At 41.6% G+C, this 72,089-nt stretch overlaps 1 protein-coding gene across 3 annotated transcripts; it reads left to right on the top strand.

The window, feature by feature from the left end:
* The first annotated feature begins 15,053 nt into the window (after positions 1-15,053).
* Positions 15,054-49,624, top strand: PCDH10 (protocadherin 10). Of its 3 annotated transcripts, XM_075036416.1 has the most exons (7): positions 15,054-17,712; positions 19,398-19,456; positions 20,032-20,138; positions 28,620-28,925; positions 42,175-42,270; positions 44,242-44,316; positions 46,638-49,624. In XM_075036416.1, the coding sequence occupies exons 1-6, from the start codon at positions 15,091-15,093 to the stop codon at positions 44,274-44,276; spliced, it is 3,225 nt and encodes a 1,074-aa protein (XP_074892517.1). In that variant the 5' UTR covers positions 15,054-15,090; the 3' UTR covers positions 44,277-44,316; positions 46,638-49,624. The 3 variants fall into 3 exon arrangements, with proteins under 3 accessions (XP_074892517.1, XP_074892525.1, XP_074892533.1); XM_075036424.1 differs by lacking the exon at positions 42,175-42,270; XM_075036432.1 differs by lacking the exons at positions 42,175-42,270; positions 44,242-44,316.
* Positions 49,625-72,089: the final 22,465 nt, after the last annotated feature.

Genomic DNA, 72,089 nt, shown 5'->3' with positions numbered 1-72,089 from the left:
AGAGACGATGAGGTCCTGAGGTGAACCAGCTTCCTCCGGGTCCTCGGTCAGCATCATCTCCACTGTACTACTGGCAGTGCAGCGCTCCCCGTAAACCTTTTTTGGTGCACCCCAGCAGGCACTGGTGGCACATGGAAATGCCTTTTCCGTTGCTCAATGGACTGAATCTAGGTTTGTGCCTCTGCCCAAGGCCTGACTCACACAACTGACTTCCACCCTGACCGACCTAGCCCCATTTCGTCTATAAGAGTCAAGCTGTACTTTAGGTAAGTGCAGCTAAATCTGGGAGATGATAACTTTATTTCTGCACATCCACTCAATTAATCTGTTCCTGGACTGTCAGTGATAATAATTCTCCAAGAATTACTGATTAAGTCATACACTTAAAATTGTTTTCTAAAACCTCCTATTGTCATCCGAGAACTTTGACAGTGATTCTTGTCATTACAGCTCGTTACCCTTCAGCATCATCACATCCAAAATAAGGATTATGGTTTTGCTTGTTCATTCACAGGACTATAAATGTAGTGGAGGGATTACCACTTCATATTCTACTTATTTGCTAGAACTTTCCTTACCTAGTTTTCCCTCTGGGACCTTTGCAAACATATTTCGTTATTCTTTTATGGTATTTTCTGCAATTCCTCCTCGTCTCCATTATTACTACTGAAACTATTCACTGTCTTTCCCTTTCCATTTTGTAAGAACCTGAAATTCCCTCCCTGCCCCAAATTGTTTGAGGGCTTTCACTTCTGGCTTATATCAGATAGGCTAAAGCTCTAGTTTGCCGTTTTGCTTAATCCTAATTAAACTTCTGGCCCACGTACAAATGATGTCTATTACCTCTGCGGCAGCTTTTCCTTTTGACTAATCTAGAAATACTCATTTTCCTATATATTTTGTACTAAAGGAAGTTGTCTTTAAAGATGTGCAACTTTGCTCTTCAAACACTTAATCAGTGAATACCATGCAGAGATGTAATCTGCTTTCATACAGCCCTTCCTGCATCAATCCAGGATGAGGCGTTTTGTACTACCTATGAACCAGAAGAGTATTTAAGACTGTTTAACCATGATAGGACATAAATATTCAGATTACAAAATAAATAAGTGAATTGAGAAGATTAAAAAAAAAAAAAACCAAAGGGGAAAATTAATCCTGATGTAAAGCCAGCTAGTTAAACCGTATTCTTGCTATATAGCCACCATTAGCCAACCCCTGCAGTTTCCAGATGTTTATTATAGGATATGCCTGGACAAATCTTCTTTCATAAAAGCTCTTTGACACAAAGACATTAAACTTTAAGTACCTTAACACAAAAGCAGACCTTTTAAAGGGGATTTACTTGAACTTTTTATATACAAAAACAGCTGGAAAGGGAATAGAATGACAATGAAGTAAAACAATACTTACAGACAACCAGTTAGTAAATCTCCATCTTCTCCTTTAGGCACAAAAGCGAACTCCATACACCATCAGCACCGTGTACACAATAGTCCTATTAAGCTCACCATTTTCTAGAAGATTAAGGGCCTGATCAAAAGAACACTGAAATCATTGGAAATCTCACTATTTGCTTGAACAACTTTGGATCTGGTCCACACTGACTCCATAAGAATAACTGCTCATAACAACTCAGCTTAAAGCTGTAAGAAAACAACTCTGGTTATAACCTCCATAAAAATACAATAAAAAGGAACACATGCTTTCTTTCTATTTACTTTACTTTCCATAATTTTTTAAATGGAAACTTCCAGCATTTTGCTCCACAATGTAATCCAATTCATTGGGTCTGAGGAAGCAAAAGGAAAATGCAAAGCATAGAAGTTTGGTTCCCTATTCTAAGATGTATCATTATTCACAGTGAAAATAGCTACTATTTCATCCCTCAGTTTGATGCTGAACCAAAAATTATTTGCCAAAAATCTGTATTACTGGTTCCAGGGTCCTGGTTCTGCATTTCTTCCATGTCCCAACTACCTACGGGCTTTTCACCAGAATTTCACATGTTCATTAAATGCAAGGTCAGACTTCTGCAACCAAGTTTTACTTCCACTTGTATGTATGCATGTGTGTGCATATATATATTGTAAAGCAAGGCCAAAAAATGAATATAGCATTGAATGATAAAAACAAGGAACATGATTCCAAAACATTTTAACAAAAACCTATGCTGGTTGGATACCGCCCATTCCTCATTTCAGGTAAGGCTTCTACTGTTTGCAGTGAGTGCCAGAGAAAATACATTTCTATTGTTCCTCTAAGAGAAAAATTAAAAAAAAACAAACAACAAAAAAAACCCCAAAACCATGATCAAAGAATGGTTGTCCACTGGCTCACAAACAAACACAGATTTGTAGGACAAGTGAAGCTGTGTCTACAAGCAGGATCTCATCTTACTCCAAGTAAAAAAATCAGTATCAAAAACTCCAGTGATTTAAATGGGACTAGAACAGATGCCAAAGTTACAATGCTCTTATAGCCAGAAAGGTTAAACCGTTCTGTAAATTTTTTCTACCACTCTCAAAGACTGAAAGCTATTACTGCCTAATGCCACATTTGGCAACCAGATGGTACTGAGGAAACCTCTATTCTGATTTTACAGGTATTTTAATAAATTTATGCTAGGCTTTTTAGATCACTAATATATGATTAGCATCTTCTATACGTGAGTAGATGGATCATATATATGCTATCTGATCACCCAGCAATAACAAGCTGGATCAGGTTCAAGTTAATCATACCATCACAATCCTAGTAAATTAGACAAACCAAGCAATATGGAACATCTACTGACTTCTTCCAAGTCAAGACAGATGTTACCTATCATCCAGCATACAGGGGAAAAGCACCAAACCTTGCCACTACAAAATTAACTTATCTATATATTCTGAAGACATTTGAATAAGCCAAACCTGTTTATATCAGGCTGTATTTTGGTGATGGCCACAGCATTTTTGATGCAGCACTGGAAGCTATAACACTGCATTTTTCATGCTGCCAAACCACACCAAGTTCCTACAAAAAGCTCCCAAACTTCTGCTGTTAGGATGCCCAAAGCAGACATTTCTACTTCTGTCTCATTTCAGTAGACAGGCTTACAGAAAACCCTTCTCGGATTAGACCCATACAGAGTACTGAAATCCAATTCCCATATAGGACCTTCTTACTGATGGACCAAATTCAGTTTTTTCATAGGGAAGAAACAATATTATGCCCATTATACATATATAAAGACTGAGGCATGGAAAAGTAAAGCAGTTCTTCCAAACCACCACCACTAGCAAAGCAAGAGCACAATCCAGTCTTCTAACTTTGGTACTACATCAAATGGCAATTTTTGCCATTCCCTAAAAGCACCTAAGCTCTGGAAACTGTTTTATTACAGCAATCACCTCTAGAAATTTTCAGACCAAATTATCACCCAGAAAGCTCATTTTGGCAAGAAAAAAATACGGTTAGATACATGTATTTTTTCTAACCCCTTTTTTTGTGATTTCTCAGATTAGAATACCAATCAGGTATTATCCTCCCTCTTCCCACAGAGACCACAACACAAGGTGGTTATTTATTACCTACTGAAAATTCTAAAAAGGGGCATTAAAATTTACAGTTTTATATACACGGTTCTGTAGATAAAGGACTTCTGATGATGCTATAATTTTCTGAATTCTGGTCAAGGATTTTCAGCTAATATTCTTCAATACTGCCCTGTAAGCCTATAGGTACATTGCAAAATCAATGTATACAACTACTATTTGGCTTTTCTATCTTTGCTTGCAATAAGAACCGCATTTCTGAAGCTATTTATTGGCACTTTGGTAATGCCGTAAAGGCTATTTCTTCCTTCCTAACTGTGCTTTTGTTCCTTTCTGTGCTGAGCAAAATATGGTAAAAGGTCAAAAGCATATATCCTTTCTTTCCAGCAAATTGAATGTTATAAACTAGATTCCTGGTCACCTCCAGATTCTTAGAAACTAGAGAGTGGTGGAAACTGGGGTACACAGGTGCACCCCAGATCCCTATTGCCCAACATTACAGCAGCATGGGAGAGCAGCAGACAACTTTCTAACACATTCTTCCCGAAGAGGCTTTCCTAATTAAAGCCAATAGTAGGCCACAACCAGTAATAACGATAAGTTGTTCCAAAATATTCCCACTCTGCTCTTGACGCTGCCTTTTACAGGAAGCAACAACCCCCTTTCACCAAGTTTCCCCCAATTACCGGGCGATCTATGAGAATCACTGAAAGCCAGCAAACTCTCGAATGCTTTTCAAAGCTAAGAAAATCCAAGCCTTCCTACAAGATTTCTATCATCTTCCCACTCTACCCTAAATCACATTTATGTGACTCATTCTGCCATTTTACACTTCCCACAACTTGAGTCCTTCCTGTCTTGTCTTCCTTTTCCCTCCTTCTCCTGCAAATCTCTTTACTTTCATGCTTTGCTCACGCAGAGTTTTCTCACAGCACCTGTGTTATATTTTCCTCCACTAAAGTGATTACTTCTTCAAGTCAGCTCCCTGCCTTCTAGAGACAGACACTCCTCTTGTGACTGCGCAGCAGTGCAGATTACGACACAACGGTACACTGCATCGCTACTTTTATTTCTGACAAGCATAGCTCCTCTTTTTGCATGGGCATTACGCTGCTTTTTTGCAACCCAGCTGCTGCCTCCCACAGCTGCAGGATTTGCCGGACCAGCCTTCCGAAGCAGCAGCTGCTGCAGCTCGCAGCTCTCCGGGAGCGCCGAGCGCGGCAGGGGTGCAGGAAGGCTGCTGCTGAGGAAAGGATGCTCTCCCTCCCCGCGGCAGCCGTGCCCTGCACTGGTACTTGGCGGCTTGGAAGAGCGGCCACCGAGGCCAGCCGGCTGCTGTGCTGAGCTCCGCCACGGCGGGGTGACCCTGCCAGTCATGGGGGTAATGTTTTTGCTGTCTTGAGTGGCGGAGTTGATCAGCCTCTCCCGAGAGCTTGGAAGCGCGTTGAATTGAAAGATGTTGCCTCTCACTAGAGGCAGGATCGGTTTTGTATCGGCCGTTGCTCCTGCTGGACTCCATCGCAGCTGCATTCCCCTCTCCACCCCCCCGATCCCCCGCACATCTTGAAGTACTGTCATTTCTTTCCAAGCCCAACATCAAGGTTCATGTAATTACATATAAGCATATATATATGATTGTATATGCATGCATTACTTCAAAAAGATTTGCATAGTAAAGCCTGCAAAATGAGAAAACACCAGTATTAAAGGAAGCAGGTGTGATTCAGCAGCTTGTTGTGGGCATGTTAGGAGACAGTCACATGTGGCTGCAGACTTCTTTAGTGCATACTGCGCCAACCCTCCACTTCCTATAAAATTGTAATCACCTCCGGAGCTCTTCTCCTGATACCCAAGTGCTTCGCAAGTATTCATCCATTCATGTCAAAATACATTCAGCAATACTGGTACAGCTCTTGTTAAAACCAAGGAACGGGGGCATATGTTACGTATGTTAACACACAATAGCGTATGGTATTCAACATATTTGACTACAAGATCTTTCTTTTCCTTCCTCATGCATTGTATACTGTAACAGAAGCTGAAGTCCAGCTCTGATTCAACATCAGCAGCACTGCTCATTGTGCATGCTGATCAGACAACAAAAGCTTGCTTGGAAAAGATCTTGTCCCGGAGTAAAAATCTGGTACCGTTTGAGTCCCTCGTTCCAACGAACAAATTGCAGGACTGATGGGCTGCCGAGAGGGGTCTTCTAGTAACAGATCACCACAACGTACAGGCTCAGTAGAAGCACCATCATTAAGTGATTTTGAAATCAAACATTTCTTAAGTCTGATTATGCAACTTGTATACTTTGCTAATAATTTTTCCAAAGTTTTGCTGAGTGAGGCCTATCATCCCTGTCCCCCATAGCTGCAAGATCCTGCTGATCAGAGCAACCTTGCAGCTGCATGAGGCAGGGGCTGCCAGGCCGGCACAGCCCCCAGGGATCCCGAGTTTAGCACGGACTTCTGTTGAGAGAGACAATCTTTTGGTTTGATTTCTTAATTGAAAAACTGTAATTGTAGCAACACCAGGCCCCAACTTGCATAATGAATAGAGTGGGGACCACTGAGATCTATAGCACAGACTACTCCTACTTCACCTAATTAAGTAACAGCTAGCAGTTGTGAGCTTTTCCACACGCATATGTAAAGCCTGCTGACAAAAGGGGAGAGGGAACTCTAACAGCCTTTTTATTGTTGTTAGGCTGCAGGAACTTAGGAAGCTGCTGAAAAGGTTGGTAGGATATTTAGCTTTGTGGTTACGGTCTGGTTGCTTTTAAGTCTAAATGCTTTTTTAATTTTTCTCCCTTACCATTTGTTTTGCTGCACTTACACTTTTATAGTAACTTCAGTACTTGTGACCTCCTTTTTCTGCTATTCTATGTGTTGTTCTACATGTATGCTTTTCTTCTACTTTCTCCTGCTTCCCCACCACCAGTGGGAGTAGTAAGTGTATGGATGGTAAGTGTACGCATGCTTCAAATCTATATCTAGCTCTACAGAGGAGCCTGCAGAACCCTGGAAATAACTATTTGAAGAAAAATGGTGTTCATCCTCCACAGCGATTGTGTGGAACATATGAACTTGCACAGTTTCTGTCATGCAGTCCAGCCACTAAGCAGGAGTTGTGAGAGGAGATGTCTAGTACAGATTTTTCAAGCACCAGTTTATAAATTTCTAAGAGTGTGTAAGCTGAGGCTTTTCAAGGACTTATCACTTTGGTGTATCTTCCTGAGAATGGCAAAAAGCACTCTTGAGACCTCCATCTGCTAAAGTCAGTCTTCCAAAATGTGGAGGTGGTAAAATTTCTGAATTGAATGTTGCAAATTTTTTAGCATGGACAAAATAATGTGTTTTCCTTGATTACTGCCCTATAAATTACTAAACTGCTTTCCAACTGGAACTTCCTCAATACTCAGATTGAAGTGGGTAACACTATGGAAAAGCTGACGCTGGCCAGATGCAATGTGAGGAGAAAAAGCAAGCACCCGAGTACAGGGTCTTATCATGTGAAGACTCAAATAGAAAATTGCAGTCTTCACTATCGGTAGTGGAAGTAGCTCTGCCTAGAATAGGTATAAAAATACAGATGTGTGCTCTTTTCCTAAGTGACTACATAATTATAACGTCGTTTTTCCCATCTTTCTCTTTTCCCTTCCTAGTCGGTGCTATTGTTATCTGCTGTGTAGTTGGTGTGATGACTCAGATGATAGAATTATGATGGAGATTATATATACATGGAACACTGAGGCCCAAGAATGCAAATTCTTCTAGGCAAACAATCTAGGGGTTTTGTATTTATTCTGCCAAACACTACACATACAGTATGATAAGGCTAAGAATAAAAGTTTTATATTTTTAACTACTGCTTTCAAGCTGAACCTCAAAATAAGCTATGCTTTAGTTCAAGGCTTGAACTTGCTGTTGAAAAGAAAATCAACAGAGCAATTTTCTTTATCATGAGTAACTACATCTACCTATGGCTTTGAGTGTATAATAAGAAGCTTAACAGAGTCACAAGCAACTGGAGTCTTCCACTGCAGTTTTGTCCTCATTTGCTCTAGTAATCATTCAAGCTTAGCAGCATTTGTTAAATTCGGATACAGGTCAACTGTATTTCGATGAAGTTCAACGAAATGGGTGCAGCTGATTGAGCCATATCATAAAAAAAAGAAATTTATACAGAAAATAGTGGCTTGATGATGCCTGCCTTGATAAAAGTGGTATTTTGCTCCCCAGCTGATGCAATATCAGGTTTCTATCTATGGAGTAAACTATCTTTCTGAAAATTCTAGTCAGATGAGAAGTGATTTGCCTCACTGAAAAGTATTTTGTCAGGAAATACCTTCTGTGAGGTACGTTAGATACAAATGTCCTCTCTCGTCTGCAAGTAAAGAGATCAATTAAAAGGAATATGTATTTTTGACTGATCACCTTGTGCAAAGTCATTTTCATTGGTTTATAATGTATCTGCAGTACTACAATGAGCATTGAGTTCAAGATTGTCAGATTTGCATCTAACTAATAGATTAAAAATAAAGGGACATGAGGCAAGCCTACAGGAATCAGGCCCAACATATGTTGGCTAGCGCAAAGACATGCATGCAGAAATGACTGTTTTGAAGTGACTGAGACCTTGGTGGGTCTGATCTGGACGTTGTAAAAAGGCCTGGTTGCTAGAAAATGTTGAGAGCTTAACTGTGAAAAAAATAGAATTTTCTTATATTTATTTCAATGCAGACTTGAATTGACTAAAAACACAAGGAATTAAAACAGGCTGGGATTTTTTTTTTTTTCAATAAACATTTTGATAGATTTGGAAAGCTGAAGAAGGTGGGATAATAGCAATGGACTGCATCAATCTACTGTTTCACACTGAACAGCCTCTTGCAGCTTGAGTGGTCTCCCTGGAATCTGTATGAATGTTTGGGGGTAAGGAAAAGGAGGCAGAAGCTGGCCGTCAAACTCCTATAGGATGCGTACACTGTAATTCTGCTCTGGACTGTGGTGCAGCCACTGCAATTCTTACTCAGAAAGACTCGCAGCACCTTCTGAAGGGCTCCATCATATCTGATCACTAGTGCAGTACAGAGCATGTAATGAAGTAATACTTTATCTTCATTTATTAAAACAGCTGTCTAAGGTCATAAATACGACGAGTTGTTTTTATCACCAGGAGTCCTCCCATAAGCATGAGAACGATGATTAACATCGTATCTCCAGTTCTGCTTACATTTGCAACCTCGCAGCAGATGCTTGGCTCCAGTGTTGTTTAAAAGCCATCAGAAATTGTCTTGATCACTGGTGACCTCTGCAAGAACTTTGGTGGCTGCTACATCGATCTGACCCAAGGAGCGCTCCTCAGGCAAACATGAAGGCAGGCTTTTTTTATTGATTAGCCAAATGGTCTAGCCTTCCTGTTTTGTCTCCTCATTGGCAATTAAGAGAGAAATCCATTGAGGGAGTGGTGGCAGTGAACCTTTCCCTCTGACACAAATAACCTTAATCAGGCCTCTTAGTTAATTTCTGAAATTGTTCTGTATCGACCTCTGTTTGAAGCAGGATTTTCATCCTACGGCCCTATCAGTAAAACCTACACATCTTCCTGTTAGCAAAGCAGGCTTTTTCTAATGGTGACATCTTTTACTTCTTATTTACAATCCTAATCACATCATTGATTCCAGTAATCTTTCCTGCACTAAGAGCTGTTATTAATTGTCTCGAAGGAGAACCTGGGTGGGTTTTGTTGGTTTTTTTTTTAAACCTAGATAATTAAAATTAAACCAAGTAATGACAATCTAGGAGACTGGGGGGTGGGGAGGGGGAAGTCCAATTCTCAATGTGTTTTTAACATCTAGACAGTAAAGAGGCCACAATGTTCCTCAGCCTAGAACTAAGGCTGAAACCTAAAATAGAACCAGAAGATCATTTTGGTGACTCAACTAAACAATGGGGATTAGCTTTCTACACCCAAAACTGTGATCGTCCAGGTTAGGAAGGTGATAGTTTAATCCAAAACACAGCATTTGGGCATTTCCTTACTTGTGTGACTCCTTTTGTGTCTGAACAATGGAAATTACTTGGGTAATGAGAAATGAAGCATTTTTTCACCTCTTCCCTGATAATCACTGACTTAACCCCCCCCTAAATGAATGCATTAACGCTTTACCTCCGTCTTCCCCATACCTGTTTTACACTGTTTCATGAAAGGCCAGGACTTGTTTGTCCTTCTTAATGTCGAGTGGTATTTTAGACCAGGAACCATTGAAATAATCGGGAATGTTCATAGCTTATGTCAGTATGACTTCATCGCTACCCTGTGATGAAGGGCAAAAGAACTTGGCTGCGGGAGAGGGGAAGCCCTGGCTTCGGGGCACTAACGCAGGCTGAATCTGGGGCTAAGCCCCCTCCCTTCTGACAGCTCTTTCTCCCCTTAGGCACACGCACTCCATTTTTTGTGTTGATTCACTCTCCTGGTGTGTGTGAGTTAAATGCAAAGGGTTTTTACCTTTAAAATAATCTGTGAGATTTGGTAAGTGGAGATGCTAGGGAAGTTCTGGCTAAGCAGGAGTATTATTTATCGTATGTTCCCCTTGCTAGAAAATGCCCCTTTGTACTTGGGGTGCCAAAGAGGCACGTGAGGATTTTGGCAGAGAGGAAAGGTTTGACTTACCCAGGTGCTATCCCTGTCAGCGTGGTAGATTTACAAACCTGATGTCATCTATTTACATTTCTAAATTGCAGCATGGAGCGAAATGCAGCGATACGAAAGATTAGTCTTCATTTGGCGAAGTAACTGCCAAATTAAATGATGACAGATGGAAAAACTAAACGCCACGGTGTCAGGGATCCGGTGATAGCCCTCTGCTTTAGCAAGAGGTAAATATGTAAACCTCAGCTGGTGCCTGCAGAAGGTATGCGTCCAGTTTAAAGACCGTCCTCGGACTTTTTATTTAATCAATACCCCCTATCGAAGAGAGCAGCGTACGGCATTAGAACTAAAACAGCGTTATTAGAAAATGATATACTGCACATTAGGGTGTATAATTCATGTCGCCTTCATTTGCTCAGACCGTCGCGAAAATCCATAAATCATTTTCTCGTTCATGTATTGCCTAAGTGCAATTTGTCATTTCGCATTAGAGGGCTGCCTCAGATCATCGGCGCTTTTAATTCACTGCTGGGGCTCTAACACAACGCGGAGCCCGCGGAGGAGCCCACCGCCGCCTCCGGCCGCCTCTCACAAAATGGAGACCCGGGTGCGCTCGGAAACGCGGGGGGGGGGAGGAAGGATCGCACCGCCGAGCTGCGGCCCCCGCCGGGCCGCCCCGGGGCTGCGCCCGCTGCCGCCCCCCCCCCCGCGCCGGTACACGTATATAAATATAGATAGAGATGTATGTATATTCCCGCGTGGTTATTGCCCCCCCCCCCCCCATCAGGCCGCCTACACGAAAGGGCTGGGTGGGTGGGGGGCGCGCCCCGACACCGCCTTCGCGGACCCCCGCCTGCCCCTCCCCTTACCTCCGGCCCCCGGGGACGAGTTCGGTCACGGTCACGGTCACGGCCCCGGGAGGGAGGGCGGGCGGCCCGTCCGCCTCCGAGGTGTCGTGTGTGTCCCCCCCCCGCCGGGTTTCGCCTGTGGCGCCCCCGGGCTGCCCGCTTCCCTCAAAGGTGTCGCCGTTCCCGGGGCTCCGGCGGCGGGGAGGGTTTAGAGACGGGCTGCTTCGGGTCACGTTAAAATCGCGGGCAGCGGCCGTTTACTGTAACGGCGGGTGAACGCCCGCACCGGCCCCGTGCGGGGGCAAACTCGGCGTTTGAAGTTGGCGGCGGCGAGGGGAACGGTCGCCCTCCTGCACGCGGGGGGGGGGGGGGGGGAAGGCAGCCCGAGCTCTCCCCGATCCCCATCCGCAGCCGGCGGCAGGCAGGGATTTTTCTGACGAAATCCGTTTTATTGGAAAACACCCGCCGAAATCGACCCGCCGGCTCTACTTAAGAGCTGCTCGAAGAGCGGAGAGGCGGGCGGGGAGGACAAGACGCTGTTTGGGGGGGGCGACGGGACACGGGACGACATTTCCCTGCCCGCCGGCTCCCCCTCCCCACACACACGGTAGCTGCTCTCCCGCCTCTCCCCCCCCCCTCCCCCGGCGAGCGCTGCTCGACCGGACTTCAAAGCCGCCACAGCCGCTTGCGGAGGCGAGCGGGGTAACGGGAGAGCTGCGGCCGGCGGGGCGGTGAAAGGGGTGTGTGTGGGGGGGGGTGCGTGTGAGGGGAGGCGGGCGAAGGGGGGGCTCGGGGCGGGGAGCCCGGGGGTGCCACCGCGGGGACGACGGCCCCGCTCTCCCCCGCCGAGCGGAGGCGGGGCCGCCGGCGGGGCGCAGTGCGCCGCTGCCGCCGCTGGGGGGCGCCCGCCGCCCGCGATTGCGGCCGCTGGCGGGGGAGCGGGGCGGGGCGGGGAGGGGGCCGCCGCCGCCGCGGGTTACCGGGGGGGGCGCCGCCGCCTGCGCGGATCGGGGCGGCGGGGAGGGGGCGGCGGACCGGCAGCCCCGGGCGCGGAGCGGCCACCGCCGCCGCCACGCCGGACGCCGAGTCCGCTGCCCGGAGGCGTCACCGCCGCCGGCGGCGCGGGGCAGCGCGGCTGTGCCCCGCGGGAGCTCCCGAGGGGGGGAGCGGCGAGCATCGATCTGCCGCCGGCGGCCGCGGCCGGGTGCGCCGTAACCCGCTTCGCGGGGGCCCTTTGAGGAACTGCCGCCCCCGGCAGCGGCCCCCGGCGTGACGCCGAGATCGGCTTGGCCGCGGCGGCGTGAGCTCGGCTCTGCCCCCCCCCCCCCCCGCCTCGGCTCACCGCGGCCGGTGCCTCCGGGACCCGCGTTCGTCCCCGGGGAGGGGGGGGGGAGGGGGGGCAGGGGCGAAGGTGGTTTTGGTACAGGCGCAAGTTTGGAAATGTGAAGTCCTGCGTTTCCGCAGGGCGAGACGCATCTGGGCATACGGCGGACTGAAATGTATGGAAGGGAGCCGCTGCTTTACGGACGGATTACGGACGGGGTCAGAGCAGAAGCTGCTTGCTCCTGCTTTGTGTTGCTGTTTAGAAACAATAAAATAACATTTTGGGGAAAGAAAGCAAGAGCTGCAAATACTTCATCCTCTTTCCTCTTACTTTCTTCATTTTGTAAAGTTACGGGCGTGGGTCTTCAGCTGTAGAAAGCCCCCGGGTAGCCCGGGACAGCCAGGGCTTAGCCCTGCGAACCCCCGACTCGAAATTCACCCCTCGGTGCCCAAGCCCCCTCCTCAAGTGCCGGCGTAGCCTCACAGCCAAAGGCATCGATCAGCCCCGTGTTAGTGGAGCACTTGACGTGCTATAGACACTATTGGTAGAATCGACTTGCTGTAGCACGGAGCTGCCGTCTCCCTGTCTGAGGGAAAAGGGGGAAGGAAAATGCCCCGTTGCCGCGGGAGGCAGAAGGATCCCCGGCGCGGGTTCCTCCAACCTGCCCTGCGAGGGGTCGCAAGCCCCGAGTGCCGGCGGCGGCTGCGAGCCCTCGGTGCAGCCTCTGAGCCTCCCCCGCCGTTATCCGGCGGCGGCGGCGGGGTGGGAAGCGCGGGGACGGCGAGCACCGACCCCCGGTACCGGAGCGTTTCGCTTGAAAATAAACAAACGGGTGGCTGTGAGCCTCTGCCTGTCCCTCCCGCCCCAGCGGTGCCCCTCCGCCACCCCCCGGTAGCCGGTGACGGAAAACGTGGCCCCCCCCCTTCCCTCTGCCTCGTACCCGACAGTCCCCTGTTCCGTTAGTGGAAATTCCGAAATGTAAACGGGGAAAACTGGCCCAGGCTCGTGATACTTTGAATTGGCTGGAGCTGGAAACACTGTATATGCGTACGATGGAAAGTTGCGCTTTCTCCACCGCCAAACAAACTAATTAGCTAAGGCAGCCCGTGGGGAGGGGGGGAATACTAATCTCAAGTTTCCCCTTGTTTACGCTTTTTCTAAAAACGCTCCTGCGCCCGGCCTAGGGTAGGAAAGTCAGTAGCTGGTGGAAACTCCCTCTCCAAGGAGAAGGTTGTTTACGATTACCCCTGTGTGCGCGCTGATGACGAGCGGTGATCTCCCTCCACAGCGACGGCGGAACAGCCGCTGGCGGAGTTAGGCAGGCAGGGAGTTAGGCAGCGCCTCGGGAGCTGCAGGGTTAGCCTCGCTCTGCCTGCCTGCCTGCCTGCCTGCCTGCCTGCCTGCCTGCCTGCCTGCCTGCCTGCCTGCCTGCCTGCCTGCCTGCCTGCCTGCCTGCCTGCTTTGCCTGCCTGCCCGCTCCCCCATCTCTGACGCAGACTACTTGACGTGCGCCGCGGCCAATGGGGTGCCGCCCCCGGGGGCGTTGCTGCCGGCTGATTGGTTGGCAGGAGCCGAGCGCTGCGCAAAAACAGAAAAGCCGAGCGCTGCCGGCTCAGAAACTGCCGGCAGAGATCTGAGGAGCCGGGGCCGGCGCCGGGACCGGAGCCGGAGCCGGGACGGGAGGCGAGCGGCGGCGGCGGCGGCGGCAGCAGCAGCAGCAGCAGCAGCAGCAAGCAGAGACAGAGAGAAAGAAAGAGAGAGAGAGGCAGGGACTAGACGCGAAAGCAGCAAGAGAGGAAAAAAACTGATCAGCACATCCATAAAAAGCAGAGTGATGATGATGATGAACATAATAATAGCAATAAAAGAAGAAAATGAAAGACTATTAATAGAAGAGAGAAAAATCTAAAACCTTTAAATAAAAAAGAGGAAATCCCAGAGAAATCAGGGAATGAAAGTTTTGGGTAGCAAAGCTGTTCTCTGCCTTTTTTGAGATGAAATCTTTTTGCGGGTTATAATTTTTTAATTTTTTTTTTTAATTTCGCGGTTTTCTGCCTTTTTCTTGCATCTAAAGAGGGCATGTCCACCGGCTTTTCCAGCAGCATCTACCCCTCCAGCTCCCACCAGGAAGACAAACCGAGGACAATCTTGAAATATAAAAATTTCCTCCTTGGGATTTGCTGCTGCTGCTGCTGCCTCCGCCGCCACTGCTGCTGCCGCGGTGCAGTGCCAAGACTCTCGGAATAAATAAAAGCGGGCTACTGTGTATCTCTAGCTACATCCAGCTAATAGCTATTATTAGTTGGCCATTTATTTCGAAGATCACAGATGAAGTGGGGACGCCTGTCTTCTTCATTTGGGCAGCGTGTGAAACAATAATACTCGTAACAAAAAGGAGGGAGATGGGGGAGAAAAGAATCCTAACATGAATCAGAAGAAATAATATCTAGCACCCCCCCCAAATCAACCTCTCCCCCCCCCCCTTTTCCTTCCTCCTCCTCCCCCGATCCCTCTCTCTCCACACGCTCGCAGGCGCGGACACACACAGGCGCGCACACACACACACACACACATAGATAGACACGCACAGGCACACACACACACTGTACTGTGTATTTTCGGAGGAGGAGGAGGTGGTGGTGGTGGCTTTTGGAAGAGGAGGAAGAGGTGGTGGTGGTGGTGGTGGTGGTGGTGGGGAGGGGGGAATCTCTTTCCCCATTTGGAGATGATTGTGCTATTCCTCTTTGCCTTGCTCTGGATGGTGGAGGGGGCCCTTTGCCAGCTCCATTACACGGTGCAGGAAGAGCAGGAGCATGGCACGTTCGTGGGGAATATCGCCGAGGACCTGGGCTTGGACATTACAAAACTTTCGGCTCGCCGCTTCCAGACGGCGCCCAACTCCCGCAGCCCTTACCTGGAGCTCAACCTGGAAACCGGGGTGCTCTACGTGAACGAGAAGATCGACCGGGAGCAGATCTGCAAGCAGAGCCCCTCCTGCCTGCTGCACCTGGAGGTCTTCCTGGAGAACCCCCTGGAGCTGTTCCGGGTGGAGATCGAGGTGCTGGACATCAACGACAACCCGCCCTCCTTCCCGGAGCCCGACCTCACCGTGGAGATCTCGGAGAGCGCCACGCCGGGCACCCGCTTCCCCCTGGAGAGCGCCTTCGACCCCGACGTGGGCACCAACTCGCTGCGCACCTACGAGATCACCCCCAACAGCTACTTCTCCCTCGACGTGCAGACGCAGGGGGACGGCAACCGCTTCGCCGAGCTGGTGCTGGACAAGCCCCTGGACCGGGAGCAGCAAGCGGTGCACCGCTACGTGCTGACCGCGGTGGACGGCGGGCAGCCCCAGCAGCGCACCGGCACCGCCCTGCTCACCATCAGGGTGCTGGACTCCAACGACAACGTGCCCGCCTTCGAGCAGCCCGTCTACACCGTGTCGCTGCCGGAGAACTCGCCGCCGGGCACCCTGGTGCTGCAGCTCAACGCCACCGACCCCGACGAGGGCCAGAACGGCGAGGTGATCTACTCCTTCAGCAGCCACATCTCGGCCCGCGCCCGGGAGCTCTTCGGCATCGCGCCGCGCACCGGGCGGCTGGAGGTGAGCGGCGAGCTGGACTACGAGGAGAGCAGCGTGTACCAGGTGTACGTGCAAGCCAAGGACCTGGGGCCCAACGCCGTGCCGGCGCACTGCAAGGTGCTGGTGCGGGTGCTGGACGCCAACGACAACGCGCCCGAGATCAGCTTCTCCACCGTCAAGGAGGCGGTGAGCGAGGCGGCGGCGCCGGGCACCGTGGTGGCCCTCTTCAGCGTCTCGGACCGCGACTCGGAGGAGAACGGGCAGGTGCAGTGCGAGCTGCTGCAGGGCGACGCGCCCTTCCGCCTCAAGAGCTCCTTCAAGAACTACTACACCATCGTCACCGAGGGGCCGCTGGACCGCGAGCAGCCGGGCGGCGACGCCTACACCCTCACCGTGGTGGCCCGGGACCGCGGCGAGCCGCCGCTCAGCACCAGCAAGTCCATCCAGGTGCGGGTGAGCGACGTGAACGACAACGCGCCGCGCTTCAGCCAGCCCGTCTACCAGGTCTACGTGAGCGAGAACAACGTGCCCGGCGCCTACATCTACGCCGTCAGCGCCACCGACCGGGACCAGGGCGCCAACGCCCAGCTCGCCTACTCCATCCTGGAGAGCCAGATCCAGGGCATGTCCGTCTTCACCTACGTCTCCATCAACTCCGAGAACGGCTTCCTCTACGCCCTCCGCTCCTTCGACTACGAGCAGCTCAAGGAGTTCAGCTTCCAGGTGGAGGCCCGCGACGCCGGCGAGGAGCCGCAGCCGCTGGCCGGCAACGCCACCGTCAACATCGTCGTGGTGGACCAGAACGACAACGCCCCCGCCATCGTCAGCCCCCTGCCCGGCCGCAACGGCACCCCGGCGCGGGAGGCGCTGCCCCGCGGCGCCGAGCCGGGCTACCTGGTGAGCCGGGTGGCGGCGGTGGACGCCGACGACGGCGAGAACGCCCGCCTCACCTACAGCATCGTGCGGGGCAACGAGGCCAGCCTCTTCCGCATGGACTGGCGCACCGGCGAGCTGCGGACGGCGCGCCGGGTGCCGGCCAAGCGCGACCCCCAGCGCCCCTACGAGCTGGTCATCGAGGTGCGCGACCACGGGCAGCCGCCGCTCTCCTCCACCGCCGCCATCCAGGTGGTGCTGGTGGACGGCGCGGCCGAGCGTCCCGGCGGCGGCGGCGGCGGCGGCCTGGGCGCGGGGGCGGGCGCGGGGGGCGGCGGCGGCGGCGGCGGCGGCTCCGGCGGCTCCGGCGAGCATCGCCCCAGCCGCTCCGGGGGGGACACCTCGCTCGACCTCACCCTCATCCTCATCATCGCCCTGGGCTCCGTCTCCTTCATCTTCCTGCTGGCCATGATCGTCCTGGCCGTGCGCTGCCAGAAGGAGAAGAAGCTCAACATCTACACCTGCCTGGCCAGCGACTGCTGCCTGGGCTGCTGCTGCTGCTGCCCCTGCTGCAGCCGCCAGGCGCGGGCCCGCAAGAAGAAGCTCAGCAAGTCGGACATCATGCTGGTGCAGAGCTCCAACGTGCCCAGCAACCCGGCGCAGGTGCCGGTGGAGGAGTCGGGCACCTTCGGCTCCCACCACCACAACCAGAACTACTGCTACCAGGTCTGCCTCACCCCGGAGTCCGCCAAGACCGACCTGATGTTCCTCAAGCCCTGCAGCCCCTCCCGCAGCACCGACGCCGAGCACAACCCCTGCGGGGCCATCGTCACCGGCTACGCCGACCAGCAGCCCGACATCATCTCCAACGGCAGCATTTTGTCCAGCGAGGTAAGGCCGGCCGGCCCGCCCGCCCGCAGCGCCCACCCGCAGCACCCACCCGCATCCACGCACCCCACACACGCCGCCTTGGGCGGCCGCGTCCCGCCGCTGCCCCGCTTTGGCTTTCCCGGCGCCTCACGGAGCTCCCGCCCCTCCTTCTCCCGGCGGGGAAGGCACTTCGCTTTCCCCACCGCCCCTCGTTCTCCCCCTTTAATTCACTCGTCCGCCGCCATCTCCCCCACTCCTTGCCCTCTAACACTTGGGGGAGGCTTCAGGTGAGGGCGAGGTGAGGGAGCGCGGGGCGGCCCGCCCTCCCGCCTCAGCCGCGGGCTCCCCCTCACCCGGGCTCAGAAACTTGCAGCCGAGCGGGGGTCGTGTGTGTGTGTGTCCCTCGCTTTCCCCCCCCACGTCCCGGTGCCTGCGAACGAAGCTGGCCCCCCGGCCGGGCAGCATCGGGGCGCAGAGATCCTCCTCAGCCGTTAGCTGCCGGCCCATCGCCTGAGGAGGTTGGGGGGGGGGGGGGTGGTGGGGAGGCGCTGAGGGAATGGCCTGTGGGGGTGAGGAGGGGGGGAGGGGGGGGCTGCTTTTCGCAGAGTCGCTGCAGCTGACAGGAATGAAATGACGTGAGGCGTCATCACAGGGTTTTCTGAAGCAACGTTTTAAAACGGGGCCTTTATTTGTCTTCCCGAAACCTTTGCATGTGCAAGTAAGGCTTTGGGGGACACCCCCCCTCCCCCTCTGGGAGGGTGGCGATCTCTACAGTTAGCAGGAACTTTAATTAATTGGCGAATTAGGGTTTATTAATTGACTTTTCTTCATTCTGTCTGAACAGCTCTTTATAACCCAAAGCTGAGTTCGCAAAGGAAAGCACCGAGAAGGAGTTTCCATGAAATTATATGCAGACACTTAACGTCCCCTCCTGTTAAACATGTCGCCTATATTGTGTTATCTAGTGTGTAGAGAATTTCTATCAAAGCGTATGCCATGCTCTAATACTCCCCTGTTAATCATCTCCTACTGGGTTAGCTCATACGTGCTCTCAGCACCTCACTGCCTGTGCACTAATGAAAACAACACGTTCTCTCTTAACTTGAATACTGAAACCTGAATACTGTCCAGTCTGGCAAAGGTGGTTTGAATGATATTTTCTAAAGCGTTAAGTTTTTCGGTAGAATTTCTGATACTGGCTTGTGAGATCGACCTTTCCTCAAAATATCTATAGAACTCTGTCTTCTGTCGCCTCTTTAAGGACTCGAGGGTATCTCCAAGTATTTTCTTCCTTAGAGTGCAGTAACTGTACTGTTTCCCCCTGTTTTTATACACTGGAATTAAAAACAGGCTGAAAACTAAATTACAATAAGTTTTTTCTCAGACTAAGTAGTACACAACTCTAGAAATAGTTCTGTTGATTTTTGTGGGAGTCCTTGTGATGCTTGACAGTGTGCACTGTGAGAAAACGTGTCAGAATCTCATCCCAAAAAACTCAGGAAAAAATCCCTCATGCCTTCCCATCTGTGCGAATAAGAGCTGGGGTTTTTTTTCCCTTACATCCTAGAAACAGATTGTGTAGGCCTGCTTGCAGCTAAACATTACCATTTATAGTGAATATGGTGAGCTGCTCTGGTATGTTTTCTGATGCTGGTTACAAAAATACCAAGAGTTAAAATATTTCCCAATATTTTCTTTTTTCCTAGACAAAACATCAGCGTGCTGAGCTCAGTTACCTAGTTGACAGACCGCGACGAGTAAACAGGTATGAGCTCCTTAGCCTTGTTTTTCCTAATGAATGCTTTAGCAAGTCTGAAAGGGGTGCAGAAATGGGTTTACTGCAGATGTACAACAGTAGCAAAGCAATGAAAAATTGAATGTATGTAGGTGTATTAAATAAAACACTGTCGACTAAATGAGTTTGAATCACAGCTTTTCTGAACTGGTTTCAAAACCAACTGAAAAGAGAACAAAATCTCGTTTTGTATTAGTCTAAAACGTGCTTTAAATACTTATGAATGCTTCTGTAGGGTCTTCCAGAAAACGTTGGTCTCTCTGAGTCAAAATTTAGCTATCCAGCTTAAGTAAATGCTACCAAATTATTTATACCAATTACATGAAAACCAGATGGAGTAATAATGCTTACTGTCCATTTCAGCTAGACTGCCAAGGTCTGAAAATGCCAGTTTTGTTTATGGGGGACAGAGCACCTCTGCAGAAGCAGTGCAGCAGGCAGGAGTGGGTGAATGCAGCACCGCGTTTGGCCATGTGATGGCAGAAGAATGTTTTATGAGTTCCTCTTTCATGTTTATTCTAATGTAAAGATGTTTCTGTGTCTAGTTCTGCATTCCAGGAAGCAGACATAGTAAGCTCTAAGGACAGTGGTCATGGAGACAGTGAGCAAGGAGACAGTGATCATGATGCCACTAATCGAGGTCAATCCTCTGGTAAGTCTGATAAGAGAATGGAAATTGTAGCTCTTTAAGTAGGGAGACTAGAAATAACAGTTACTTATAGGAATATAATACAAGAGTGGCATAAACAATGTGAGCTTGTTGCATGGGAGGCTAGGTTTAAGTCAGTTTGCTACCACAGTTACCTGGGCAAGAGACAATTTTGAACCCCTTCCAGTCACGGGGCAAAGTTTATTTTATTCATTTGGTTGAGGGGGGTTGGTATGCTATTATGCATCATTTGCTGTAGCAAAACTTCCTGCACATTAGCACAAAGTTGTTGGTACATTTTATAGTGCATTTTTTTCAGTGGCAGATTTGAAGAATTTCAAAGCATTAGGCAATTTTGTTTAGTAGGCACTTCAGCTGGCATGGCAGTGTGAAGTGCAGGGGGAGTTCCCAAGGGAAAGAATGAACCCAGTGATTGAATGACAGCCAGACTGTGAGGATTTTTGCTGGGGATCAGTGGACACACATTGGGTGCTCTGAATGTGTAATACCTTAGCATTTTTTGAGGATTGTTCTTTAATTCAAATTAAGGCACCATATAGTATAAGTGATCTCCATGTTAATAAGGCTAAGGTATTCTTAAGTACATTTCTTTCAGTCCTGACAAAGGAAAGAAATGTTTTAAAAGGCTATGATTTGAATCACCTAGAAAATACATACATTGCAGTGTTATTCCCATGTGTACGGCTTGCTGTCTCTGCTCTCATACTGTCAGTTTTCTTCTGAAAGGGACATTTGTTTAGAGCCTGTGCATTAGAATTCATTCTCACCCTCGCACTGCATTTTAGCCACAAATGCTGGTGCTTTCTTCCCTACCACAGTCTCCAAAGGTCTGGTATGTCTTGATTCAATACAGTGATTTCTTTCCCCTTGTTTCCTCTGCGCTCTATCATGTGTAAGGATTTGCTACAAGTGTGTCACACAAAATACTGCCAGAGTCTCTCCAGTCATCCATTTTTTTTCCCCTGACCCCCGTCTTAGAAGGTACCAGGGCAAGGGACTCAGTACTGTCATAGCACTGCTGCCTCACCCGCGTGCTCTGTTAACGTCCTCTATTTTCTTGCTGCTATAGTCACTGTGCCCTTAACGATGGGAAACCCAGGCACCAGGGGAAGAGGAGGCTGCTACAGGGCCCCTTTATATTGCTGCAAGTCATTAATATGCAGACCTAATGAGATTCGAGAAGAGCCAAGAGTCTCCGGAGCTCCCTGCTTCTTGCAGGGCTTCATGCTAAGTGAACAGAGTGTCTATTTTGTGTCTGGGAACCTGACAACAAACCAGGTCTTGCCAGAAGTTTACATCTGAACACAGAGCCTCTTTCATTTTTGGCCTATATATGGCGTATGATTTATTGTTGTTTTAAAAAGCCATGTATTTAGCCTCCCCCCACCCTTTCTTTCGCACTGTTTCTGATGCAGCGATCAGTGCTACTGAGTTATAAAAAGCTCCATCTCCTCCTGCCCTCCCTGCATTCCATTTTTTTTTCTTTTACGCATTTTACTGCAGCAGTCATCTCAATGAACATTTCAATCAGCTTAGTCCCTCAACATAATGAACCATAATAACCAAACAGGAGAGAAAAGAATAAACATCTGCAGAAGGGGCTGGATTTGACTGATGGTGGGAATATAATCATATAGTTGCACATCAACTGAAAGCTATTTTCTTTTAGATGCATTCAGAGCTGTTATTGTTGTGCCTCTGCTCTTTATTCTTTCTCTCCATTTTAAAAGTAGTCTATCTCAGATATGAACACTGGAACTACTGTCAAACTTGGCATTAGTCCTTAGCTGGGTAAATTCTTCATTTTCAACATTTCTATTTTATCAAACTAGGGGGGAAAAATTTATTCTATACTTTCAAAATAATTTCAAATAATTTAAGAATCTGATGTGGTTTATGAACTTCTGTGTCTTCAATGGTGATTACATATAAAGTAATGAAAGCTGACAGTTAGGTTTGGTCTACTCACAATTAACAGTTTGAACTGAAACTTCAAATACACAGAGCTTCCAATTTAATATATTGGTGCTGTGATTTGAGAACAATTTGCATGCACAATTTTTTAAATGCTAGTTCCAAATAGATATTTCAATACAAGTCTCTGTAGGAACTGCTTTAATCTACATACGGATAATATAGTTCTCCTGTAAGTTTTGGGCTGAATCCTGCTGTCGTGATGCAAAGAACGTGCCCCTTGACCTCAGCGATGACAAGATATTTTGATATAAAAACTTCACTCTTGCTATTAGCTTTTGGTGATGAATTTTATGGGGAAAAAAAAGGAGCATAAATCTTATTTGATCTTGAGTGGCTAGAGGAAATACCTGAGGGAATGCCTTCTCAGTTTTTCAGTCGTTCTGGTGCTCTATAATCAATTCTTTCTAAATTATTGAAGGAGAACACACCAGTTGATAACATGGCAGAAAGTTTGGGCTGGTTTATTTTCAAGATCTTACCTGATACTATGCAGCATCATATTTGTTTTCAAAAGCGTTTTATTTGCATCCAAAAATATTTAGGAGATAATTCACATTGTCAACTAAAACTCACTCCCTAACAGTTTTAGTCAGCAGCATATTGTGCTCGCAAAACATCTTTTTACTGTTCTGTACGTGACTTCCGTTACTGTCACCAGTGCCCAGTCCTGTGACACACAAGTAGCTATGCTGTAGTAGTCCATTGCTAGCCAAGCTGACTGTCAAAAGTCACGGTCAATTATTAACTGGGAAGGAAAACATGCAGGATGAAAATCTGTCACTGTGTCATAGATTTATCCTGCACAATTATTTAGTGAAAATTCTGAACTAATATATATCATGAAATGTTTTATTATGTTTTGAAATAAGATTCTAGTTCACCTCACAAAATGTATTTTCTTAATAGTGATTTAATCGTGGTTTCAAATGTGCCGGAATGTATGTAAGGGATTCATACTGTTCCCATTAAAATACCACCTGAATGCCTCGTAATTATCCACATTCTTACCTACCTTAACATCCATGAAGTATGGAAGTACTGTCACCTGCATTTAACAGGGAATGGCAAGTAGTGGGATACTCAAGAGCCTAATTTTCATGGACTGAGTAGTCATTTCATTGACTGGGATAGGAATCTGGGCTCTTTGGAAAATGACTTTCCAATGGTGAAGAAGCGCAAGAAGTTTTTGGCAAACAGGGGAGGGGTTTCTCAAACCCCAATGCGTGTTCTAATTACTTGTGCTCTTCTTTGTCTGAAAATTGTTTAGACAAAAGCTACTATTTGTTGTAGAACAAATGCAACTAATGCAACACTACTACCTATTATTAACACACTGTATTTCAATCATGTTCTGTAGGAGTAATTTCTAAGCATGAGGTTAGTTTATTTCCCATGGTTGATTAAATTCTTGGCCTCCCTTGTGAAATTGCCGGCTTGGGTGCCAATTAATACTCTGCGTGTGTGTATGTTTAAATTGTATGATTAGACACCTGTCCTGTAAGATTTGGACTCATGCCATCAACTTACTTGATATGGTTGCTCACTAGCTACTCAGCTTTCTCAAGCTGAACACACAGAGTTCTTCACAATATTACCTTTGTTACACCTTTTTCACTGAATGGGCATGATCTCTCAGATGCACTTCAGGAAGGAATGTCCAAGATGTGAAGCTAAGTAAATGCACTGTCATGTATATACTATAAAATGCATCAGCTTTTTTGATAATCTACTCTGTGCAGTGCTGGACGGTATGCATTGGTGACCGGCTGAGATCTAAAATTAGACTTCCACTAGTGGACTTTATGAAAGGAATTGATAGGGGTCTAATACAAAGGCACAGGGTGAACCATTGCCTCACACCTTTTCAGTACAGATTAGGTAAACCCTGAGAGGGTTAGTATGCATTATTGCAGAAGAGCTATGATATTTCAGTGTTCATAAGGAGAAAAAATTGAGAAGTCAGAAGAAGAATTTTAGTGATAAAGGGACAGAGAAAACCAGTATTCCTTCTGAGCCTATGCAGAGTGACAGCTAAATCCTGTTTTGAAGATCACTTGGGCTAAGAGTCTATCTCGGATAAAGTGAGAGTGAACATGAAAATGGCTTCGAAAAGTGCTTTGACTCAAGCTGAGGGCAGTTTCTTTTTCTTTTTTGCTCTTCTTTCCTTGGGCTGCATGCTTAATAATGTTCACATCTCAATGGTCCAGATAGGGCTTTGAAGTTGAGATTTGGAAGAGCTGAATATTGAAGATGTTTGAGTCTTTATTCATGTTCTCATGCAGATGAAGTCGGTTTTATCCAAGGCAGCACACCAATTACTTAGCAAGAAAGAATGATAATAACTCTGTTTCATAAAGGCCAATCCTTCAGTAGATAAAGTCTTCTACAAAAGAGGTTAACATCATTATTCTTATTTACTGACACAAAACATGAATCATAGGGAAATGAGTAACTTGCTCAAGGATAATCTAACCAGAAGGATAGTTGTTCTGGTAACGGAGCTCTGAAAAGGAGGCCTGGTTCCCTACGTCACACCTATCTCGTATCTACCTGGCTTTTTTAAGAAAAACTACCCCTGAAAAAATGGAAAATGCCATTTAATTCCAAGTAAAAGCTAAAGTTATGAAAAAATTACATGTGTTGGTGAAAAAAACCCTCTCAATAACAATATTACAAAAATACTTTGTCAACATTTAATTTGTATTTTTGCTTTTTATTACATCATTTAGTCAGTAATACATAGAACGTGTTCACTCATTGCTCTAAAGGCTTGGTGTATGGGTCTTCTCCCTTAATTAAATTAAGAAAGAATACATTCTTTAAAAATGGTTTTAGGCCTAATTTTTGCTTTGATCTAAACTGCCTTTCAAACCAATTAGAATTCATGCACATAGAAATTTTGGCTTTCTCCTTTTGAAATATGAAATGGAAGCAAATTGGGAATATGCTTCAGAAATGCAACACTACCAAGTATCTGATTCAAAGCACCAGAGTTCAGGAAATGCAGATGCAGATATCAAACTTGATATTTAACTTCTTTCCTAGTTTTTGGTTTCCTTTGAGGGAGGGCACAGGCTTGTTTTCCTTCAAAATCTGCAAAGTTAAGGTTGTGTGAGAGCTCATGTTGCCCACTGGCCTATCTAGTAATAAGACTTGAACAAATAGGAATGAACTAGTGGCCTTTGCCATGAGCTTTTATATGTATGCTGTATTTGGAATACTGCAATGCTTATCATTTTTCAGCACTTTCAGTGCACTATACTATCTATTTGTATCCACAAAGGACAGTTGAAATTCCTAATTCGGAGTCACCTTTAAAATCTCAGTTTACCTGCATGCAAGGTCTAATACGATAACTAAATGAAAAATATAAAGCATTTTTCTTTAATGTGGATTTGCAATTATGATGGATAGTTTAGTTCTGAAGGACCATATATATAACCAGATTTATGAGGGAGGTGAGATGGAAGTGTTATACTGCTGAACGTTTCTTTTTGTTATAAATCAAGAACATGATTCTTGGTGTATGAAGGAGTTCTGTGGTGAATGTCTTACTTCGTTTGCCATGATATATCCTTCCTTCCTGGAAAATAGCAAATAGCCTCCCCCCCCCCCCCCCCCCCCCCCCCCGCTCCGTCCCATTTTTAATGTTTTTCAATTAGAAACAGAGAATTCTATACCATGACTCGCAGGAAAAAGGTGGAAGAAGAATAGCCAGCATTCATATCATAGTCAGTGTAAATATACATAGGTGCCCAGGAATTTCAAAATCAGACTGCAAATTTGAATTTATTTTCTCTCAAAATACTGAAACCAAGGGCTTGGTTCTGTACCCATTAAACTCTTAGGGAATGTTGTGACTGATTCAAGTAGGAACAATACCCAACCCAGACCTCTCTGAACATTTTGTTCCCATCCTAAACAAGCATTTACATTCCAGCAGTGTATATTAAAATTCAGATGTATATGTATATAAAATTATTATTTTTTTCTTTTACAAGTTCTCATCTTCACGGGGGGGTAAAGTTTGTCATACAAGCTTACATTTTTATACCCCCTACATTCATTACTTTGTTTATTCAAAATCCTGATTTATAGTGTCTATAACATCTCTTTTATAATAAGCTGTTATATAATACTATTCAGTGCACTGCAGTAGTCAAGCAGTATTCAAAAGGGAACTAAAAAAATATTTGGATAGAGACATTTTGCAGTTTAGTAGTTGATGTGAAAACAAAATAGTAAAATGGAGGGTAATTTTCCAGGGGAAATAAAAATCCATGAAGGGAAAAAAAGGGTCTGTCTTTGAAAATATATCTTAAAACCAATATTATCATCATATCTCCCTCCCCACTGACTAAAGAATATAATTTAATATTTATCCATCAGTTTTTCTTTCTCCTGCTGTCTTTCAGGAAATGTTGAATGAATATGGTCACTGATACACTGTTAGGAAAATGTAACTGTAATAATTTTCCTATTACAAGTAGGGCTATTTGTTGTTTACATGCAACTTCGCTAGGAAGTCTGAAAATTGAAATAACCATTTTGTGTTAATTGCCACTTAAATCTTCTGAATGGCAAGAAGTTAGGTTCATAAAATATGTCTTTTCTTGCATAAGAGAGATTTTTGTGCAGACATTTCAATACATAAGATACACACACACGCACAGTTTTATAGACATTGTTATATATTAATTTCTTTCTGGGAAGCCTGCATCTAAATCTTTCTTTTCAGTCTTTGATAGCTACTACCACTATGGAATTTAGAACTATGCAATTTGTACACCTTGCCTGATGATCTTCATCTGATTCCTTAATCATATCTGCAGTTCACATTTGCATTCTTTAACAGTTCACTGATCAGTAATTTATTTTCAGACTTCTGCATGCCAATTATCAATGCAAGGTTCTAATCGAAACTGGACCTAGCTTTGTATATTACTCAATTTAAAATTAAAAAGTCATTATAAAGTGAGATTAATCTGAGATAAAAAGCTTTTTTTCCTTTCTTCACATTTTTGTCTAAGTGACTGCCTTTAGTACTCAAGCACTTGTTGATAGCTCAGAAAGATTCTTGCTCCCTGAAGAGATTGTTTTTTGTAGTGTGAGATATTGCATAAATATTACTAATGTAAGTCAAATTATGGTTCAAAACAGTGGTAGAATTCTTAATACTAATCCTCACATTGGAGATCAAGCTAATCCAGTGCTTTACAATGTTGGCTGGTGAATGAGCTATATTACATGAATCTTATTACAGCTGTTCAAGATTTTTTTCCTATTTCTCTTGCAAGTAGTGTCATTTTTTTGTAATTCTAATGCAATGCTTGTAAATGCAATGTTTATAACAGATTTAGTTCAGTTTTGACATACACCTATTCTAAGACACTCAGTTCTCCTTATAAATACAAGAGAAAGATACTTCTTTACTGTTTTGCTTTTCTGTACAAAGTTGAACATCAACTTGGAGACGCTGGTATTTATTTTACTCTATGCCTATGATTCCATACACCATTCCTCTCAAAACAAGTATAATCCAACAATTTAGTGACTCACAGTCAGGAGATATTCTTTTGGAAGGCCGATCTGAAGGTAGTCAATAAAAGCATAGCTTGTCATTTGAAATCTTAATAGCATTAAAGGATTTGTAAGCAAACAGTTCCGTGTTGGCAGGGACAAGTGTCTGCTTATATAGGGGAAGCATTAACAATTTTGTCAATAGTATCCAGAGCTATGTCACATTGGACTACGGCTACCTTTGTACTGCTAATTACAGTTATTTATTATAGGATTCTGGCCCGTTACTTGGATGACTTGATGATAGTGAGGACTGCTGCAGTAGCAATGAAAACTATCTCTGAAGGAATGATGTAACAATTGATTAATAAGCCATCCTGATCACTTGAAAGCTGGATTCCTACTTTGTAAGATCTGCTTTTAATATCAGTAGGCTCTATCTGTATACTAATGTATGCACAGATAGTTCCTTTATAGGACTCATTAATATTTCATTTTCATAAATGAAATCTGTGATTCCTCAATCAGGACATTTCATTTCTTTGGTCAGAGATAGATATATGTAGAAACAATTCCTTCATGTTCCTAAACAGGCATTTTCAAGTGGTGAACCACAAACATCAACCTACAAGTGGAATTGAACCTTATTTGAATGGGTTCTAAACAGCAAGATCTGCAAGTGAATTTCTGAGATAGAACAACCAATACCCTTCTTCTTGTGATATTTGTGTGTGTGTGCGCCATTCCGGCATTTAGTTACCCTTATTAAATGTTGTCTTTGACTTCTGAAGACTGGACAATCAGATTTATTTTTTTTTGTTGAGGAGATGAAGGTGGTGGAAGAAGTTCTTACGACATTTCTATTTCCACTTCTCTCTTTTCTCGGCATAATCTTTCTTACCTGTCAGCAGCTGTTCATGATGCTGAAGCTTATATCTGTAGTTTCTTTTTCTCTCATGCTTGCAGGCATGGATCTCTTCTCCAATTGCACAGAGGAATGTAAAGCACTGGGCCACTCAGATCGGTGCTGGATGCCTTCCTTTGTTCCATCTGATGGACGCCAAGCTGCAGATTACCGCAGCAATCTGCATGTACCTGGCATGGACTCCGTTCCAGACACTGAAGTGTTTGAAACACCAGAAGCCCAGCCGGGGGCAGAACGGTCCTTCTCCACCTTCGGCAAAGAGAAGGCCCTTCACAACACTCTGGAGAGGAAGGAGTTGGATGGACTGCTGTCTAATACACGAGCGCCTTACAAACCACCATATTTGAGTAAGTACTATTCAAAAAGCTGTATGAAAGTGTTCCCTTTGTGGGAATAAAAATTAGCTCTTTCTGCTATTCATAGTAGGAATAATACAGACACAATTTGAGGAGCAGTGGGGAAAAATGGCTTCTCTTGGATTCAGGCACCACTGAAGAAGGCATTGTTCAATGCTTTTAAAAAAAGACAAAACCTTGATTGTTTTTAGTGTGACATGATTGTCAACAACAAAAGTAACAGCTGATATTGGTGGGGGAGTTGCTCAATTTTGTTTTCTGATGCTGGATTATTTTCAAAGTTTTCTTGGATAGATGGTTTAAACATTGACATTGCCAGGCTTACATTTTTTAAGACGAAAATTAAGTCGAGAGAACTGTCCTAGGAGCTTCTTTTTATGGTTGAGCAGTATCTTGTGAATAAACAGTACGTGTATTATTTCAAAGTAACTATTTACATAGTTAACATTAAGGGTTTGGAAGGAAGAAGACAAAACTTTTTACCTTCGGTCTGATCATCTTTCAGTCTACACAGTATTGACTTTAGTCAGTGCTCCTCCGTGCCTTCTGTCTTGTTCCAAAATCTTGCCTCTTTCTTTAGTCACCTTTTGACTATGGTTGGGTGGCATGGAAGAGTGTGATAGATCTCAAAAAGACCTTCATAATTCCTTTTGGAGTCTGAGCCATTTGTAGAACCCTTGAGTAATACTTTGATCTAATATGTCTTTTTATTCTATTTAGCAGCCTTCTGTATTTTATTAGAGACTGTAATCTCCTTGACTTCAAGAGTTCATGATGTTTATCTCTTCCAAATAAGCCAAAGACATTAACATTGCAATACTCTTTTTAAAGCAACAAAAGTCTTTTAGGACAGCAGATCAGGGGTAAAAAAAAGAATCTCCCTGAATGGTATTAATTTATTTATTTTTATAAAGCATTTAGTCATTCTGAAAGGTGCTACTCTGGCAGCCCTGGCGTGCGAAGATCTTTGCTACAGATCATTCTCAGCCCAGACAGCTCAGTTCTCCCTTCTTAATTAGCTGTCCAGGTATTTCAGTCCTTCAGAGAGGTCTTTTTACCACTTCACTCTTTAGATTTGCTTTACTGAAAGCTTCTAAATTTGGATACCAATTCTGATATGTGACAGCCGTTCCTAAAACACCCGTCCTGAGACAATCAGCTTAGTTTGTGTAGGCTAAAATGTCAGATATCAATCATCTGGTCATACTCTAAAGACCAATGTGAAATTTCACTTAGCTATGACCCAACAACTTGTCTTTCCCTAACTGGTCTTCCATCATTTACCTCTAAGAAACATTCTTTAGTACTAAGCTGTAATCTAGCGGTACTAATTTAATCTCTATCACTTCAGTTAAAAATTTGAGTTTTGTAGCACTGATGGTCTAATCAGAACAGAGTTCTGATGCAGTATGTGCATCACAATGATGATTGTATCCGGTAACACCACAATGGTAGTTGTGTTCTGTTTTGTTCTAGGCCTGGGAGTTTTATTTCAAATAACAATGACATTTATTTTATTGATAGTTTAGGGATTTTAAATTTTGTTCAGCTAACATGAGTGGTATTGTTGAACAATGTGTTTACATATAGACATTGGTCTACATTTTACACTTTTCTGGTATAACAGCATAAAAAATTGGAGGTAAAGTCAGAAGTAAAGAATATAAATGAGTGGTATTATGTAATCCACGCTTGAAAATTCAGGTTATTTTTGCTTTTTTTCTTTGAACCTCAAAGCTAAAACTGCTACAGAACAAGAGTAATAGTTCTCTGTTTTATTTTCCCTTATTTAATATTTTCTTTAGTAAAATTCTGGGTTATAATTGTATAGCAAACAACAGGAGCAAAGAAAAGAAAGTGAGCACAATAGTTGTAGCAATGAGTAAATGGTTCATTATTAATAATGTATTCAATAAGGCAAGAGGAATGCATAAGAGGAAGTTGATGCAGGAAGGAACTTTAGTTGAGCCACTGGCTAATTGCAATTGTAATAAAATTAAATTTGACTTAACAAAGAAGATCATATCAAAATCAGTTTGTCAGTAGAACGATTTTTTTAAAAGAAGTGGTTAAAATGTATGAAACAGAACCCTCATATTCAGCAAAAATACTGTATAAAAAGTTGCAGCATGTATGAAAATGGCCATATGAAAAATCAGTAGCAAAGAAGAAAAAGCATATTGCAGAATACAAAAAGTATTTGAACTGAAAAGGTCTCTTAAAAAGAGTGATTCTTAGAGCAAAATGATCAGAAAAGAGCGTAAGTTCTAGCAGGTAAACTTCAGGATAGTAATCAGTGGAGATAAGAGAGACTTCTTAGAGCAAATAGCCAAAGGCATGCAAATAAGTATAGACCATTTTTAAGATGTCAAGTATAGTAAGCTAGGAGAGAATTGGTGGGTCTCTTGAGCTGCAGTTAGTGCGGACAAGGACGTTGCAGAGATTCTAAACTGTTTCATTGCATTTGCATTTACCAGAGGCAGGATGGAGAAAGAAAGACAGGCATAGTTAGGAAACCACCCATCCCAGGTAACTGTTTCAAATAAATGTGCAAGACTGAGTCATGGAAGAGGATGTTGTTGAAAAATTGACTAAAACAAATAGGAAGAAGTCAGTGCATTATGCGTTTCTTTACTTTTTTGTTTCTAACAAAAGCTAGTAACCAAAGAATGTCAGAAGTTGTGTTTATTGTTAAAAAAGGTACTAGAAAACCTTGTTAATTAGAGACCAGTGAGAAACCTTAGCATACAACATAAAATTGTAACTCGAGGGTTTTAGGAACAAAGTAGCTGGCATCTGCCCAGGAAAATTGCACAGAAAGATTGTCAATCTATTAGAATTTTGATAGAGTGGGTGAGAATTAATCAATATAGTGTATTTGAACTGTCAAAAAAACCCTTTAGCATAGCTTCTGTGTAGTAGAAGAAGCTACTAAAGTAAGCAAGTGTTGTCACAGGGCAAAGCATTACCAGACTCTCTGTGCCTAAGAGAAAAAAATCGTAAGGGTACATGGAACATTTTAGCAGAAGCAGAGTTCCCCAAGTATCCATGTAGAGATCCATGGAATTAAAAAAAAAAAAAAAAGTATCTAGAAATGGAGATGAGAAAAAGGAGGCAATATCTGCAGATGACATAAAATGGTTTAGGGTCAGTCAAGCCTCTAATAGACTACGTATGCCCATATTGTGCAGTGAAGCATGGTCCAGAAAACCCAGTCTGCTTCTGACCTAGCTCACTCTGGAATTGAAAGCTGCAGAGCAGTGTCAGCACAGTGGAAGAGCTGAGCAAAGTTACTCGCTTAAGCTGTGCTATTAGTGCAATAGCTACAAATGTAAACTGGTAGCTCCACATGGAACTTTCACTGTGCTGTACAAGTGTATCTGCTCAAGTTTGTGTCTGCTTGGTGATTCCTGCGCTGTGTTCCAATGGGTACGTTCAGTGCAGAACCTTAGAAAAGATAAATGAGGAAGGTGATGTATATTATCATGAGGAATTTGAAGTCTTTTTGAGAAAAAAGACCATGGAGTAATTCCCTGAAAAGCCTCCCCCACTGTGGAAAGCCAGCAAGAAGGAAATAAAATGCCAAGTTGTAAAAAGGAATTGAATTGAAAATAGACTAAGAAATAATTACAAACCCCTTACACAAAACATATCACTATGTTGCTCCAGCCAGTCTATTCATTCCATAGAAATACATAGTGTAACAGCAAAAATACTGAAAATATTTATATGCAAAGTCATATCAAAAGCTTAGTACTAATTAATTTAGGCAAGCTGTGGTAGGGACATGAAGTAAAGAGGAGACTGCATGAAAATAGAGAAGGTAAGCTGGGCGCTTTCGTTTGCGGTTCTCAATAACAAGAGAGCAGCAAGGCAGCAAAACAATTGAAGGGCAACCAGGTCATGAACTGATAAGATCATACACATTTGACACAAATAATACAGTAATCTGTCAAACTTGTGATTATGGGTATGATTGAAACCAAAGGCTTAATAGTGGGGTTTGGAGTGTTTGCTTCTTTGTTGTTTGAGGTTTAGGTCACTGCATGGATAAATGAAAACAGCAGCAGCAGCTATATTACAAATTATAATGTAGAAAAAGATATAAATCCTCATATTTAAAAGGGTTTCTTTATGTCCCATTATCCAATTTTCACCTTACTGGTGAAGCCATTGGACTTATTCATATACCAATTTCCACATAAACATACATATTCTGTATATTATTCTGAGCAGAGTACACCAAAAGTAGATCTCTTTGTACTCAAATAGTGTATCTTGAAGCATGTATTTTTTACGTATGTTTTAAGTATTTGTTATGAATACAGGTTATAAAATTGTGATGGGATCAATAAACTGTAGGGTTTTTGAAAACAGGTTTCTCATAGAGCAACTCCAGGATTCTTCTCAACTTGCATATTCTTCTTACTGTGTAATTTACACTTATTTCTTCTTATTCATCCATGAGATTTGAACACAGCCTTTCTGTAAACAGTTAAGAAATTTTCATAATGTCTTGAATGTTCATAAAACATGAGATTCTGAACTTGACTGGAGAAAATAAAATAAGTGAAGTAACACTGGCGAGGAAAAGAAAATGTAGCTTTTGAACAATTTCTGTATTTTTAAAATAGATTCTAACCATTTCTATATGATTTTTCATTCAGTGGTGGTTGTATTAGCCATTATTTTTCTAAGTGTTTTTACTGTAGTGACCAAAAAACCTAATCTAAGATTCAAACTCTTGTACCTGATTCTGTAGGATATTTGACAAAGACTATCTTCACAATGAATACCTGATCAGTCTGATTATGATCTATTTCTAATACTTTGGACCAGGTCCTGGGATGGTAACAGTGAGAATAACACCATTACATCCATGTCAGTAATGTTTTGATCTATAACTGATGATAAGAAGTAGCTTAATTTTTTAATTTTTTTTTCTGTAACTGTGAAACATTCTAGATTTGCATTTCTTATTATACTTTAAGTAACTTTAGGAAAGCTCTACTGACATTACTGATAGAATACTTTTTTCTACCTATTAAGAGGTTAGGATTTTTTTAATATATGAAAACAGGGTAATATTGCCATATTCCCTTAACTTTCTATGTAGAAATGCTTATTTTGCTCTAAAAAAATGTCTTTGGCATAGCTTAATCTACTTTGGAAGCAGGTTAAAATAAACTACATAAAGGCATAATTTGCTACACAGAAAAACAGTGTTTATACAAGGAGACATTCTGGAATAATAATTGTGTTCTAAAGTAGCCCCCTAATTAGCTCTGCAATATTTTCTACATAGATGCAAGCATCTTCATCTTCACTGATGAAACGATTTCATTATCATGGTAATTATTGCCAACACCATCAACATATTTTATGTATGAATCAGGATTTTATCATGTTAGGTATGACATATACATAGAGAGAGGACAAAAAAGCTGGTCTCTTCCTCAAAGAGCTGGCTGACTAAGCAAGGTGAATTGGAAGGGAAAAAAAAATTTCTTTCTTTGGCTAACTTTTGATTTGTGTGGCATGGTTACTGAACATCAACACTACCTTTGATAGATGCACATAAGTCTAGGCTTGCAGAGTTAAACGATTTGCATGAGACTTGTTTGTATCGTCCAAAAAATTTAAAGGTCCTCATTCTCATTCTGTGCCTCTGTTTCTCAGCCTGGATAGCCATTGACTCACTCTGCAGTAGAGGTACAATGAAGGTCTGTACACAATCAGGGAGACTGAGCTTGGGTCTGAGCCAAGGCCCTATGTTTGTGTGAAAGTATAGATGTAGTCTGAGGTTCTCGTTCCACGAAGTATTTGTCACCTGCTTAACGACCTATCCAAGTCAAGTTGGTTTACAAATAAAATTAAAAAGCTTTCAAAAGTCTTTGCACAGTTGAATGTTTAGGAATTGGACCATCAATTTATTTCAAAGAATCTACCACAGAACTAGCACAAAGAATGGTTTAACTTACAATCATTATCCATCTTCCCGAATTAGATTAGAACAAATGACCTAGAGGAGAAAAATGTTCTTATCTTCATACCAGGACAAGAAGTGTCTCACAATCCTTTGATTATTTTTTCAAAGGAATAAAAAAAGTGTGTGTAAATATTTTTGGGGTATTTTGATCTAGTTAGGATCATAAAAGACCTATTTCGGTGTGGCAGGATATGTAACACATTTTCTGCTGATGTTTAACATAAATATGTGAAAAGATGTTTTAAGCAAGAAGTCTTTACTGTTTTGGAAAAGTTTCCAAAAAAAAAAGAAGGAGGAAATTACAATTTTGTACATTTAATATGATGGAAGAAGAATTTTCTTCGGTTTTTTGTTTAGTTGCATCTCATTTCTGGAAATTAGTTGTGTGGTTTTATCACAGCTGTGATAGACATTATAGCATTACATTTGCATAAACATAAATAACAGCTATTTTGAATGGGACACTTGATCAATTTTTAAAAATGAGGCCTGTCTACATTTTTGCTTTTAAAATTAGCCCACTTGATTTCTAATACAAATCAGGTAAACTTATGAGCTGTCTGATCCCTTCATTAATAATTTTTAACTCAGTTTGTGATTTTCACACATACTTGAAGTAAAAATGCAGAGAAGTAAAAGAAACAAATTAGCACCAATAGGTTGCATGTACATATTACAGTTCTTGGGGTAAGAAGAAAGAAAACATTTTAATGCTGGATTTAAAAACAAAAAAAGTTGCATTGAAATGCAATTTTTATTGGTATGAATAAACAAATTATATGTGCATAGTAAGAGTTGGTCCTTTGTGAGTAGTACAGTTTTGTGCCCCAAAAGAATGTTAAAATTGTATTTTTCAACTTTAAATCTGATCTGCATAGCTGAATATCCTGCATATCCGGTCACAGACAGTAGAACTCTTCACTTATATTCAGGGATTTACCTCTGGGACAGGATACAGCTCTCATTTCTGCACAAATGAGAATGACTTTGTACATGCAAAATTGCTCAGCAAAAATGGAGGCTGAGTTGAAAAGCCAACATCTGCTAATGCTAAGAAACCTAATTGAATACTTTTCCTTTTCTAAAAAGTCTGATAGACCATTCCCATTTTTACTGTATTTGAAATGCTAAGAGATTTATTCACTTGTATCTGAAGTGGCAAACTTGGAGGTATATAATTTCTATTAGGTAAATAAAGCTTACATAAAAAGCCCCAAACCTGAAATAAACAGGTAATACTAATTAAAATATAGTAAGGGGAGAGCAAGACTATCATGTATTTTGACTCATTATTGTAGGTACTCTATGATCTTGAATAAACCACTTACGATGATTCACTGTTCAGTGATTATTGCATAACTTCTGAAAGGTATTTTTTTCTCACATTCATGACTGGTTTGCATTCTTCATCTGAATGCATTCCTCTTGCAACTATCGCTCAAAGGGAAGAACACTTACAGAGTATTACTGCAATAATAGAAAGGAAATGGATAATTCAGAAAGCAAAAGTAGAAAGGAATATATAAATATGCAAAGATAACTTAGCCCAATAAAACCTATAAATTACATTATTTTTATGAATTTTTATGAAAATAATGAATATAAGAAATAAGCATTCTTTTAATTTTAAAGCACAGGTGTTAGCTGTCATATTTAAATACTATTTGCTTGAATCTCTTTATGTAACTGTGATCTTGGACAGAATTAACAGTATCCTGTACTGTACAAAATACTGATAAAAGAATGTACCCGTTATTGGGTTTACATAGCATCTTTTATCTTAGACGACTCTAGAGCTTTTTGCAACTACAATGCAGGAAAATAATTGAACGAGTTAAAAAAACTTGAGCAACTTTTATTTGAAAGAAAATTATATTTTTAGTTTGTCTTAAAAATATATTTTTTTAACTATTTCTTTTCCTCTAATAGCTGTAGAAGTCTGTATTTGCCAGTTCTGACTGGAAGACATAGGAGTCTTGTAAATCTAACTATCTCAGACTGGTGCTATATTTACTCATTTATGTCAGTTTTGAGAGTGCTTGTATCTGCTGTGAATATACCATCTGTGGAGATTTTTTTTTTAAATAATGAAATACCATTTTCTGGACTCCTACCAGTGGAATATGAAAAAAACCAGCAGAAAGATTGCTTGAAACTTTAGGAGTAATTTTTGAGATTACTGTGTTCTGCTGGTTTAAAATTCCAAAATGCCTCTTGTCCTACAAATTTAAATCCTATGACAAAAGTAATTTAGCCACTTATGGACATGAGTCTCTTTGGAAAGCAATGAGATGTTTGCAGTTAAAATTTTCAAAGGCACTAAAGTTATTTATTTTTGATAGGCAAAATCTATTAATTATGAATAAATGCTATTCTTAAACATACAAACTCTCCTTATTGTGACAGTCAGGAGCTGGCAAATTGAATGTGTGGCTGATCTTGGGTCTATGCACAGCAAAGTCTTCTCTCTGCTTGCCTCTCTCTGAGGAACTCCTTGGCCTGCAGTGCAGAGGAAATTATTCTTGTTTCTGGCTCTTTTGCTGCACACAGTAACTCTGATTTTCCACTGTCATTTCCACTGCTTTAATTTTTGAGGGCTTCCCTTCCCTTCCTTTTCTGTTTTTTTTTTTTTTCCTTGACCAAAGGCAGAAAAATAGGGAAAGCCATTTAAAGAATGCAACAAATAGCCAGTAAGAGAAGGAACTGCATCTATTTATCGTGTTTGGACAAGCACACTATAGGGATCGGTGTTGCTATTTATTTGGCAAGCCTGTAAACAGCTCTATTTGTACACTAGCCACCAAGAATCCACAGTTTCATGCTAGCAGTAGGATGACTGCTGCTGGGAAGTAGCTGTCAATATATTTAATTTGTTTTAGAAACATAGTATAGTGAAGTCATATGATGTATTTGGTACCTTCTTCTAAGACAGGAAGTAGGAGACACAGGCAATTCGAATGTAATTTTTAACTTCAATACCTAATAAATTGTTGGAAGAACTAAATACGATTATAGTAATCAACATGGATTCACTGAAGATCCAAACTCTCCTAAAGTAATTTAATTTCTTTCTTTGATAGGATAATGGTCTTTATTGGTTGAAGAAAATATTGCGGACATGGGGAAGCAAATCTTCAGAACTTGCTTCCTAAATTCTGCCTGAAAATTGTGTTCATATATGAGTTGCAAGAGTAAATCTGCATTTCTTGCGTACACATGAATCTATTTCATATGTGTAAATGACGTTATTTTACATGACATTTTCACAGGTTATCAGGAGTAATGTGGATTAGAAAGAAAAAAAAATGGATGCAGAGTAGATTCACCAAAGAAGTTACGGGGGATGACAGACTCCTGTTTTAGCAAGTGACCTGAGTCCTCTGACTTTATCTTTTCACCTCCAGCATCATGGCTGCATTCAGCACTGGAAAAGGATTCATTATGAAACTGCTTGAATGCAACCTTTCTTTATTCATAAGGAATTTTACAGATGCTGATATTGCGGATTCATCTTATGTCAGAGTAAAATTCTGTCACTTCATGACTTTTTTAGTTGCCTATTTGTGCTTTAATTTGACATCCATCTCTTCTCAATTGGACTTCAGATGACAATTGGAAGTAGCTGCACACAGCTGTGAGTATTGATAGGAATTGAGATCTAAAAAAGTTCTTGCTTACAAATGAGATGCAGTAATAACTTCTTTTCTGCTCTACTTGAGATAAAGTGCTGTGTGCTTTGTACTTGCAATATTCTGTATGTCCAATATAGCTACACTGCTTCTAATTAATTAAACAGGATCCTTCCCAGCACTGGAATGTTATGGTCTGTACTCTTACACTCTCTGGCATGCCTTTAGCCTGTGTCAACTAGCTTTCTTCCCTAACAAGTCCTGGACGTGGTGTGGGCGTCAGAACATGGGCCAGGGACCATGCCTGAAGCAGATTGAATATGATCACACTATATGGCCCCCATATATTGCTCAGTAAGGTGGAGAAATTTTAACGATGTGGTTATAAGTCATTCCATTCTGGTAGTCTTAAGTGACAAAGAATGGTCATGGGCAAATTTCATTTACGGACAGAAACCGAGCCAATATGTCTTCTTGAATAAGAGAAGTTTTGAAAGGATTGTGAGAAGTTTATATGATACACTTAAGTACATTATCTTGCTAAACTGGGAAGGACTCTCTGAAATCTGAGTGTATGCTGCTCATGAAAAACAATGTTAAGTACTGTGCTTTAGAAATGGAAAATAAAATGTTCACAAAAAGAGAGGGGACATACCTGCCAGATCCTAATGCCACCTAATCCCTGCTAGGAGAGAGGGGTAGTGGAAAAAACATGGCAAAGGTAAATTGGATAGGAATACACAGTGTGATGCTGATGTAATACTGTAACGCATGTTACCTCGTGTAAGAACAAGTAAATTTAATTATTTCAGGCCAAATCCAGCATGATTAATTTAGGCACCTCTGAAGGCCACCAAACGGCGGCTTATACATGCCTGCTTCTCCCTTGAATCTATAGGGAACTTGGGCACTTAAGAGCAATTTAGGAGGAATGGTTCATATCCCTCCTCTTCTCCCCAGGGCACTGAAAATTTTAAGTCAAATTGTAGCCAGCCTTTAGTGTACTCTGCATTGGTTAACTCTCAAACTGACATGTTCATTTTCAGGCTTGTCAGCTTAAAGAGATGTGTAGTGTAGGTTTCAGATGAGTGCAATAAAATGGTGAATTTTGAAAAGAAAAAAAAAACTGCATGGAGGAAGAAGAAAATAAGATTGAGGAGAAGAAATGATGGTTGCATACAAATACATAAGCAATTTTTATAAAAAAAGAATCAAATACTGGTATTACTAAGGATAGTATCAAATTTATTAGCTTACAGTGAATCGGGAAGAATGTGAATTTGCTACTAGAACATGTATGCAATTAGAATAAGTTGTTGATAGAGAATTTGGAAACATTCTTACGGTATATGCTCTCTGCTAAGTTTGACAAACATCAGGGATAATTTAGGAGTTATTTAATTGGTCTTAATACAGTACATAATTATAAGAACCCTTGCAAAATTGAATATTCCATGATTCTCTGAATATAATGGTGATGTCATATATTATCTTTAGTGTTTTCAGGTAGATAATAAGGTTATAATAGTACAGAAAGAGGAAAATGCTTTCTTCTGCTCACTGTATCTTGTGGGAAAACTGTCTTTGGTATTTTTACAGTACATTATAGAATATAGCGTAGCACTTTCTGTGCTGAATTGTAGTAACTAAAAAGCATTGTTTCTGTAGTAAATAAAGGCAACCAGAGATAAATCAAATCTGACACATACTATGCCACTGGGCTGTTGTGGGCAGTGAAAAAAAAATTCTTAGCATTTAGAACAGAAAATCAAACACATAAAAGTATCTTATGTGCCACAGAAAATTGATGACAAAATCCAGGACTTGATTCAAAAGAAAATCCTTCTTAATCATATGTTTAATGTAAAGCACATGTTGATTAAGGTCAGTGCTTAAACTTAAGCCTATGCTTGAGGATAGTCCTAACAGGGAGAAATTTTATCTGGTGCTTACATGAACTGGGACTTGGATACTTATTCCTTATTCTTGAGAACTGAAATGGTTTGGGTTTTTTTCAGAGGATCAGCTAAGTCCAGGCAGGATATAAATCTCAGAGCACTCAATAGCACCAGAGAAACATTATTTCAGTGACTGTCATGATGTGTCAACATTTGTATCAGGTATCCCACTTGCCATATGAAAATATTTACCAAGACATGTTCCAAACATCAAAAATATCTTTTAAGTATGTATTTTCCAATTTTGAAATGAAGCTAATAGAAGTGGCAATATGTGTCAAGTCAGAAATTTGGTCAATAAACTTCTTTCAAAAAGGAGTGATGATCTGTTCAAGTTGTTGATACAGAATTCAACACTAATTTCAAATTTGGAAAGTGTCAGTTTTGTACTTAAGTGCAAAGGAAAAACCTCTTTCCCCCTTTTCATGAAGTAGGTAACACTAATTGTCATGTTCACTAGATTATGGTCAGTGCAGCGTCCACCACTGTCAAATTTTGGCTTGGCTGGGAATCACTGTTTCTTGAACTGATTTAAATGAATATAGACATGGAAATGTATGCACTTAATGCAAGACAACAGAAAGGACAATATATGTGGTTACATTGTTCACTTTATGCAAAAGATAGCTTTTTGGCATAATCATCTTTTTCCAGAAGTAAAGAAGTATTCTCAAAAGGAGAGATTTTAATGGTCTGTGAGGATTATTTATTAGCTAAAAGCAAGTCTGTTTCCAGAAAAGATTCAATGCAACAAGTACAAACTTTTGCATTGTGGCCTACTTTATTTACTCACAGCCTGAAGACCTAATGCTCACAATTTTTTTTCATTTCACATGAAATCTGAGTAATTGTACCCATCGGTCCAAATGCTGTTGGTTTATTTTAGAAACAATATTTGCATTTTGAGTTTTGCAGATCCCAGAAAGAACATTTCATTCATACTGAATTCCATATCTTTATTAGGGACAAATGCTGCCTTGGTGCAACTTACATGTTCACATGCGGGAGCTTCTCCTGCCTTCCCTATCTTGTCACGTGCCAGAAATTGCCAGACAGAATGTGGTCTCATTCTTACCTAACTCCCTTGGTGGCCTTCAGGAGTCTTCAGACATACACATAAGCACATAAACAGTGGCCACCAGAGCCAACTGACTCACTGACATTAGGGGAGAGTTGGCCTCTTTTTTTTTTTTTTTTTTAAAAGTACAAAAGTAAGTATGTTCCATCTTCATTTTTTTAACTATTTGATATAATACAGAGTTAAAAAAACCACATTAATTGTGTAAAATGTAACGTGGTCATGTGGAATGCAAGCTATTTTGTCGAAGTGTGCTCTACAGAGTACGTAGATTTGAAGCACAAAATCTCTTTAACTAAAGCCTTGAAAGAAAAGAAAAAAATGTTCCCGTTAAACTAATTCATGAGGAAAAGATATTTGAGAAAAATATTATTTTCATATTTGTGTACCAAAGTTTATTGGACTGGATAAGACAATCTCTTTTTATAATGCCATTAGTGGAATTCTCATAAAATATTAGTAGCAATGCTTTAAAAAACTTCTTTAAGTAATAGCTCATTTAAAGAAAAAAAAAAAAAAGACTTTATGGATTGCAAAATATACTGAATTGACACCTGCAATGACTGGAATACTTTTTTATCCACAGAACATGGGTGGCAGCAGAGTAAACCCCATCCTACATCCCCCAGCCCCAGCCCCAGCTGTGTGTCTCACCCTTTACCTGGATGCACCACTACAAAGGGTGAGGGAGCTATGGTAGTTTACTCTGCATTCCCATTCACCTGTTGATCTCTTTTCAAAAATATAGTTGCTGATAACTGAACTAGAGCTCCAGGTTAGCTGAAGCAGCCAGGTTATTTCATATAGAATACTTTCTACCACTGCTTAAATCCTGGTCTCTATTCAATTGGGACGAGTTAAACCAAGAATGCTGAATTTGCAGTCTGTTGGTTGTCACTAGAATTATCCATTCCTGGCTCTGTCAAAGCTGATGGGACTTAGTCAAGGGCAATATTTCATCTGCTACAGTTAACGTATAGACTGTAAAGCAAACCATAAAAATATAAAGAGAGTTAAAATTAATAATGCAAATTTAAAACCAACATTGCCGTAATGTATATGAGGTAATTAACTCCTTTTAAAATTATTGTTCACTACAAGTGAAAGGCGTTCACTGCAAAGCCTGAATAGCCGGGCTATTTCTGAGTGGAATGCAGGAGATTACAGCCTCCCGCAAGCTCTGTATCAGTTGCCGTGTTGCATGGGGACCACCTGATCTGTGTCAATGTGGCATGGTGAGGCACACGTTTTTTACAGGGGACCCACAAGGAAAAACATAATGCCTTGAGTGCTTGCATAGAAGCCCATATCTGAAAGCCCATGTGAAGACAAATATTACTTGGATATTGTACTAACTTACAGAATTTGGATCTGAAGTAGCAAGGTGACAGTTTACATACCGGCTTTTCCCCCTGTTCTGTTGCATTGCTTGCTTTGATTTAAAAGAGAGGTTTTTAGGTTCAAGTGTCTTCTTTCTCCTAAGTGCAGGGGGATCAGCAATATTTCTGTAACAGCAGCATGCCTGGCATTTGATATTCTTTGGAGATTTTATTATCTAGGGGTTGATTTGGATCTTTAGACTGTTGGCACTCGGGGGAACTCAGCAGTCATTCTGTTATAGCAGATATAATGCTGTGGGAGTTTATGGAGCTCTTAAATATAGTATAGAATGAAAGTGACAATCATTATAAAAGGTATAGGATATGTTTTCTTTTGCTGCTTTGCTTGCCATCTGTGGAGGGAAGCAGTGGACCTTCTCTCCATCCTAGTTAGATTAGCTAGCAACACTAAGCGGGAGAAAATTTTGATTCAGAGAGTTAGAAGGTCTTCCAAGTACAGGCAATCCCTTCTAGGGTTTGCCAAAAGAGGAAATGTATATGACTATATCCATGGCTGCAAAGTAGTAGTCTGGTATCAAGTTTGGATGCAATAGGATGCCTCACAACAGGGTGAGAGGAAGATTTATTAAAGAGACTAGGGCTCTGCAGTATTTTCTGTTCATTTCTGATTCATAAGCTAGCAATAATCATTGCATGCTTTCTCTTTTTTGTTTCTTATGTTAATGTTTTTCATTTCTTTTTCTGTTCATCTACCACTGGTGTCTTTACACATCTTCTCTCGTCAGTGTACACAGAACTAGCTCACTGCGAACGGGAGGTTTACTAATGTGTACTGAGGAACAAATGAATCTTAATATATTTTTGCTGGGTTCTATTTCCAGTTTTTATTGCAATTCTGTATAAATTTTATGCATTAAGCACTCTTACTGTAACACTCAAAATCTTTGTTAAGGTCTGTGGGGAAGGATCAATAGTCAGTACAGCACAAATTGTGTAACCTAAGAGCTTTAATTGGAATATCTGTGATTCTTTAATCATCTTGTTCACCTGAAACACTATTAGAATATATGTACAAATAGTATAATTACATTAACAGAATTATGAAACTGCTTATTATTAAAACCCTCTTTCTAACTAGTACCCGTACTCACACAGACTTGAAGCTTCCCTATGCACTAGTTTGAGAGTTTGGAACAGGAGATAAAATAGGGATGAAAGAGAGAGCTGTGATCTCAGAGAAGATATTAGGCACCAGAAATTATGGTGTTCTTGTTCCAGCTCTTACACTGACTCTGATACTTCCATTTCTATAGCACTTGCCATCTCTGGATCTCAAAGTGGATTATAAAGAATAGTGATTTAAACCTTCCTGCACCTCTAGGAGATAGGTAAGCAATATTATTCCCATTTTACAGATGGAGAAATTGTGATACAGAGAGGCTTCATGTTTCTTATTAAAGTTTATTTATGAACACACATGCATGCACACACACAGAGCCAGAAACAGATATCAGAACTTTCATTGCCCTCTGTTTTAAGCTAAGTCCATTCTCCTTTCCATTTAACCTCTCTGATTTATATTCCCCATCTGTAAAAAGACGGAAACTGGTATAGACATGGAGAGACTTGCTTGCACATAAAATTCTGTGCAAACACCAGAAAAAAAAAAACATGGAGGACAAAAGTTGCCTTTGAAATTCAATGCACTTTATGTGTTGGCAGAGGATATTGTAGGATTTGGGACAAGGATTTTTGTAGGTGGGGAGAGTTGCAGGTGTTCTGCACCCTAATGTGTAATATTTAGTTATTGGTATAAAACGGCCGGATTGTTTTGTAATATAAGCATATTAACTGAAGTTTAAAAATTTTAAAAAATGCACTAATTTACATGGAAAAAGACTAGACACAGCCAGTAACTCAATCTCTGTATTATCTGAAAGAATATTGTAAACAGATTTTTCTGTGCACCTCAAGTGTCACATCAACACCACGAATGCACTGTGTCAGACAGGAGTAGAAGGACAGTAGTGCTGCATGAAAACAGCAATTGCCCTGGCTGCTTATCTGTATAGTTTTCTCCCACAAAAGTCCTCCTGTGACTGTACTGCAGCATCAGTTCCTCAATGGCAGACAGCAATCTAGACCACCCTACCTACGTATTCACAAGAGAACTGAAATTATTAGTGAACTTCTGGAAAAAAGTTATGAAGATCAAATATAAGTCTTGTTATTGTTATTACTATTATTGGAATGATTGTTTCTTGTAATATTTAAAAACATTTTAAAAGATGTCTAGAAACTTGATCAGTCTGATCATACACTGCATCAAAACATCGTGAAGATTCTGATTTCATTAATCACAATGTTAAAAAAATAACTTGCGGAAGCTTTTAATCCTTTCTAATTCTGCTACTGATTTGCTACAGAATTGAAACATCCAAAACGTAATATATTAGATGTTTTAATTTTAATGTTACTAACGTGTCTGGCCATTGTCTGTATGTTGAACAGATAGCTTATACATAAATGTTTTTCACATTTTCCTGCGTGCATCCTATGGCATAGGCAGGCTAGATTAGATGAACATACAACATCCATGTTAACCTTTTCCTGTAAGTAATCTAACTTCCCTGTGATACAGTAGATAAGTTTCATATGTTTCCTAGTGAATATATATAGTGAATAAGTATGGCTAATGTATATATTTATGTTAAATGGAATGGAGACTGGATGTGTTTGTGTGTCAGCATGCAAGCATCAACATGTATATATGGATGGCTTGACTCAAAGACTCATTCGAAAGTTAAGATTCCTTTTTGGTTTATTTGTAACACTTCATGCACAGAAATATACTGAATTTCAGGTAGGGATTTAGTTGATTTGGAGCTAAGGTAAAACCTGATTTTTTCATTACAAGCTTTACTAAACAATAATGATGATGATGATGATGATACTTCAGCAAGTGAGTTAGTTCCTTGTCTCAACTTCATATGTGACGGAGATCAGAATTTAACCCAGGGTCTTCCTGAATGCCAGTACAAATCATTTGTTACCTTTGCTCCCAATTACGGTTAAAATAGCCAGTGTCTTGAGGTAATATAGCTACCACAGCTGGTGGATTAGGATATGGGTTTGTTAATGCATTGACCTTCTTCATCTGTGTAACACGAGTTAATTTCCAGCCTGACAGTAAATGCTGAAATTTGAATTGTAGCACTAATGCACCATTTTTTCATCTCTGTCAAACCAGACTAAAAGGTCATTTGGTGATGAGGATAATGGTTCACTTTGAAAGAGAAGGAAAACCGGCTTCTGAGTCTTTGGGGGATTCTAGATCTTGCTTCAAATAACAAGCTGAACTAGGAAAAACTAGGCTTGGAAATTCCAGTAATATTGAACCTGCAAGTCTGACTATTTGCCTTGTTCTTATACCGATTCTGTATAGGCACATTGGAATACTTGCCATGACATGTTAGACAGAATAATAAAGCAGCATGTGAAGTTTGGTTTTCGGGCTATCAAGCCTCAAAAAGACTTTTCTCTGAAAAGTGAATCAACATTAAACTGTTTGCTACAATGGGAATTTTAAGCGACAGTTTGTGACAAGTTTTGATTGTTTCTCTACACTCTAAGAAATACTAAACCTAAGAACTCTTGGAGACTGATTTTTTTTTTTTCTCTCAGAAGTGTCTTTCTTTCTTTCCTGCAGCACGGAAAAGGATATGCTAGTCACTTCTACAGGACTTACCTGAAGCAGCATGATTTGCACAAAAGTCGACCAACAAAAAGCATCAACTTTCAACTTCATTATCTTGGCCATCCAGTTCTGTGTAACTGAAGGATTTGTGTGCTGTTGGAGACATCATGGCCAACAATAGGACCTAATTGCTCTCAGCAGGCCTGAGAAATGAGTTGAAATGTGTAGAACTGTAGAAACTTCAGAGGCAACTGATCTTGCCTCTCTGATCAGTGTGTGCCTGTTTACAGCACTATATATCTTTCTCTCTCCAAAATGTCACTGAGCCCTTTAGATGTTTATATTCACCACAAGAAGCCAATCGTACAGATAAAAGAAATGTGCATTATAAATGCAATATCACTGTTTTAAACTTGACTGTTTTATATTATTTTTGTGTGATCAAGTGTTCCCCAAACTATTCCAACTTTACAAGAGAGATTGTGATCATGTTCTTTTCACCTGTGGGTCATAAAAATGTTGTTAATCTGAAGACCCACAAAATTATCAAAGACATTCTGTAGTTTATACACCGTGTTGCAAAGTGTTTACTGTACTATTTCAAAGCTTCTAAATAAATATAAAATATATATATATTATATTATATATAATTTTCCGAAAAATGTGGTACAACTTAGTTGATTTTTAAATGGATTCATACAGTCTACACCATACACTAAAGTGAGAAGGTAATTCAGGGTTCCTAAGCTATCCTTGCTAAAAACAAAAATAAAAGAAACCTTTAATAGTACTTCCCCAATATCCGTATTTTGGTCAATCCTGTTTTTTCTTGTTTAAAAAAAAAAAAAAGCTGTAAGCAACAACATTTTGTCTAAAAGTTGTAATGAATTTTCAATGCCAAAGATGCAGCTGTCAATATTACCAGAATGAGCGCTATGTACTATCAGAGGTATAAATCACTCTCCATTATTTTGATTATATTTCTATGGTTTTTAATTTGGAATCACAAAATCTTTTATAAGGCTCTATAAACTCACCTGTATATGTTGTTAAAAAGAACACTGGGTGTCTGTACATTTTGCAATGTAAGATATTATGTAAGTGAAGTTAAGTATTTTAAGAAAATCATCCCAAACTCATAAGTATGCATACATACATACGTACATACACACACACCCCCACACAAACACCCACACATCTCTCTTCGACATAGTTTTGTGAAACTATACAAATATATTGCCTAAAAATATTTCTCTTGTGGCTAGGAATAGTTGTTGATAGAATTCAAATTACAAAGGCAAAGTATATGCCAAACTATTGACTCTTTTATCACAAAGGAGATTTGAAATTAGGAACATGGCACATTCTCAGCTGACCCCTCTCCCATTGGAGTTAAAAGGGGTTAGCTACCATCTTTGTTGGGAAAAGGATTAAGCCCTTGCATATAATCTTTATGGTCTGTAATAATTCTGTCGTCTGAAACGGTATCTTAGGGCATTTCTTTTCTATGAAATATTGAAAAAGGTAAAATTTCAAAGGTAAAGTTTAAAATTACTTTCATGTCCATGGAGTTTAAGTACCATTTACTAAATGTAAAAATCTAGTAAAATGTTTTTTTCTTTTTTTTTCTTTTTGTATTGTGTTTTTTTCCCTACTGTACCTTAATATATCAAATATTGAAAACCAATGAGAGAACACTGTGTTATCAACCAAGGTCTAGCCAAATTCGAACAAGTTCCTAGTGATGATTCAATATTGAAGTAAGACAAGAGAAAACCTCTCATTGATTGCAGTGGAATTTGAATCATGCCGTTATATAGAAAATCTGATATCCCCACCAGTGCTGCCACAGGATGAATGTGTGAGAAGCTGAATTTAGCCACTGCTATGTCGTAATAGAGTTTGGGTTTCTTCCTTTTGTTGTTTTTGTTTGTTTGTTTGTTTATAATGACAGTTTCTGTTAGATAGAAGTATATAAATCATCTGTATGGAAACCATCCTGCTATGGATCCAAACAAGACTCCTGCTCAATTTGCGAGAGCTCTTTGTACAAACAGCTACTGGACCGAGCCCTGAAGTTGTTAATTTAATACTCCGAACAAAAAAATATGCTTGTTAAACACTTCTAATGTGTATGTCTAGCACATTTATATAACTACAAAATATTTTGTGGGATCCTTTTTGAAATGTATATATTATACAAAACACAATCAAACAAAAGCACCAACAATAGCTATTGATTTAAGCAAACAGCAGTGAAATGTTTCTCTAGCTGTAGGTAGCGGGACTTTTAGTCACCTACAGGCTTTGTTAACTTTATGAAGAAAAGCGATGAAATTTGTGACAATTATTTCATTTAAAGGAGTTTGTTAAATTCTTGTTTCTGCTTTTAAAGAAAGAAGGTCTTTGCCCTTCTTAGAACTGGTTTTTCTTTATTTCCAAGTATCTCTCTAATATTAGACATATACTGTACATTAAGGTTGTTTTCAGTCTTTGGGAGGAGAAGGAAACGTTTTTCCTTTCTATTTCATGGGCAGTTGGAGGTGTTTTTATTTAATTAAAACTGCATTCACATTTTGCATGCCATTTTTTCTGAAAAATTTAACCATACCATACCCTGTCATTTGTTTCCATAACTGAACTCTTTCCATGAACTGTGTATATGACATACATACCTTTTTTTTTTTTTTTTGTTAATGTTAAATAATGTAGACATTGGTCCATGGATGCACAGAAATTTTTCTGAGTTAATTGGGAGAGTCCCAGAGGGAATCATGATAGGATGCAGAACTGTTGAGGAAAAGGAAGTTTTTAAGTACTACAGCCTGGGCTCCCAAGATATTTAAAGATGTAGCTTTTGCCGATTTCCCTAGCTCACTGTGATTTCAGTACGATAACATTTGAAGACACAAGCTTTAGGATACATAAAAACCCAGTACATAGCTGCTGTGTCCCAAGAGAAGTGCTGAGAAGCGTATCAGGCAGTACAGAGGCTCAACCGCTCCCCTTTCCTTGTTTTAGTGGGGGAGATACCTGTTGCATCCAGCCAACTCCCATTGAAATTGACTGTTCAGCATCTCCCGTATATTTCCTCATGCTAGTAGGTGCCTATCGGCAGCGATAGGTATGTAAATGCCTTTAAACAGTAGCTTTTGTATTTGCCTCTTCCTTTAAGCATATGTGATGTAAGTGTCTAAGGACTCTGATTTGCATATTGGACACAAAAGTAAACTGAACTAATCAGAAAATGCTTAGATTGGATGCTAAGGGGAAATATCTATACCCAAAAGCTGGGGTAAGAAAGGTTCTGAAATCTCCTTCATTAAAGGCTTTCAAAAATAGTTCAGAAAATACTTGTCAGGGATGATATAAGTGTACTTAAACTTGCCTCAGATTAAAAGCGTGGACTAGCCTCTCAGTCCTGTTGTTCTGTAATGTTCCTAGTAGGGCATGCTAAGCTTTGGAGGATGCGATCTGTACGCAGCTGTAAGGATAAGAATATTCTATCCTTCAGTTAGGTATCAGAAACAATATTTTATGTTTAAATTTACAATTTACAAGTATAATAGAAACAAGCTGTCTGTGTGAAGAACTGTTTTTGGAGTAAATTAGAGTTCCAGCACAGAAGACAGGATCTTATAAAGGATAACAAAATGGAATCAGATCTGTAAATCTTTTTTTTTTTTTTTTTTTTTTTTTTTCCCAATTCCTGCTTTAGATATGTAGCAATGGATTTCTAAGCAGCTTGCCTATTCAATTTCTTCAAAACCAGACTTTGGTTTCTTCCACACAGGTTCTTCCAAAACTTAGAAATATTAAAACATTTCACTACTTGAAATAAAAGTCCAATTATTTAATGCAAGTTTTTGCTGAGCTGCCTATTGAGAGAAAGAAAAAAAGAAAAGAGGTATTTCCGTTAATATAGTCTCAGCTGATTTGAACAAGGTGTAGTAGTTTTTCGTCAGTATTGTTGCAAAATTAAGTGGAATGACAATGCACAGATAAATACAATTTGTAAAGATTATGCTTCCTGCATTATAGTCACTATATATGTGTGTGGGGAGATATGTGTGTGTGTATATAATTATAGTTCAAAATCTGGTAAGTTGCCACTGGATTTTTTCTTACAGGAGCACGCTCCTATCAGTAAATGCAAGCAGAAGGGTAGATATTATACATTTATGATACTACAAAGTTAGACTTGTTCCTTAGTGTAGAATGGAGTTTTGTATTCAAGATTTGAATTCAGCCCCTTCTTCATGCATTATACCCACAACCAAGCACGCATTTCAGTATTTGACTCTCAAAATTTTACCTGCTCATAGTAGGCTTTTTTTTTTTTTTTCTTTATTTAAGTACTATCATTCCTCAGGGTAAAGGATGGATAAATAGATAGTCTTCCTAGGCTGATAAATTGTCATTCCAATTTTGCAAGGCTGTTAAATATTTGTACGTCTTATATGGAGAAAGCTGATCATATCCTGCCATTGTTCCATGTTCAAGTCTCGAGTTTTATGGCACTGGGACTTCTGAATTAAAACCTACACAAAGGCTTAGGAGCCAAAGTAACCATCTTTGATATATATTTAGTTATTGCAATTTGATTGCAAAACATTGGCATCAGATAGCTATAAAGAATAGAAAGTTGTTTATTCTATTTGCAGTAACATAAAAGACAGCCAGTAAGACTTTATTATAATATTATGCTATGAGAAATTCTGAAACTGTGAGTTAAATCCATTGCACTGATCCCTACAATCAGAGCTCAAATTCTTCTTAAAGAGCTCCTTCGTTTTATTTTGTCTCTAATCTGCTAATCTGTCTTGGTATGAAATGGATACATATATATAAACAAATACACACATCCATTAAAATCCATTGTTGAGCATCTGTGTTTTTGTAGATATCCTCATATGTAAGAAATGAGCAAGAACTAACTTGGACAGCTTTCTTGAATTGAAATTGTTTTGAATTTGAATTTGAATTTGTTAATAAAGTTCATGATATTGACAGACATCAGGAAAAATGAAATCTATGTGGGTGTAGTTCTCCAGAAGGCAAATGCTTCACTTAGGAAGCATCCTGTCAAAAATGCGTAAATGTGAGTGCTGGAAATCTTGCTGAGTCAAGATGAAACATACTGTGCTAAAGCTTTCTTGTTTGCTGTGTCAGCACTGATTAAAGCGTCCCCTGGATTTTAACCACTTGAGTAAATCAGAAGATATCCAAAATGGCAAACAGGGTTCAGATAAGGTTTACCATTTTTACTGAGGAGAGCCGAAGGCAATAGGTGAATATATACTAAAATATTTGTGTCTGTTCTACAATATGGAAAATTCCGTTGAGCCAAACAACTAATGAAACAGAATGCTTCCAAATATAGGCACTTCAAAGATTAAAGTTCATCTGATGCTCAACTTAAAGCATATTTGGGGTAACTCATCTTTGAGGTGCACTAACAGTGAAGAGTAATGTATAACAAAGCCTTACGACAACGTGATAAAGGGAATGTAATCAAACTAACCTTAAGTTTTAGAAGATCCAAACATTCAGGTTGCAAAACTGAACTGTATTTTATATGCATCAGAGCCTAATTCCATTAAAGGCAATGGCCCAAGCCACAGTGATTTGAAGGAGAGCAAAAGGAAGTTTTCATTTCTTTCTTTATGCACATGCATTTTTAAGCAAGAGCAGCCTACAATGAAATTATTTGACACCAGACAAAGGGAAACTTGACTAGCTCTGCTTTTAACAAGCTGCACAATCAAGTTTGGAAATTTGGACATGGCTATATGTCAGTGTAAAGCAGACGTGTTTCTAATAATTTTGTCTCAAAGCAAAATAATATCACTGTTCAGATTTTCTAAGAAGACAAAGACAGAAATGCAATCTGAAAGAAATGAAAGATAGATTCATGTTTTTACTATGCAGAAGGGCAGAGAATTAAAAATTCATTGGAGCAGAGTATTCTTACACTGCCATAGCTGCTGGCTGAAAATGTGAGCAAAGCAAGCAAAGAAAATACCAACCTCAACAATGAATGTTTCCGCAAGTTTTGCTTTGGAAGGTAACAAACACATCCTAAGCATCTTATCTCCTTTCAGGCCTAGACTGAAAGAGGTTTTCTGTCATCTTCTCTGGTCTAACTTTTACTCAGAGTATAAAAGCAGTCCCCTGAAGGGTTTGCATGTTCACCTCAATGTGGGGGGGTGGGGGGTGGAGGGTGGGGTGGTGTATTTCCATTTGATGAGAATAAAACAGAAAAAAGACCTAGATGAAGTCTGATGTCAAAATTACCTAGTAATTCCAATCCCATCACTACAGCTTTTCTAGACAGGTATCAGAATAATTTAGGGCAGCAACTTTATGGGATGGTGACAGAAGAGCAGTGGTGTGGCACTCTTCCTCTGTGAAGAAGAAAAAGAGAGAGGAGAGAGAGAAAGAGAGAGAACATTCTCTGCTTTTCCTAGTCTCACAGATGACATTAATTGGTACTTAAATAGTGCTTTGTTCAGGAACATAAATATCACGAAAGAGAAAGATTTCACCAGGAGAGCAATATATTTGTTGTGGCTTATGCTATCTGCAAAAAAAATGATGAATGCAAGCAAACATTCTCCTGCCTAACCCCCTGAAGATGAGGCTAAATGATGCCCTTGGAGCTCACGGCCACTCAGTTTTTGTAAGAGGCTTGGTTTGATTTATATTCTGACTGTCAACAAAGAAAGAGAAGAGAGACAGAGCGCTGGAAGTAAAAGATAGTTAATTAATATAATCTGGGGAGAAAACGCAATATACCTTGTAATGACATCATTAAACCTCACTGAGCTTCTGGAAACAATCTGTTAAAAATTAAACAAACAAACAAACAAATCCCCCAAAATAAAAAATAAAGCTGCTGCTTGATACTCCAAGTACACGTTTAAATTAGATCAATCGCAGCTGAGTTGGAATATAACGGCACGTGAAGCATCATATTCCTTCTTACCCCTATTTCCAGGGGACACTGGGGGGCAGCCCCTGGCATCCAGCACCTCCCTTGGGACAGGGATGAGCTGAGGCTGAGACGGGCTGTCGGCCCACGGGTGGGGGTCAGGATCAGGCCCGGTGCAGGGAACCAGGGTCAGACACGGTCCCTGGACAATGGGGCTGGGGGGGGGAGCCCTGGCCATGGTCACCCCACACCATGTCGGGGGGGTCCTCCCCACAGCCCCTCGTAGGATGGGGCCACCCTTGGCTGCTCCGGTGCCCAAAATCAAACCCCCAGGAGCGTTTCTCACCCTATTGTGAAAACAATTTACAAACTTCCTTCCCAGATATATTATTATATTCTGCTTCAAACACTGCTTTTTAATGGATGTTACTTCATTGTGCTTTTCAGCATTTACGTCAGCTGGGTTGGGGGGGTTCCTGGCATTATGTATAGTTAAGTAATAGACATACCAGTGTAACTTTGAAATTATACCTTTATAATTAGAGGTGGATTTCACTTAGCCCTTATCATATAGAAACAAATATTAAGGTTTCTGGGTCGAATTTTGCTACTTTAATTCCTGTTGTCACTTCCTGTGTGACAGCAGTGGAATTAATTCCATTTTAATATTAATGAAATATGATTTTGTTGTATTTAGTAAACCTGATCCAAGAAGTACCACTTATCCAGAAAAAATTCCAGGCAAAAGCAGGTAGTTTACCTTTTTTCTTTTTTTCTATAAATAGTTTCCAGACCTCCCACTGTTCAGGGATAAAGACATGAAATGCAGTAACAGAAAATATTTGAAGTCTGCACGGTGCTTTACTGGACTGGGAAAATTTCTTTCCTCTTTCCATTCTATCTGGAGTAAACTGGAATCCACTGTTTGCATGCAAACTTGCCAGGTGTTTAATTCTTCATTTGCAGAGTGAAATCTACAACTTCACTGAACACATTGCTAATATTCACAGATCTAAAGCTTCAGGAAAAAACCAAACCCAAAAATCTTACTGTTCCCATCCAAAAAATAACCTTGAGCACTGGAACATCCATGCATAGCTGGAAATTGAAAAAAATTTATTTTAAGGTTAGATTTCTATTGACTGCTGTTCTGTGTGCTTTATATCCTTTATTAGTAAGCAAAATATACTCCAGTGTTATGACAGATGCCTGTATCACTATCCTTATTTTACTGAAGCATAATTGAGAAATTTCATAATGCTGTTTATTGCAGAGGTGGGAATAGAACCTAGTTCCTAAATCAAAATAATAAGAAAAAAAAACCCACAACAACAGTGATTATAATATAAAATAATGTAAAACCACATGGGTGCTACAATACTGAGATCTCCCCACATGCAGGTTAATGAGCTAACTAGTAGTCTAGAGAGCAATACATAATTTGGTGCCCTTGGTCTCTCTGTCAAAAGAATACATAATTATTCTTTGCAAAATGGGACAGCTTCAAAAAGAAAAACGAAGAGCTCTTCATCTTTCCACTCAGAGCCTAAATCCTTTTGGCCTTGATGATTAGGGAAGGTTGGGAAAAGAAAATTGGGTCTAGATCCCATCATATAAAAGAAGCATTTGTCCTCAGCAGCCAACATCATGCGCAAATACTATGATCAGTATGGTAGTATGGTATAAAAAGGGCCTTTATCAGCACTTCTTTCCCTGCTAGTTTTCTGTTCAATACATGTCTCCCCAGAACACCTCAAAATAGGATCCTATTTTGTTAAGATGTTTGTTAAGAAGTTAAAGACTAAGTACCCAAGATTTCCAGAGCAGATGGTATGACTTTTGGAGAAATTTTTCAGGGTGTGAGAAATCTGTATTCAGTTCTCTCCATCTCAGGTAATTTCTGCATCTATATCCAGCTTAGAAGAGTTTCTAAACAGCAAGTTGGAGGATTATCTCCTCTTTTTGCTGTTCCAGTCTACAAAAGCATTTAAACTTCTCTTGGTGCAGGAACCAGGTACATGTGCCACCTTCTACAGCTAAACACTGATTAAATATAGACTCATGTGCTTGCTTTCGAGTGAGTATTTAGTATTGTATAGAAAATTTTGCTCAGTCGATATTTGTAGATGACACACAGAGTGACACTAGGCAAATAACAGAACCATTAGAGAGCTTGCCCTCTTGCCAAAGGGAGAGATCAACAGAGCAAACCACACCTGACATTTTAGACATATAGATGAATGTATGATCAGAAAATACTCAGACATAATGGTGGTAAGGGCAGTCTAAAAATCTTACACTAATTGAATGCATGACTGGGAAGGGCTGACCTGGTATTTACCTGGCAGATGTTGAAAAGTTCAGAGATTCTGGACAATTGGATAAATTTCCAGAAGGTAAGTCTTTCCTAAGTCATCCTATTGATGGCAACAGAATTACTGTACCAGTTAAGTTGGGAAACAATACTTCTTCACCGTTTCCCTGGAATAAGTACCTGCACGCCAGCACTATAAACTGGAAAGACTCCGAGAAAAAAATAAAATAAGAATGTGGCTTATGGAATTGCTGGTATAAAAAGAGGATTTGCCCACCCGTCTGCCTCCCTGGGACTACTTCGATGGCCTCAGACACCCTGGGGCTGCATCTCGCCCTGGTTCCCCTCACCAGGCTCGACGCTGACCTCCACCCGCGGGCCAATGTTCCAGCCCTTCCTTGGCCCAGCTCTGTCCCCAGGGAGCTGCTGGATGCCCAGGGCTGGGGCTGTCCCCGGCCGCTCTCCGCCTGCCCTTGCTCCTGGCTGGGCCGGTGGGATGAGCCCTGCCCTGACGTCCCTGGGGAGCCCCCAGTCCCGAGGGAGCCCCCAGCCTCTCAGCACCCCGGCACTGGGAGGTCATCCTTCCCAATTCTCCCGCCTTGCTGCAGGATCAGCACTTTGACCGCCATTACCGATACAAGTTTACCTAACCTGTTCTTGCAGACTGTACTAATGCCAGGCACCACATGCCACCGTTGTAAAAGGGAGTTTCCAAAGAGGATGGAAAAAGGAGTATTTCATTTTGAGATGAAGTTTTGTTTTGATAATTTTATTTCCTTTATGTCATGCTATTGTAAAGTACTAGGGTACCTAGATTGCAGAATAGTAGCTGTTTCCAATAAATCACACAAGAACATTTCCTGTGCATATGTTGTCACTAATGTTATTCAAGGTCCTTGTTTTTATCTTCTTGGTCTTGGTTTGCTCTTACAAAAAAAACCCTTGCACCTATAACAGTTCTGTCTCTCCTTCTTTCCCCAATCTCCTCCCCCTCCAAGACACTTAAATTGGCCTGACAGTACCTTGAACAAGTAAGATAATGAGAGAAACTCCAGGAGACATATGAAAATAAATTCGCTTGAAGAATTTTGTACACTTGTTGATGTGCAGGTAAAATCCTACCTCAATTCCAGTGTAGTCTAAATAAACCAAGGAGAATAAAGGTAGGTTCTTAGCCTAGCATGTATTTGTGTCATTCCAGTCTACTACAGGTGAACAACTTGCCCTGCCAAGTCCATTGTAAAGAAGGTAAACTGACCCATTAATCAAAATACCAAATATCTACGTAGAACTACAATTTTATAGTTGAGTGAACATATATAAATAATCAATGATTGCAAACTGCATTAAAAAGTGAGATACGGGGTTGTCCTTCTCAAAGTCATAGCACAGAACTCACAACTTAGAGAAGAAGAAATGAGATAATATAAAAGGGTATCTGAATTAATCACTCTGCACTCCTGATATAAGCTGATTATACCAGAAATTTGTCAATTTTTCAGCAGCCATCCAGACTATATTGCTTCCAGACTGTATTGCTAGAAGTGAAGATCTTTCCCTGCTCCCATCCTACTCCCAGGATTTGTGTTCCCTTAGGGCTTTTGAAGAAGAAAGAAGAGAGCAACAGAGACTGTTCTGTGTTGCTGCTGGTGAGAATACCTCTCTGGATTGACCTTGTATTTTAACACCCTGTTGTATTCCCCCTGCACTTACTCAACATACAGAAGCTAAATTGGGACAAAATGGCTTTCTTAAAAGATCAAAATCTCAGAAGGCTTTGAACCCTTAAATAATATGGAAGATCACAAGAAGGCCATTCAAGTTAGAAGAATCTGCTCATCACCTTGAATTATATCAGTACCCTTCTTCTCTTTATTGCCCTTAGAGTGTGCAGAGTCAAAGACAAAACGGCATAACAAATGACACTCTGTGGCCTGCTGATTTCTGGCTGCCATTTGTACGTTAAATCACCAGCAGCTGTCATGATCAGAAAGAGTGGTAGTCAGTGTTGGAGGGGATAAACATACACAGACAAAAATGAGGGCTTGATTCCTTAGGGGAAGAAAGCAAAACAAAATAGAAATGGAGTGCTATGGACAATACAGGTGGTGAAGGAGTAACTCACAATGTTGTAAAAGGAACATGGGGCAAGTGCTTTACAAGGATCATTTACATATCTCAGTACTTCTGTCTGAATTTGTTTGGTGTATTGCCTCTCAAAAAGTGAATGGAAAATGCTTTTAAATGTCAGGCATTTTTATTAGGATTGTTTATGTGTGCTTATCTTGTACAACAGTTACTACAATAAGCAAAAGTTTGGAGTTTCAGAAGGTTACAGCTAACTCTCATATTTGGAGGATAACACCATCTGCTTCTTAGCACAGTGAGCTCACTTCACCGGGTCTTCTCCGTGGAGCCACTTTTTGGTTACCTTTCTTTGAATGAACTGGGGAGCAGGCCGTACCTATGGAACTGTTACTTGATCCATACTCAGGCTGAAGAGTGGTTCCTTCACAACTCACAACCAAAAGGAAATTAGTTGTTGAATATATTTTTTACCTAAAAATAATTCATGTCTCCAAAGACCGATTTTAAAAATTCCTGAGCAGAGGTCAAAGAGTGCCAGGTATACTCAATGTTTTTCAAATGTAAGTTAGTACATTAAAAAAAGATTCCGACTTCCTTTCTCCTACAATTATGGATGCAGTATTTCCTAAGCTTTCTTTGTTCAACAAACACAGGATACATTTACAAACGTCTGCTGGGAAGGTACCGTGAATTTTTCTTCCTCCCTCAGCTGCATATTTATGCAATCCATGCTGAGCACTGTTTTGCAGGTAGGAACTTATGCATGAAACAGTGTTGAATTCCTCTTGTTAGTAGATTGGGTACCTTTCAACTGATTGAGTCTCACCTGCTACATCTGTTAGCACTTCACTGGAAAGTGTCTTTCCTTGATGGCCTGTCACTCTTCAAGAAGGATCCTTGCCTTTTGTTCCTAATCTCTGCACAGCATTGCTTTCTCTTTGTTAGATGGATCACTTCTCCAGAATTCACAATCTTTAATAAACACATCATCGACAAAATGCTTTCATCTATTCTTTAGATTTTGTAACATCTCTAGAAATTATTTTGCTCCTTCTACGTGTTTTGCATAAACTTGTCAGCAAATCTGTTTACCTCACTCTCAGAGAAGTAAAGTTTTTACTTTTTAAAAAGTCTTTGTTCTTCTCCCAGCTCAGTAACTATTCATCAGATGGCTTGCACTCTTTGGCGGTGGTTTTTTAACCACTCACTGTGACAACTGAATTGATCATACACAAGCCCAGGGCTCAGATATCCCACTGGTATCAGTGTAAAAGAAAAATCTAAGATCCGGATTTTTATTATATGTAAAATACTGCAGCGAAGTCTTGAATTTTTAAGTTCTAGTTTTAGCATGTGTTACACATTAACACCATCCAATGTCCCCATGCAAATATACTTGACATTCTCTATTACATGTAAAAAAGTTACTTGCATCTATCATAAAAAATCTGCTTCATATTGTATGTGATTTGCTGATTAATGAAATACATGCAGTGTATCAGTATGAGGACAAAATACCTTTTCTTACTCATACTGTGTGGACATCAGATTTTTATTTATCAATATTGGTAAAACAATAGCACATAGGAGACCCATTCGTAGGCAGAGCTGCTTGTACTAGTGAATGCACAAACACACTAATAAAAGAAGCCCTTGCCATACTGATCTTACAGTTTAATTACTGAAGTCAACAGCAGGATTTAGACAAACAGAGGACCACAAAGGAAAATACCCAACAATGGGAAGTGGGAGCCTAAGCTATACAGTACCAAAATTCAGTGGTACTGCATAAAAGATGTGTAGAAAAGATGGCCTGCTGGCAGAGGATGAGCAGGGGTGAAAAAAGTTGAAGATTAGAGCTTTTCTCCACAGAAATATTAAGCCTGGAATTTCAGTACTTGTGTAAGACTAGAGATCTGTCCAGGGACTCACAGCCTTCAGAACTAATGGAGAAAAAATGCTGAAGTTAAGGTGTGGCTGACCTTTTGGAAATTCACAAGTTTTAATTGTGGTTGCATGACATAGCCTAGATCCATCCTGTCCAAGTTTAGAGATCAACATTAGATGACCTCATTAGGATATAGCAGTAAGGTGCTAACTAACACAGGGAAAGAGAGAAGAGTATCAGGGAAGTTGAAATTGAAGCAGCACTGAAAGAACTGCTGGGGCTTGTTTACATGGCCAAGAGTGAACTAAAGATAACTATGCTCCAAATTTTGACGCTTCCTTTAAGTGCCAAAACTTCAATACAATAAATTCAATCTTAGGAGCCCCATCTTCTAAAGTGCCAAGACAGAAAGTCCTCTTCAGAAGCTGTACACTGACCAGAGAAAGCTGCATTTTTAAAATCTTGGCTAAATCGAGTAATTGTGTCTGTACACACCATTCAGAAGTTGGTGCCAAAGTTAGAGCCCTTACCTGGGAAGTGGCATGCCCATCACCCCCCATCCACAGCTGGTTTCCTTCACGTCACTGTCATGTGCACAGGGCACATGAAGTGAGGGTGGCCGCACACTGGCCCGTTTTGGAGATCAGTGAAGTACATACCATCATCCTTTTCTCTTGGAACACACCATCTAATACAGGTCTCTCAGATACTAACTAGGCAGCCAGTAGTACTTGAAACTATAATCTGTTGTGGGGCTATTAACAACGAAGATGGAACTTTTTTTACTAGTATTAAATTTGTTATGGTTTAACCCCAGCCAGAAACTAAGCCCCACACAGCCGCTTGCTCACTCCCTCCCTCCCTCCCAGTGGGATGGGGGAGAAAATCAGAAGAGTAAAAGTGAGAAAACCTGTGGGTTGGCATAAAGACAGTTGAGTAGGTAAAGCAAAAGTCACGCATGCAGGCAAAGCAAAACAAGGAATTCATTCACCACTTCCCATCGGCAGGCAGGTGTTCAGCCATCTCCAGGAAAGCAGCGCTCCATCACGTGTAACAGTCACTTGGGAAGACAAAGACCATCACTCCGAAGGTGTCTCCCCCTTCCTTCTTCTTCCATAACATTTACATCATGTTCGGGTCCCACACTATCCAAGTGGAGCCTTATCTATGCGCCACAGTCTCTCTAGGGGTATAACTGCTGCAGCACAGACTTATCCACAGCCACGGTCACTTTGAGGTGCATCTGTTCCAGCGTGGCCTTATCCATGGGCCACAATGCCTTCAGAGACATGCCTGCTTTAGCATGGCCTTACCCACAGCCATAGTCCCTTCAGAAGTAAAGCTGCTCCAACATGGCGTTACCCATAGCTGCAGTCCCTTAGGGGTGTACCTGCTCTGTCATGGGCTTATCCACGGCCACACGCTTTGAGGTGCTCCAGCACGACCTCACGAACAGCCGCTGATGCTTCAAGGTGTACCTGCTGCAGCATGGACTGACCCACAGCCACGGATGCTTCAAGGTGTACCTTCTCCAGCGTGGACTTCTCCTCGGGCCACAATCCCTCCAGAGGTATACCTGCTGCGCCACAGACATAACCACGGCCACAGACACTTCGAGATGTACCTGCTCTGGGGAGGACTCATCCACAGCCACAGACGCTTCGGGGTGTCCCGCTCCCACGTGGACTCATCCGCAGGTCACGGTCCCTTTGGCTTGAGTTCACACCAGGGTTCCAGCCTGTCCAGTACAGCAGCACAGGGACAGCAGCGATGCCCTGGCCGTCTGCCAGCCCATGCACACGGCCGTCGCTGTTAGCAAAATGTTCCTGGGCACAGCAGGGTAAGATGATAAGCAGTACAGCAGGACAGCAAGCAGCGAAAGCAAAAAGCAGCCACTAACGAGCACTGGACTCCAATATACAGTGAGGCAAGCAAGTCCCATGGCAAGCACAGGAGCCTGCCGATTAATAGCTAAACAGCAATAACAGCAATAAATTCCATCTAGCACATTCCAATCAAATCTGTCATTATCTTGAACTGTTCAAGACCCACTTTGGGCACCAAAAAGCGCTGTGGTTTAACCCCAGCCAGAAACTAAGCCCCACACAGCCGCTCGCTCACTTCCCCCAGTGGGATGGGGGAGAGAATCAGAAGGGCAAAAGTGAGAAAACTCGTGGGTTGACATAAAGACAGTTTAATGGGTAAAGCAAAAGCCACGCACGCAGGCAAAGCAAAACAAGGAATTCATTCCCCACTTCCCATGGGCAGGCAGGTGTTCAGCCATCTCCAGGAGAGCAGGGCTCCATCACACCTAACGCTTACTTGGGAAGACAAACACCATCACTCCAATCATGTGTCCCATCCCTCCCTTCTTCTTCCCCCAGGCTGATCATGACGTCTTACGGTCTGGAATATCCCTCTGCCCAGTTGGGGTCAGCTGTCCCGGCTGTGCCCCCTCCCAACTCCTTGTGCCCCCCCAGCCACTGGCTGGTGGGGTGGGGTGAGGAGCAGAAAAGCCCTTGGCTCTGGGTGAGCACTGCTCAGCAGTAACCAAAACATCCCTGGGTTATCAGCACTGTTTCCAGCACAGATCAAAAACACAGCCCCGTACTAGCTACTGTGAAGAAAATTAACTCTATCCCAGTGAAAACCAGCACAAAATTTTATTTTATTTTACATTTTAATTGCTTCTAACCATTATTTTAAAATAGAAGATAGCAGCTGAAGTTTTAAATCAACAACAGAAGCTCAAATAGTTACTGCAGTTCATTATTAGCTTGGAAGAAAACAGAGCAGCGATTATTTCCCTAATTGTCCTTAAAGTCATTATTACATATGCAAGTACAATTTGGTACTCTCCAGAGTCCTTCCCTCATTACACTGTGTGATTCACTAAATTACACGATTGTGATTAGTGCAGCAATCGGTGTCCAAGTGGTATCAGGCAACTACTGGGCTCCTTTTGCGGAGGTCAATTTAATTACATTGTGCATGACAGAAACCAGGCCAGCTGAGTATTGCCTTTGCCACCAGCAATTGACACCTGAGTGTTAATGAGCTGGTAATTAAGAGTTGGCACAGACAGGCACATTTTAGTGTTTGGGACTGGGATTACCATATGCTTCAATGCCTCCCTGCTAAAAGCCTGAAGTTATCCATTTTCTAAAATATACAGGATTTTAAAGTAAAGGCAAATTACGGCATTTGCAAATAACAAGCAAGAAAACACTTTTAATCAGGACTGAATACTGCCTCTCATGAACTTCTGAGAAATCCTCTCTTTCTACTTGTAATCTTTTTGCCAGCATTTTATTTTTTGCAATACATATTTACCAATACATGCTCACACTGGAATTGCCTATAATCAAAGGCATGTTTTAAAGTTTGTTTAAAAGCAAACAATCGTTGTTATTAATTTTACTACTGTAGTTTGGCCTAGAAAATTTAATCAGAGGTGAAGCCGTATTGAAAGATCTTCCTTACAATTTAGAAATCAATGCAGTATCTTTCTCAAAGAAGAGAAAAACCAAAGTTGGTAAACATTAACAAGCATGCATTTTATTACTAAGAGGCTATAAATAGAGAAATGTTAGTTGTACATTTCCTGTTTTTTTACTGATTTCCCTAAGTTCCAGCATCTTTGAGGGTCTGGACTACTGTCATCTGACATTATTAAAATGAAATCATGTGTTCCAGCCTCTTCACAATACAGCTTTATAGAAAAGTCGTCTGTCTCTGCATTTCTAAATATCCAGGATGCAAATACTCTAATCTTGGCTATCATTGATAATATTGGTTTAAACTTTCTGTGGGGCTCTTCTCAGCCAAACAGTGATTAGCAGGCTCGTCCTAGAAAAACAGAAAGGCGTGGGTTTGTCTGCGGCATGTCACCTAGGGAGGGTGAAATGGCTGGCTGCTTTTGCAGAGGGTAGTGGGAGAGGCAAAAGGCAGCTCCGCTGGAGTTGCTTTCCCAGTACCTTTACGCTCCTTTGAGAACAACCTCTACATACTGTCTAAATTTATGAAGAAGAAAGAAGCTGATGAAGGAGACTGAGCTTAAGGAGAACTGAAAAGTGACTGGCATGAAGGAGAGTGTGATGACAAGTCAGGGGAGGGAGGCGGGGAAGGAGACTGGAAAATTAGAGAGAAGGAAAAGCTGTATGGTAGGGAAGCCACCTCTGAAACATAATCCTAGAAACATAAACCCCAGAAACGTAATTCCCAGGAAACACAATCCCAGGAAAATTGGAAAGGGGGAGAAGGAAAAGCTGTATGGTAGGGAAGCCACCTCTGAAACATAATCCCAGAAAATCAGTATTACCAGCACTCACGATTATGTTGCAGATATTCTGATTTTAATTTATTGTAATGTTCCTCACGTCCTGTGACTATATGCAGCTCAACTTTAAATTTTAAAAAATACGTATTTCTGTCAGAAAGATTTTAAGCCAAGTGCATAAAGCGAGTAAGGTAAATTAAAAACACTCCAATGATTTTTAGCATTTTTATGAGTTTCATGAGGTTAACTCTGCATGTTCAGTGTAAGGAATATTATGAATTAACTGATTTCTGTGATGCAGCATGTATAGCACTTGTGGCTATAATTCCTGTATCTCAATTTTGTTATATAATAGGGTGATATGATACAGTCAAACCCCAACAATTATATATAATTCATTATCACAGCAAAAATTATTTTTTTTTTGTGAAGACCTCTTGATGGATGCACCTATTTAAAAGTCCTCTTCCGTACCTCTTTCACGATGTCTTGAGCAAGGGGTGTTGCTACCAACCGCTCCTTCCTCAACAGCCTGCAACAGCCCCCAGCAAGAAAGGGGCTTAAACTCTGCGAGGGTCCTTCAGAGCTCACTTCAACAAACCCACCTTGCAGGGTGCCTTGAGGTCAACAAGGGACCCGCCGCGCACCCCGGCCGGCAGCAAGCTTTGAAGCCGTGGGCCCCTTGTAGCGGCTACATTTTATTTTTATGTACGCAGACTGACTTGGTGCAGTGGCTTAGACAATTTTCCGGTGGCTTTACGAATCCACAGGCTGTTCACATCAGATGAAAATTGTATTAACTTTACTGAATCTCAGTTGTGGGATTTACTCCTAATTTTCTTCTTTTGAGGAGTTTGCTTTTTTTTCTGCTGAACCCTCCGCAGGACATATAGCCTTTTATATGCAGATTGCTATAATTATGCTTTGAAATAACTTTGAATTCCCAGTGGCTTAAACAAGAACATGAAAGGGCAAATGTTACGCTGAGCTGAAGGATATGAAAGTGGCACATACATCCATCTAAAATGAGATACAGGGACGAACAGCTCTTTACACAGCGACGTCAGCTCTTGACAGGTTATTGAAGGATCTTTTCAGCCACAGAGGCTGTCTTGGTCAGCACAGAAACACTGCCTAGGGATAGCTTATCAGCTTACATTTTTCTTTTTTTAATACCGAAAGGTGAGTAGGTGCTAAGCGAGGCAGGAGAAGCAGACCGCCACGAAAGCTACAATCCTCCCCACCGCAGGCTGGTCCCAGGCCCCAGGCAGGCACCGGGCTCCTGGGTGGTCCCGGTGGTCACAGCTATTATATTATTTTGTATAATATAAAAATATTATATTTTTAAAACCCCTGCGGCCCAGCGGGGAGGCCGCGGCCTGGGACACCCCTTGCCCCAGGCCTTGGGGCCACCCTCCCTGTGGCTGGAGAGGCCTGGGGCTGAGGGGCTGAGGGCCAAGGGCTTCTCCTGTGGGAAGGAGAGACACAAAGCCATGAGGCCACCCACCACCTTCTGGCTTTATTTCCTTATTACTTTATCTTTTTGTTTACACGGAAACACTACTCCTGGCCCTAATAAAGCCAGCCCATGGCATGCCGGGCCGGGCAGGCACCAGTGGGGCTCTGCCTTTCCCCCCACAGAGGAGCCCACCGCTGCCTCCCCGACATGGCGGGCGCTGGGGCGGCAGTGCTGAAGAAACGGGAAACGTATACACCCTGTTCGACACAATGCTATTTTAGCAGCCTAAAAATGTTATGTCAAGGAAGTAGTTACCTGCTCTGTTACTGAAAAGCCACGCAAATTCTTCCTGTGAATGGAAATACGCCAGGTCCCTTTATATGTAAGTGTTTTCTCACATGTACATTTTAATGCAGCCTGCTAGATTATGTGCATATATATTCCTTTTTTTTTGTTTGTTTAAAATGTGTTGTCTATGGAATTGTTAAGGTGGTTTTCTTTTGGGTTGATTTTTTTTTTTTTCCATTCATGTTTGCACAGCCAGGATTAGCGTTCAGGTCCTCTGAAACACTTGCATGCCTTTTTAAAAAACTTTTGAGCCGCACAAAAGCATGACGTTTTTGGCTCGGGCCTTTTTAAACACTTCTTTTTTAAGTTACTCTCTTTCAATTAGCACCTAAAGGCTTCAGGCCGGGGCGGCCTTCCGCGGCCCCGGCCGGGCAGGGGAGGGTTCCAGGCAGCCGGGGGAGGTCCTGACCGCACACCTGCGTGTGGAGATTTTTTTAACAGGGGGGGAGGAGGCCTAAGATGGAGCTTCAGCTGCGACGAGGTGGGTCTGACAGGGCTGAGGGCGGCTGGTGTCGGGCGGGGGAAGGTGTCGGGGGTCGCGGCCGCGGGCTGTGCCCTGGAGCCGGGGCAGGCCGCGCTGCCCCCCCCCCCCCCGCCATTGGAGCTGTGCCTCGTCGGCTGCCGCTGTTCAAAAGCAATAAAAATAAGTTAGACGATAGGAAATCTGGGCTAATAGGTGTCAGCTCTGGCTGGAGAGGCTTTGCCTGCTGAGGAGGCAGTGTCGGGGGGGGGGCTTTCCCTCGCTTACAAAGACCTCTGGTCACACCCTGGCCTTAGATGAGGGTAAAAAAAAAAAACAAACCACAACCCCAAAAACAAACCACAAAACTCCCTGCCGAAACCCCAGTGAGGTACTGTAATCAAGGGGCTGGTGTAGGCTTAGAGCTGCGTGGGATGGTGTTCTTGAGTATTGATTGCAGATGCGTTTCCCTTCAAATCTGTATCAGGCATTGGACCTCGGCGCTGGGGTTTTTTTGGTTGATAGAGAGGAGCCAACACCTGCACTCTTCTTAGTGATATTGATCTAAAAATAGAGGCGTAATAAATAATGAAATAGAGCTGAGTAGAAAATAAATACTCTGGAGGTAATACTTTCTGAATCTTGAAATTCTTTCTATGTATTGATGAAAGTTTTTTGTTTTTTTTTTTTAAAGGGTGGAACAATAGGAGGTTTGCTTTGACTAAGCGTGGGCTGAAATCTAAGAACTTAAAAAGTTGCTCTGTCATGGTCAAGTGGTGGTTGGGTACAAGCTTCAGAAACATCCCCCCCCCTTCTTTTTCATTCCACCTCCATGGAAAGCGTCTGCCTTGATCTAGGCAGTTTGAAGACTTTAATGGCTAGGCCAGTTGAAAACCTTCATTTTCCTTCAGTACTTGAAAATGGATTATCTGTATTCAGAGGTTATAAAGGAACAAAGAGAAAACAGAATGTGCTCTAGGATTTGGTTGCGTTATAGCTAGATGCATTTAACTGGTACTGTTATTGAATTGTCTGTTGTTTGGTATGGCTTGGAGATGGAACAGAAAATTGTGGTAGTTCTGGATGTTGGAGAAGGGTTTAAATACTTAGAGATGTTAAGAATGCTACTCTTGGATGGGTGCGCTATTTAGAGCAGCTCCCCAAACATTTTTGATCACACACCCCTAACAAAAAAAATGCACACCCAATTTATGAGTCTGTATTTATAAACTAGGTACATGTACTACTGTACTAACATATTATGGACATTATAAAACATACACAAAAATAGAAATTTAAAAGGGATGAGATAAAGATGAAACAAATCCTATTTTAAAAATACTTTATTTATTAAGGGTATAAAAATATTTTTTCCTGCACCCCAGTAGATTGTCTTGCACAATCCTTGGGGTGCGTGCACCCCACTTTGGGGATCATTGACTTAGAGCATCTTTAGAGTTGACCAAGTAAAGAAACCAGCTCTCAGTGTGGTAAAAACAAGTGATGATATAATTTGAAATAAGTGCTTTTTATGAATGTAGAGTTCATTGTCCTATTTCTAACACCCTCTTTTCCTTCCCTCCTTTGTATTCAAATTCTTCACTAGGTTATCAGCTTCATGAGGTCAAATATCCTAATTCAAATTCACTGGCAGTGAGAACTGAATTCGGCTCAGCTGTGGAAATGCTTAATGAACTTAGTTATACCCTTTGCTGATACTCCCTGCTATGACTGTTATCTTGCAACTTCTTCCAGAGTTTTGTGAAGGCAAGGGAAGTTTTAATGAAGTTCTTAGATTGCAGCAATAGCTGAAAACTTGGTTATTTAAAGTTTTTTGAAGGGATCTTGAGATCAAGACCTATTAATTTCTGGGAAACTGGACACAAGTTTGTATATTGAAGTTCAGGCATATGTTCTGCTTTCATTTTTATGTGCTAGTTCTTTTCTCTGCTGAAAGCTGTTCTTCTGCAATGAAAAAAGTGACAAGAACACCAGTATGAACAATACATTTTCTTCTCTGTAGCTGACAAATGTCTGGCAGTGGGAAGCGAGAGGGAGCTTTAATGAGAAATCTGATTTATCTGGTAAGATCTCATATCTTAGAAATATTTGGTGTAAGAGTTTGTCTTTTGCTTTTAGTGAAGGAAATTATTTTAAAAAGTTGTCGTCCTTGGCCTAACACTTCAGAAAATTGCATGAAAATCCTCATGGAAATGAGAAAGCAGTAGGATGTATGTTTTAATTCTGAAAGTGAATCCTTCCTCCCAACGGGTGTGTAGTAGCTTCACTCACCCTATCAAATGAAAGATGACACATTTATAATGTTTGTTAGGAATAGTAATTAAGAAGATTTATATTTCATTGGTAAGGGGGCATATTCAGCAGCTTATTGGTGCTATAACCTCACAGAGAACTGATCTGGTGTTCAGTGTGTACTTTCAAGGGCTAAAGTCAAAAGGACAAATACCATGTGTCCACTCTTCAACGCAGTGCAGTGCGGAGATCCCTGAGCTAGCTCAGATGTCTGCAGTGTGAAATCCTGCCCTCAGTAAGGAGTTTTCCTCCCCACCTCCTTGCCACTTAAGAGAGATGCAATCCTGTGCTGTAACCACTGTTTTACTTCTGGGACTTGAACTGGTGTCTTTGCACGGCAGTACACTATGCTGACTTCTTTATCAACCTGTTTGCTGAGATCTCTGAACTGAGATGTACAAACTGGTGTCTCCTTACAGAAACTGTCAGGAGCCATACTGTTTAGTTGAATAATCATTGCAGAATCTTTACGTGGTATATAGAGCATGATAGAAGTTAAAAACTTGATTCAGAGAAATGAGTTCACTGAATGCAAGACCTCTCCAGTTAACTGACAGGGAATGCTGACTGGAAACAGGATGCCAGTGTCTATGTGAATCTCATTTTTTGCGCTCATGATTTAACTTTGATTTATTCATTACATAGGAAATCTGGACAGTTCTGATTTAGGCAATTATCACACAAACTGACATCGAGTTCAGATAGTGTAAATTGTAAAAGGCGCAATATTCAAATAATAGGTTGAGTGAGGAGTGTTTGGAGTAGCACATTCAGGGTGTATGACATGGTTTGCTGATGAGGCAAGCTGACAAGCATATGTTATGTTAAGTTGTGGCTGGACAGGGAAGAGGAACTATGCATGATGTCCTGGCTGCTGCTGTGCTCTTGGACATATTTTACTTTCACTGGAAAGGGAAAGAGGGAGAAATTGCTCCTTTCCTGGTGCACTCAGACTGGGGAAGGCTCTGGTGAACAAAGTGGACAGCTAGCAAGATGGGCAGCAAGAGGAGATACTGCTTTCGGCAGGGAGCTGCTGGCCAAGCCTGACTTCAGGAGTGATGACAGACTTTACAGAGACCTGAGAGAGGGTTGTCTGATGTCTGCTCAACTTGAGGAAGGGCTGAAAGCTGATGGGCCAGTAATCAGGACTGGGAGGGACCCCTCCCCTTATTTCAGAGATGTGAGTAGGGGGAGGGAGATGTTCCCCCTACCTCAGCAGTTTCTTAAATCTGATCATTCACTGGATTTAAGATTTTTTTTTTTTTTCCTGCTTAAGTGCTGTCTTGCAGAATTATGTCTTGGCGCATTCTAATAAAATACTGTTTGAGTCTTTAAGCCTGCTCTCTTTCAAGAAGGCGCATAAAAAGATTAGGCAGCCACCCCTCCAAGTCTTGTTGAGCTCAAGTCATGGTATGGTTCTGGATTTTGTTTCAACCTGGACTCTTCAAAGTGGAGAAGAAATTTGAATGGAGGGGAAGAGGGGTGGGAGGTAATTTCTTTGAATAACAAAGATTCAAACTTCAAAATTTAAGTTACAGATGCTTGGCCATTTACTTCTTGATATATAGAGGGGTTTGTGTCTTTTCATGCATAAAAATCTTATTGTTTTTCTTTAGTTAAGAAAAAGACTGCTTTGGAAAAGAGAATTCTGTAGGCAATTTAATTCATAGAGGGTAAGGTTTCTGAACTTGTCTGATCAAAATAACCTCACTTAATTTGAAAGAAATTGCATTTCATGCTGCTGTTTTTAAAGTACCTGGTTATTGTTGTTGCATACAATAAAACTGCTGCTTAAAAGTCTTTTTCTGTGAAAACTCCTTTAATCATGCTGGGGAGAAAGTAATTTTCCCTACTGCTCTCTTCTTGCTTAATATATATCTATCTTCCCCACTATATTTGTGAGCTCAGATGTATGTAAACAAACAAACATGCCATTGGAAGGTTCAAGAAGCGATTTAATGATTACAGCCCTTATCCACCTTTCTGATTGCTGAGACTACTTTATATTAGACTTATTTGGGGGATGCTACACTGATGGCTGTGTGAGCTAGTATGTTGTATCTTGCTATCCAGCAATTTATTTCTTTGAAAAATCTACGCTTAAGAACCGACTGTGTAGAAGAGAAGGTATATGCCAAGACTAAAGCTCTTCATTGCTTGCCCTCTTACAAGAAAATACAAACAGGTGAGCTGGTAAGGACTGCTTGCAGGGTGATGTCTGTGGGTGTGAACACGAGTGGGCTCAGTCCCATGGCTTGCAAGTAATTCATTTCATAATACAGCACCAAGCAATTGTCAGACTGCGATTAGCCTCAAACATTCCTGAGGCTCAAGATGCTGACCTGTTCAGCATGCTATGCTGTTCATCCCTTGAGCCTCTTTCTGTTTCTTGCAGATGCTGTAGAATAAATGAGAAAAGGTTGGATTCTGAGGACTGAAGTGACACCCTGGTAATTTTGCTATTATACTGATTTTTGTAGGCAAAAGAAATAGATATGCAAATTCACAAACCACATCCATTCTGATCCTTTCTTACTGTTCTTTAACAGCAATAAACTTATATCTAAATCTGAGGTCTTGACCCCTCCTTTTAAATCCCTTTCATCTCTCTTATCCTCATTTGTTTTTGGCAAAACATCCTTCCTTTCGCTTTGACTCACAAGGCTTGATTATCTTTGACGTGAGAGCTGTGTGTCTGTAGTGAGAGGTAAGACTCAGAAGGCAGCTCCATGATCCACAAACCAACATTCCTCTTGAAATGCACAACTGTGTAGGTTAACAAGGTACCCTCTGCGGGCTTGCTCGGAAGCATACAAGGTTGTGAAATGCCCACAACTTGCTTAATTTCATCCTTTTGTAGATTGGGAAGGATCAGTTTTGTTGATTTCAGTATCTCAGGAGGTAAACTCTGGTATGTAGGCTTAGTGATTCAGATCCTGGGCTACAAACGTGAAAGAATGTACAACCATTTGCATGCAAGTGAGAGTTATATACTTTAGGACGTTTCACTCATAACTGGGCCCTGGAGAAACCAGAATAAAATGCTGCCTAATAAATGAGGAGACATGCTAAAATTTGTACAGCGCTCAGAGCAATAGAGAGGGCAGACATCCAGGTGCTGTTAGGACCACTCCTCAACACATTGAACCTTGATTTTCTTGGGAATCATAGAGCCATTACATGCTTACTATCCAGGAAAGATGGACTTACATGAGTCTGTTCTGTCAGTCTCCAAGACAAGCAGCCCTGTCTGCTGCTCTGTGGTTGCGGGGAATTAAATCATCCCCTGCCCTTTTCTTGAGTCTCTCACATGTCCGTCTGTGGTGGTATTACCTTCAAGAGGTGTCACCCCTTTGAAAGGCTGTCTTCTCTCAGCATTTC

The sequence above is a fragment of the Buteo buteo genome, chromosome 1 (genome assembly GCF_964188355.1).
Source record: "Buteo buteo chromosome 1, bButBut1.hap1.1, whole genome shotgun sequence".
Taxonomy (NCBI): Eukaryota; Metazoa; Chordata; class Aves; order Accipitriformes; family Accipitridae; genus Buteo; species Buteo buteo.
This window is presented reverse-complemented; position numbering and strand designations above follow the sequence as displayed.

What these genes read in the sequence shown, in the direction of transcription:
- PCDH10 (XM_075036416.1), top strand. Translation starts at nt 15,091, where the DNA reads ATGATTGTGCTATTCCTCTTTGCCTTGCTCTGGATGGTGGAGGGGGCC. An exon ending in GCAGCATTTTGTCCAGCGAG is followed by an intron (nt 17,713 to 19,397) that starts GTAAGGCCGGCC and finishes CTTTTTTCCTAG; the next exon opens with ACAAAACATCAGCGTGCTGA. An exon ending in TGGATGCACCACTACAAAGG is followed by an intron (nt 42,271 to 44,241) that starts GTGAGGGAGCTA and finishes CCATTTCTATAG; the next exon opens with CACTTGCCATCTCTGGATCT.